This window comes from Macrotis lagotis, chromosome 5 (assembly GCF_037893015.1).
Source record: "Macrotis lagotis isolate mMagLag1 chromosome 5, bilby.v1.9.chrom.fasta, whole genome shotgun sequence".
In the NCBI taxonomy this organism is placed as follows: domain Eukaryota; kingdom Metazoa; phylum Chordata; class Mammalia; order Peramelemorphia; family Peramelidae; genus Macrotis; species Macrotis lagotis.
In genome coordinates this window covers 46,374,939-46,447,027 of record NC_133662.1, presented here as the reverse complement: position 1 = coordinate 46,447,027, position 72,089 = coordinate 46,374,939, and the positions used below count along the sequence as shown (strand labels likewise).

The window sequence follows — 72,089 nt, the reverse complement described above, 5'->3', positions numbered from 1 at the left end:
ATGAGACTGGATTTGAACCCAGGTACCCCTGACTCCAAGGCCGGTGCTTTATCCACTACACCACCTAGTCGCCCCTTATGATATCTTTCATAGCTTTATCTTTTTATCTCTTTTTATTGTCTATTTTTGCTGTTACCTTATCTGAATTCATAATTGCTATCCCTACTTTTCTGACTTTAGTTGATATATAATAGATTTTCCCCCCAAATCTTTATTTTTAATTCTGAGTGAGTCTTTATGCTTTAATTATGTTTCTTGTAAGCAACATACTATTGAATATTGCTTTCTAATTCATTTCCTCTTCTATTTTGTGAAGAAGATCATCCTATTTTCACAATTACAACAGTTAATTGTGTATTTCTCTCCATTCCATTTTCACATATTTTTCTTCTCCTTACTTCCTACCTATCTTTATTAAGGTTCCTAGCCTTTCTTTCTCTTAACCACACCTTATTTACACAATTCTCTCTCTAAAATTAGAATTGTTATCCTAATGACTAATTCTTCCTAAATCTACAGCCCCTATTATACTCTTTTCTTCCTCCTTGATCATTGTTTTATTCTTCTTGAGCTGAATATGTTCATATATTCATATTCTCTCTCTCTCTCTCTCTCTCTCTCTCTCTCTCTCTCTCTCACACACACACACACACACACACACACACACACACACACACACAAACAAAAGTGAAATGTAAATATAACCCAGTCCTTTTACTCCTTTCATTTTTGTATATACTTGTATACCTTAATTATGAATTTCCCCCAATCTTTTTTTTTTTGCAAGGCAGTGGGTTGAGTGACTTGCCCAAGGTCATCCAGCTAGGTAGTTATTGTCTGAGGTCAGATCTAAATTCAGTTTCTCCTGATTCCAGGACTTGTGCTCTACCACCTAGTTGCCCCTGCCCCCCCCCCCCCAATCTTCTTACAGTTTTCCACCAAGTATTGCCTTTTACCTTTCCTTCTTTATTTAGGCTCCTCAAAATAAAATGCAACTCCCACAATCATATATTCACTCCTTTTTGACTCTCTCTAGGACCTCTGAGGACATTAGGTTTCTTTTTTTTGTTTTTTAGGGGTTTTTTTGGCAAGGCAAATGGGGTTAAGTGGCACATTAGGTTTCTGAAGGAACTTTGTTATCAGATCTTTGTCCATTAGCATATAAACAGTTCATCTTTAAAAAATTCTTACTGCAATTCCATGGTATTGAATTATGTATTTCTGTCTGCTTAGTAATACTTATTCTTTGACCTGGAAGCTTTTTTTGGTCTATGACATTCCTGGAAATTTTAATTTTGGAGGTTTCTTTCAGGAAATAACTAGTAGACTTTTTTATTTTAATTTTGTTGACTTATTCTAATATGTCTAGGCAATTTTCTTTCACAATTTCTTTAAATATATCTAGGATTTTTTTTTTGTTCATTACTTTCATTTAACCAAATTATTTTTGTTAGCTCTCTTTGATCTTGTTTTCTAACTTAATGTTTTTTTCTATACCTTACATTTTCATCTATTATTACAATATTTTGACTTTTAATATTTTCATTGTCTCCTGAAGTCATTAACTTCCATTTGGTCCATTATAATTTCTAGGGAGCCTGTTATTATGTTAAGGCTTTGTGTCTCTTATGCAAAGCTAATCAGATTTTCCCCCAAATCTCTCATCTATATTTCTAAATTAAAAAATTCTTTTCTTAATTGCTCTCATTTTAGTTATGAAATATTTTTAAATTAGTTTTTGATCACATTATTTATTCTAGAAATCCTAATTATCTTGTGAACAAAGCTGGTTTTCTTTCCCTCCTAGAAATTCTCCCTAGCATCAAAAGCATCCTTTATCTTCCATCCATTTATCCATCTATCATCCATCTATCTATCTATCTATCTATCTATCTATCTATCTATCTATCTATCTATCTATCTATCTATCTATCTATCTATCTATCTATCTATCTATCTATCTATCATCTATCATCTATCTCTCTAATTTATCCATCATCCATCTATATATCTATCAATCTCTATATACACATGCATTTATGTATGTATAGATGTGTGTATATCTACACACATCTATATATTTATTTAAAGATATATACTTTATGTGTATCATATATAAATTCTGAATTGCCTTGTAGGACAATCATGAGATTGGAAAAGACTAGGTTTATTTAATCTGGAAAATTGGCACTCAGAGTAGTCTTTTCAGTAATGTAGGGTCAATTGACTCTCCAAAATCTTCAAGAATACTTGTCTAAAAAGGACCTTACAAAATCTGATAGAAAGAACTTTTTTTCTCTACACAAACAGGAAAAATTTAGCCTCAAATTGCATTACTTCCAAAACTCATACTATTATTAGGTGCTATTATTATTATTATTATCCTTAATTTATAGATGAGGAAACTGATGCAAATAGAGGTTAAATGACTTGCCCAAGGTCACACAGTAAGTGTATGATGTGGAATTTGAATTCAAGTCTTACTCTGTCTGATGCTATATGAACTGTGCTCCCTAAACTACCTAATATAACAATTCTCAATAATTCTATTGTTGGAAATATATCAAGACAGAATGATAAAAAACAAAAACAACAAAAAGACTGATTTATTAAAATATCTTAGAGCAGCATTACATGAAATTACAAAAAAACTGGAAGCAACTTAAATGTCTATTGCCCACAATAGCTCTGGTGTGGGTCTGGACATGAATTTCTGAGAGTCAGGTTGGGTAGACAAACATATCCAAACACAAAAGGTTGAGAAGTGAAAATCTACTAACTTTATTTTTGGTAACTCAGACTTTTTTTTTTTTTTTTTTTTTTTTTAGCAAAAACTTATCTCAGGAATGACTGGTTAAAGGAGACCCAGTTTTACAATTTCCTGGGTAAATTTACAATATTTGTTCTTTGAAACCTGCATATTTCTCTATCAAAGAAACCTTTTACAACTACCTCTGGAACCACAGATTATCCTAGGTCAGGGTTCACTGGTGAGCCAACAGATCCATACAATGAGCAATAATCCACACATATCTTTGATGGGAAAAGTCATCAAGTATATGTGTGAATATCACTCCCTGGGGCTGGCCCTCTACAGATGTCCAAAAATAGAAGATTGTCAATTTTGTGTATATTAATGTAGTGAAATATTATTATAAAATATGCTCTTGAGAGTATTTCCATACTGATAGGTTAGGTCCCTGGAGTAAAGCTGCTCTTCTAGGGTCCTAGGGAATAACCTTGAGGGTTAGGGAAGGAGATGTCTTTCTCTAATCCTATGGACCATATGTTTCCAAAAATGAATTTATCTCTCATGTTTGTCAGCTTATATTCATTAGTTAGACAGTTAGTTTTTAGGAATGGGTGTTTAGTAAGGTTCTATATAAGAACAGCTAGTACAAATTATTCCTTCCTGTCCTATATATGATACATTTATGTAAGTTCTCTAAGACATGGCCAGGTGTCCTAATCAATCTGAAATTTCTTCCAGTTTGCTCTTCCACTAGAATTAGGTGCCTTGGGTTTGTTCACACTTAGTTCATACTGGTTTAATCATTTGTGTTTTTGCTTGATAGAGTTATCAGCGTTATATGGGCTGGGATAATTGATTAATTCAATCAGTTCAACCTTTATACTATAATGAAATTAAGAACCACCTCTCTTGATTTTTTTTAAAAAGTGGGAAAATGACAGTATGACAAAAAGGAAGAATGGAATACAAATGAATTATTATCATAAAAAGGAAAGGAATGAATGCAAAATGACAAAACCATCTTGATTAGAACTGAGAACTAATGACTATGCTATGATATTTTTGAGTTAAAATTAATTTAGATGTAAATAGGCACTAAACAAATTCAGTTGTATGGTGTTCATTGCTAATAAGTATTTAATTGAAAAACACAATTTTCATGCTTAAAATGCAGCCAGAAACCTTTCAGCTATAAATCTAGATATTTAAATGAATTAAAAAATAAACATTTATTATACATTTACTATGTTCTACTGTACTAGACTCTGTGAATCAAATACAAATACAAAGGCAGACTCTGTCCTCAAGGAGCTCATATTCTAATTTGGAGAGACAAGACCTAGAAAGGAAATTTTTTTACCAGGGAGGCATATTTGTTTTGGGAAGTTAAAGGGATGATGAATGGGACATAGAGGAGTAGATTGGCATCCTTTTTCCATGTAGTATTTATTTGATTATGTTCCAGAATTGGAAAGCTGAGGAGGAAAAGAGTAGGCTTGTTGGTTAGTGCCATACTAGTCATAATGATGCCAGTGACTAAGCAGGACAACATGCATTTCATGGAAGTCTGGAGCTAAAAGTTTTAATGGTTGATATATGAAAACTTTTGCAACTTTAAACAAGGAGGGGCAGCTAGGTGGCGCACTGGCCCTGGAATCAGGAGTACCTGGTTTCAAATCCGGTCTCAGACACTTAGTAATTACCTAGTCCTGTGACCTTGGGCAAGCCACTTAACCCCATTGCCTAGCAAAAACCTAAAAAAACTTTAAACAAGGAGTTAGTTTTCATTAAAGTTAGAGCACACAGAGGAATTTAATTTTTTTAGCAAGTTAAACAATTTTTTTTCATAATCAACTTTACAAACATTTTGATCATTGTTTCTAGATTTTTTTCCCCTCATTTAATGTTTTTTGGGAGAGATTCTTTGATGTGTGATTTAGATGAAAATATATTATTCAATTCATATCCACTTTTGATCAAATATTTCAGGCAGCAGCTGTGTGGTAGAAATGATGAAATGGCATTTGGCTTATAAGATAACCTTCAGTGGATATCTCTAGGATAATTCCTAACTAATTAGATTTTTGAATAGGTAATAGAAATTACCACCTGAAAACGGTCATCAAACCATAATATGCTTTACATGATGAAAAAATTGAGTAAAAGACTATGATTTTTCCTGAGAAAGTCAAAGTAGCATAAATCAAAAGGAAACATAGGTAAAGATGTCTAGACAAATGTTAGTAGTTCTATAAAAATAGAAAAGAAAATAGCTCCCAGGAACTACATTGATTGATTCTAGTAGAGGTCATTTCACAATCAAATCATCAGAAGCATTCTATTCAAAATTACTTGAAAGACTTTTCATTCTCAGGCACTCTCTCCTCCTTCTCCCAGATAACAAAATCCATTCTTCTAATTAAGAAAAAGAAAGTCAAGAAAAATACAGTCTTTACAAGGATGAATACAATCCATACTGTATGTCTTAACCATTTTTAGGTAAAAATTGACAAGTAATTTCATAAAACATTTCTAACCTGTCAAAATGTCATCTTTTATTTGAAAGAAATATTTGTTGATTTTTTTAAATTTTATTTTATTTTTCCCTCAATTACGTGCAAAGGTAGTTTTCTACATTCATTCTTTTGTAAATTTTGAGTTCCACATTTTTTCCTCTGTCTCTACCATTTCCCACTCCCCATGGCAATGAACAATCAGTTGTGTGTTGTACTTGCACAATCATGTTTTACATATTTCCATATTAGTCAACTTTGAAACAGGAAGTAGAACTCAGAGGAAAAAATGAGAAAGAAAGAAAAATATAAAAGAAATATTTAAAAAGTGGACATGGCACACTGCTCTGAATTCAGAATTCATGAGTTTTTTTTTGTTTAATTGTTTGCTTTTTTTTGGATTTGGATAGCATTTTCTAAAATAGGTTTCTCAGGACTTTCCTTGATCACTGAACTGCATTCAACATAGTCAATTATCTCACAATGTTGCTGTTAATGTGTACAATGTTCTCCTTGTTCTGTTCACTTCACTCAGAATTAGTTCATGCAAATCTTTCCATGCTTTTCTAAAGTCCAGCTGCCCATGATTTCTTAGAGAACAATTGTACCCAATAACATTCATATGTAATTGCTTGGCTTGAGTTCGATTATCCACCTGTGACGAATAATGATTCAGACCTGGGAATGCAGGTGTGGAAGAAAAATAGTTCTTTATTGAAAGAAGTTACAACACATAAGAAAGTGATAAGAAAGTTAAGAAGAGTTTAAAGAGAAGACCATGTGGATTGTTAATTAATCTTGGCAGGTCAGCTGGCAGGCTCAGCTGAAGTTTGGAAAGGAAGAGAGAGAAAGAAGGAGAAAAGGGCAGGCAGCTATGAGGCTTGGGTTAACCAGGCCACATGGTGAAGCCCATGGAGCTCCATGTGGTTTAATGAAGAACCAAGAGGAAAGCCCATCCTTCTGGATGTTAGACTGTAAGACCCTGAGTTTTGAAATCTATGAACTTTAGCCTGAATGCCTGTAAGATCCTGAATGTCGAAAGCTATGAACTGTTGCTTGAATTCTTCCCCTAAGTCTCTGCTTGGTCAGCTAGCTGAGTTTCTGTCGGATCAGCTTCTGAAGATTCTGCCTGGTCATCCCTTGGACCATGCAGCAGGGGGGCTTCTCCAAGGACCTGCATCCAATAAGAATATGCCACACCATCTCAAGACAATCTGCAGGCAGATGCTTGAAACTCCCCTACCAAACCATATATAAGGTCTCTCCTCACTTTACTTGGGGTTCCAGGATCCTAGCCCTGACCTAGGATGGAACCCTAGCTCGAGCTAGTTTAATAAACCCTTGCTATTGCATCTCCATTGTGTCGAGTGCCTCTGTTCTGTAATTGGGGACTTTTCTCGGACCTTAAAAAGACCAGAAGAAGCAAGAGAGCTGGAAGGAACAGTGCTTCCTGTTAAATACCCCTCCATTGTAAACTGGGGGGTGATGGTGGCAGTGGTGCTTGGGGTGTGGTCTTTTCACCTTGGACCAGGTACTCCCAACGGCAATCTATGTGCTGGTCCTTCCTGTCTCAAGATACTTGAAGTCCACTTTTAACACGTCATTTCCCAACAGTGTTCAGGCCAAGGTGTTAAAGTCTACATTTCCCTGTTAAGGGTCAAGGTGGAAATGGGGGATAAGATACAAATAACAGTGTCCAAGGGAGGCAGAATCTCAAGAGCAGGGACCTCCACACATTTGAAAGATTTTGTTTCTGCTAATTTACAATTCTCTGCATCATTTCTCTGCATCATCCCCCCCCCCCAAATTATTCAGGACCCAGATTCTTCTAGGCCTTTCAGAGTCCATGAATGCATTGTAACCAGAATTTCACTGAGGCAGAGTCCAGAGAATGGTTGGCTGGCAAATTGACTGGCATCCTGCAAAGATTGGTCTTGGAGATATACAGCTAGAGAAAGAAACCTTAAGGAAAAAAAAATCGAGCAAGCAAAAACAAGGGAGAGATATTTTAATAGAGAAAGCTATTTAACAGAGGTCCAATAATTAGAAGAAAAACCTGAAGGTCTATAAAGAGCAAGAATTATACTGTATGATCCTAAGCCAGTATCAAAATACCCTTTATAAGAACATGGGTTCTGATGTAACACAGATTCTTTAATGGATGCCACATTAAGTTGTAATGAAAAGCTCAAAAATAGTATAAACAAATGGACTGAATAAGCATTTTAAAAACTGCACATGTCCAAAAGGTAGTTTTCAACAAAATTTTCTATTTTAGCGTTGGCCATGTTTAGAATGAACAAAAAGTCCAGTTGAAGAATGGATCTCTTTTTTAAAGCTGTTAAAAAATAGACCAAAAAATAGACCAGGATAATGCCTGATATAAACAGTCCTACTGATATTTAAAAAGTCACATCCTATGCTAAAAGGCCAAGACAAAATACTAGACAATCATTTAAGATTTAGAAGATAGAATTCCAATGGCTCACTCTCATACTTAATTATGATGCACTTGGAATGATCATGGCAATTTGCTATTATAGAGCAGAGAGGGACATGAGGACATGTTCCCTTATGAATTAGATGTCCCTTACAGGCAGAAGTCATACAGATAATCCTTTTCAATGAGCCAGGCTTCAGGTCTGCCAGGTGAGGGATTCCTTTAAGAGAATACTACTCCAGTTGACACTAGGGTCATTCTTTCAAAGACCACTCATTCCATCTGCAGTATTTAACATCAAACCCCATAGGGCTAATGGCTTCACTGGTATATTTGTCTTTCTATTTTAACATACCAATGTCAGATCAATTATTAATACATTGTAATATAGCAAAGACCTGTAACCAGAGTGACTTGGGTACTAAGGAGAATCAAGAGAATGCCAGGTTGTAATCTGGTATAAGACAGCCAGGAAAAAAATTATAATTCAATTGTTACTCATGTTCCTAAGGATGGTGCTGTAAATGAAATTCAATAAACAGATTTTGAGATGTAAAATGCAATGACCCTAATTCATATCAACTTTTTTACAATGAACCCATTTATATTAACTATGTTTAAAAATAACTAAACGTCTTCTTTTGACTAGGAGATTGCCCATTATTTCCAGACTTCTCACATAACAATTGGCTAGAGATTGCCACAGAGAAATCTCAAATTATCATCATTATTTTATCATCCTCATGCTACATAGTTGCTTTTCCCTCAAACAACCTCTATTTAGTCCCTGTTTACATCTATAGTTAGAAACTTCTATACGTAAACTTTTAACTACTAGCTATCTTCAAAAATACAAATTATTACTTTCAGAATTTTATTTTTTTTGAACTTTTTTTTTTGCAAGGCAATGGGGTTAAGTGGCTTGTCCAAGGCCACACAGCTAGGTAATTATTAATTGCCTGAGGCTGAATTTGAACTCAGGTACTCCTGATTCCAGCGCCCATACGCTACCCACTGTGCCACTTAGCCACTCTACTTTTAGAATTAAAAAAAAAATCATTAGAACAACTTTGGTAACCTTAAATTTATAATGTGTTATTGATTCCAGTGCAATAAAACAATAGTAAGAACTACCAGGCATTCAAGTCAATTAACACATGAGTTATTAAATTTTGCAAAATAATATTACCATCGTTATATTATACATGATTCACAGATTTATTCCAGAAGGAGTCATAATTTGTGATCTTTCCCTTACCACCCCTTCAAAGCAATTACATGTTAATTCCAGGCTTTAACATTACAGTATTCAAATAGCTTATATGCAACCAAATATTATTTCTTGAAGTTACAAAGAATATTACATAACTGATAAATAATCTTACTCATCATAAATATATCTTACTCCCCCCCTTACAGAGGGAGCACACAATTGTTATGTTCAGTCAGCTGTCAGAGATTCCCCTTGTCCACATCAGTTGTGTGCAGTGACCATGAGAAAGTCCACATTCTTGACTTCTTTAAAATCAAATATGTATTATTAATTTACATTGAACATAAGATTCTTATTTAAACATTTCATTCCCTTAGAACAAAAAGCAAAAATGCCATAAATTCTAGACAGTGGTAATACATTTTCTTATTTTCAAATAACAGATGTTAAGTAGATTTTACTTTTAGTTATATATAGATGCACATATAGTTAGATACACATACACATATATATTCCCTTCCATAAACATGTGATGAGACAAAGATTACAAACTTTCTTCCTTTACCAACAAAATACCTTATGAGATTGTTGACAGTTATCATTATCAATTTAACACCACAACAAATCAGATTACAAAATTTAGTACAGTATTTCTCTTTCCCAAAAGAAATCAGTAAGTAGATTATATTCAATAAATATATATTATTTTCAATATTCCCAAATTTCTTGACATACAATTTATCCTAATTGTGTTTTCCTTCTTAATAACACATATAAATTCTCAGATTTGTTACAAAACTTTTTTTTTTTTGCAAGTCAAATGGGGTTAAGTGGCTTGTCCAAGGCCACACAGCTAGGTAATTATTAAGTGTCTGAGATCAGATTTGAACCCAGGTACTCCTGACTCCAAGGCTGGTGCTTTATCCACTGTGCCACCTAGCCAATGCTATTACAAAACCTTCAAAGGTGCCTAAATTACTCTCTGATTTGGCTGTCAGATAGTTTTTCTTTTTTTAAACACAAAGTGGGGACTTTTTCCTATCAAAGGCTTTCCCTCCCTCTTTTGTAAGCCTCTTGAGGGCAGAAAGTCTACATTTCCAAACCCTTAAAATATCAATTAACATAAGTACAACTGTCAATCAATATTAGGTTAACAAAAACTTAGCTCACAGTTGAGAACATTTTACAAACTTGCAACTTTCAAATGTATAAATGGTATTAAGATTCCCTAGTAAGGGGGTAGGCTTGGATCCCAACTCCATTATTTAATTACTTTTAAATTAGACGTTTTAAAACAAGTAAATTCAAAACCAAAACTAAAAGGAGTAACGTTTAACTCAGGTAACTATAACTATTTCAGATCTGAATTACACACACACACACACACACACACACACACACACACAAACACATACGAGTTTAGATACAGACATGAACATAGAGACTACTCTTTCAATTTTCAGATTTAAAATTTACCAAAGTGAGATTTTTGGACACCCTGGCCAGCACCAAAATCTCAAAATACAGAAACACTTTCCCACCTCTCCAAGCATCCCATTGATGTTTAAATACACACACACACACACACACACACACACACACACACACACACATATATATTATATTTAGTTTTTTGAATGTAACAGTTGAGACCAGTAAAAAATAATTTTTAGAATTATATATATATATCTCCTTTTATATGGGGGGGGGAGAGAGAGAGAGAGAGAGAGAGAGAGAGAGAGAGAGAGAGAGAGAGAGAGAGAGAGAGAGAGATATTTTTGAAATAGCCAATCAGTAGTTAAAATTCCTTAAAATAGTTGAATGCATTCTTAAGTTACTTTACAAAGTTCAAATCCTCTTACTCTATTACAGAGGTATTAGTTATTAGCATAGATTTAATTAAAAGATAAAATCTGAATTTCCAGTCCCAGAAAAAAGTTATCTTCCCCTTCTCCCCCTTTTTCCTTTACTAATTGACCATGAGGCTCCTCAATGAATCTGTCCATTTCCCCTTCCCCCCAGACCCAGTTAATGCCTCTAGGGAATGGGGCTTGGAATTGATAACCACATGTAGTCCAAGGAAAACATGGCCATTTTCCTAGCCCCCCTATTCCCCAAAACAGGAAGAAGGCATGGGGGTCCCCTATTTTAAACAATGGGGATAAAACAAGATTTTGTTTCTTCTAATTCACAATTCTCTACTTCATTTCCCTGCATCATATACCATAACTTGTTCAGCCATTCGCCAATTGATGGGCATCCCCTCAGTTTTCAATTCTTTGCAACTATAAGAAGAGCTACTATAGTTGTTTTTGCACTTGTGGATCTTTTTCCCTTTTTTATGGTGTCTTTGGGATATAGTCCTAGAGGGGTATTGCTGGATCAAAGGGTTTATACAGTTTTATTGCCCTTTGGGCATAGTTACAAATTGCTTTCTAGAATGTTTGTATTGGTTCACAATTCCACCAACAGTACAGTAATGTTCCAGGTTTCCAACATCCTCTCCAACAGTGATCATTTTCTTTTTTTGTTATCTTAGACAATTTGATAGGTGTGAGGTGGTATCTCAGAGATGTTTTAATTTGCATTTCTCTAATCAATAATGATTTGAAGAATTTTTTTCATTTGACTCTAGATAACTTTAATTTCTTCATCTGAAAACTTCTTGTTCATATCCTTTGATAATTTATTGGTTGGCAAATGACTTGTAGTATTAGAAATTTGAATCAGTTCTCTATATATTTTAGAAATAAGTCCTTTATCAGAAATACTCAAATGAAAAGTTTCTCTTATTTCTGCATTACTTCCAATCTTTTTGTTTGTGCAAAAACCTTTTCATTGTAATGTAGCTGAAATTATCCATTTTGCAATTGATAATGTTCTCTATCTCTTTTTTGGTCTTCATAGATTTAACAGATAGACTATTTCTTCTCCTAAATGACTTATAGTTATCGCCCTTTATGTCTAAATCCAGTACTCATTTCTACCATATCTTGGTTTGGGGTGTGAGATGTTGGTCTTTGCATAGTTTTTGCCATGCTATTTTCTAGCTTTCCTAGCAGTTTTTGCCAAACAGTGAGATCTTATCCCTGAAGCTAAAATCTTTGGGTTTACCAAAGAGCAAAATTTACTATGGTCTTTTACTATTGTTTCTTTTTTGCCTAATCTATTGCACTGATCCACTTCTCTATTTCCTGACCAGTTCCAGACAGTTTTGATGAGTGCTATTTTATAATACAATTTTAGATCTGGTATGGCTAGGCTATTTTCCTTTGCATTTTTTCATTAATTTCCTTTATATTCTTAATCTTTGTTCCTCCAGATGAATTTTGTTACTATTTTTCTAACTTTGTAAAATAGTTTTTGGTAGTTTGATTGCCATGGCATTAAGTAATTTAATTAAGGTAGAATTGTCATTTTTATTACATTAGCTTGACCTATCCCTGAGCAATTGATATTTTCCCAATTGTTCAGATATGCCTTTATTTGTGAGAAAGTGTTTTGTTATTCTGTTCATATAATTTCTGAGTTTGTCTTAAAAGGTAGACTTCCAAATATTTTATACTGTCTACAGAGTTACTTAAAATGGATTTTTTCTTTCTATCCTTTGCTGTTGGGCTTTGTTGGTTATATATAGAAGTGCGGATGATTAATGTGGGTTTATTTTATGTCCTGTTACTTTGCTAAAGTTGTTAGTTGTTTCAGGTGGTTTTCAAGTTGATTTTCTAGTGTACTCATTATTGGATAATAATGATGATGATAATAGTCATCCTTGTTTCATCCCTGATTTTATTGGAAATGCTCCTAATTTATCAGCATTACATATAATGCTTTCTTATGGTTTTAGATAGATACTGCTTAACATTTTAAGAAAAATGATTTATTCCTATGCTCTTAGTGTTTTTAATAGGAATGGGTAATGTATTTTGTCAAAGGTTTTTTCAGCATCTAATGAGATAATCATATGATTTTTATTACTTTTGTTATTATATGGTTAATTATACTGATTGTTTTCCTAATATTAACTATCCATGCATACCTGGTATAAATCCTACCTGATCATAATGTATTATCCTAGTGATAACTTGCTGAAATCTCTTTGCTCAAATTATATTTGAAATTTTTGCATCATTATTCATTAGAGAGATTAGTCTATATTCTACATATTCTATATTTAAAATGTTTGCTTTTCTGGACTTGATTGTGAGATTTTTTTTTAAGGTTTTTTTTTTTGCAAGGCAATGGGGTTATAAGTGACTTGCCCAAGGCCACACAGCTAGGTAATTATTAAATGTCTGAGACCAGATTTGAACCCAGGTACTTCTGACTCCAGGGCCAGTGCTTTATCCACTACACCACCTAGCCGCCCCCGCTTGTGAGATTTTTAATACTTTACTACATCGTAAATTTTTGTGTAGGTTCCATGTGCCACAAAGAAGATATATATATTCCTTTCTATCCCTATTCATTTTTCTCCATATGTCTATCATATCTATTTTTTCTAAGATTCTATTCACCTTCTTAATTTCCTTTTTGTTTATTTTGTGGTTAAATTTATTTAATTCTGATAATGGGAGGTTCAGGTCCCCCATTAATATAATTTTGCTTTCTATGTCTTCCTATAATTCATTTAACTTCTCTAAGAATTTGGATGCTATATCATTTGATGCACATATGTTTAATATTGACACATTTTATTATTATTGGTTCCTTTTAAGAAGATGTAGTTTCCTTCCTTATTCCTTTTAATTAGATGCATTCTTGCTTTTTGCTTTGTCTGAGATCAGGAAAAACTTCCCCTGATTTTTTTTTTTACTTCATCTGAAGTGTAATTTGCTTTACTTCTATCTTTTATCTTTATCCTCTTTGTATCTCCCTTCTTCAGATGTTTTTCTTGTAGATAACAATTGTAGAATTCTTCCAAACAGTGAGATCTTATCCCAGAAGCTAAAGTCTTTGGGTTTACCAGAGCTTCTACCCTCATTTTCCTCATTTCTAAAACAAGGACGTTTGACCAGATGACCTCCAAGACACTTTTTAGCTCTTAAAATTTTATAAAAGGAAACACATTAAAAGACACAATACATTGTCATGTTATCTATAGGCATTGAAACAAATAGCTAGACAAAGATCTAAGTTTTTAGATGATAAGATAAACACTTTTCCATGCTTTAGTGAACTTCTCCAAATCCAGAATTTCAGTGATTAATATTTGATAAATATTTGATTGAAAATGATAACTAAGCAAATTGCATCATGCTTAAAGATACTATTGAGAACCAGAGAATATCAACATTTAACACATATTTAGAGGAAAGGAATTAAATAATAAGAATGATAATATTTATATGGTGCTTACTATGTGACAGATTAAATGCGAAGTACCTTACAATTATTATCTCATTTGATCCTGAGCAACACTCCTCATTTGCATTCAGTTTTATCAAATTATAGTTACTGAAACTCTGGATTTGGAGTTCACTAAAGCTTGGTAAAGTGTCCATCTTATCACCAAAAAACCTATGTATTTGTCTAGGTATTCACTGTGATTCTTAGAAGCAACATTATATTGTCTTCTGATGCATTTCTTTTTATACAATTTTAAGATCTAATATTCAGAGTTCAGAATCATTCTTGTTTTATAGATGAAGAAATCAAGGCAAACAAAGATTGGATGACTAGTCCAGCAACACATAGCTATGATGCATCTGAGAATAGATTTGAACTTTTGTCTTCCTAACTCCAGGTTCAATGTATCGTGCCACCTAGCTGCTCTTAGCTGCTAATTTCTAAATGAAAAATCCATCTAAGGTTGCATAAATAAGTCTTTAGAAAAATCAATAGAAGGAAATGTAAAAAATCTACCAAGGGAATAATGACAAATCAGAAACAAAAATAAACAAGAAAATCACAGACTTCAGTTGAATGTTGATGAAGCTGAGCTGGATGCTATGTGAAAAGAATTCAGTGGAAAAAATAGAGATATATACTTTTTTCAAGTACAAATGGAACATTTACAAAAATTGATCATGTTCTGAGGCATAACTTCACAGTCAGACATTTTCAAAATGACTTAAAGATGATAAATAATGAAAGAGTAAACAAAAAAATGCTCAAAGGATAAAAATCTATGTATAGAATGAAATTCCTGATGTAACAGATTATAGAACTATTGAGTTATATTAAAGATAATATAAAAATCATTATGTGGGACTGCTTGGTGGCACTGTGGTTAGAGTACTGGGCCCGGAGTCAGGAAGCCTCCTCTTCCTGAGTTTATATTTGACCTTAGACCTTTATTAGTTGTGTTACCCTAGGCAATTCACTTAATCAAATAAGCTAGAAAAAGAAATAGTAAGCCACCTCAATAAATTTGTCAAGAAGATGCCAAATGGTGTCATAAAGAGTCAGACATGACTCTCCCCCCCCAAAATGTAAAAATGTATGAGATGCAAATAAAGAGGTATTCTTCTGAATTCTTTGCTTATAATAAAAGAAGAAAAAAAAGAAAGTAAGATCCTTCCAAATGGGTATTGTTTTATTCTTTGTATTTGTGCACCCCAGCACCTTGGGGCTCAGTAGACAATAAATGTTGTTGGTCATCGATAAATTGGTGACATGACTGAAGATAAAGAAGAAAGTACAAAGATGGAAAATTTTCAAATAAAAAGAGATAAGCAAAAAAAGATAAAGGATTAAATAACCAGTTGCTTTTGGAAAGCAATATAATACAAGTGATAAACAGTTAGGTAAACTAGACTAGCAATGATTTGGGAATTCAGTAGATTAGATGATTTATCATAGCTACAGAATTCTTGTCATAGGAGAAACTCCTATGTTTGTGAAATTTGTAGGAGACTGACCAAGGGAGGAAGATCAGGTGAAGGAGGATATAGAGTTAGGAGGGGGTAGGCAGGAAGCCCAATGGGACACCAGTCTAGGATTCTTATTGAAGTAGGTTAGGAACCAAAGCCAAAAGAACCAGGTAGGATAAGAAAGGTAATACACAGTTTGGAAATGATATTATTAATTTATTATTACATAGCAACTTTCAAAATATTCTATTTTAATAAGCTCAGATAAACTCTTGTCATCTCCTTTACTGTTTGTCCTTGATTCTTGAAGAGGACCATGACATCAGGCAAGTGATGCTGTGACATGCAAGTGAATTGGATTTAAGTGAAGGAGGGCTCTTCAAAGTCACCAGCCTCACTTTCTCCTCAGGAATCATCTCATCTCCATTTTACAAATTAGAAATCCAAGATACAGATATTAGATGTTTTTAAAGGTTCACACAACTAATTAATGCTGGAATTAGGGAAAAAATCATGCCTTTTGACCACAAATTGTATTCTTTCTAACATACCATCTCTGATAGAACTCAGCATTCCAAGACAAAAAACCAATATGACTCTAGGAAATGTATGGTAATGGTGATGATATTTATGTGGTGTGCATGGAGGAGAGGAGAGCAGAGTGACAATGAGTGAAATGAATGGTTTTCTGTCAGCTTTTTGATCTATAGACTTGGTTGCCATGGATGTATCAGTGACTCCAAATGACAGAACACTGACAGAATGGTTGGAGATTGAAGGACCTGAAGGATGTTTACTGTAGAGAAGATAAGACTTGGCAAATGAGAGCAACCTTCAAATATTAGAACCCACTGTCATTTGGAAGAGGGATTAGACTTCCTATGTGGATTACCAGGAGAAGAACTATATTAACTATATATTTTTTTAGGTTCTTGCAAGGCAAATGGGGTTAAGTGGCTTACCCAAGGCCACACAGCTAGGTAATTATTAAGTGTCTGAGACCAGATTTGAACCCAGGTGCTCCTGACTCCAAGGCCGGTGCTTTATCCATTACACCACCTAGCCTCCCCGATATATTAACTATATTAAAGTTATAAATTAACTATATTTTCCTTTTCATTGTCTTGAAAGAACCCCGAGCACATTTTGTTAACTTCTTTTCTTCCTACAAAGTATACATCTTCATTCTTGAAAACAAATATTATGTGAAAAATCAGTCTTTGTATTTTTTTAAATTTAAGTATAATGGAATAATGTACACATACACAAATACAAATGAATAATAACTAGACCTGTGATTTTATTGGGATAGGAAAGTTCCTGAATAAAGAAATGCTTTTTGCCAATGCAAGACAGAACTTTCTGTATTGTGCAGCACTGAGATGTTCAGTGAATATACATATATTCAGAATATTATGTATATATATATATACATATTCAAAAAGGCAGATCTTAACTCAATACTAAGAAGAATATTCTCACTTAGCACTGTCAAACAATGGAACAGATTGCCTTGAAGTCCTGTCATTAGATGGTTTCAAACAGAAGTTGGATGACCATCTGTCAAAGATACTTTAAAATGAATTCTGGAATTAGATAGAACCTTCTAGGAGGTGCAGTGAATACAAGCACTAGGTCTAAAGTCAGGAAAACCTGAGTTCAAATTCAGCCTCAGAACCTAGCTCATGAGCTGGGCAAGTCATTTAGTACTGTTTGTCTCAGTTTCCTCATTTGTAAAATGAATTAGAGAAGGAAATGGCAGATTACTCCAGTATCATTGCCAAGAAAACCCCAAATGAGATAAAGAAGAACTGGACTTTAGTGAAACTATTGAACAACAAATATTCCTTCTACTTTTAAAATCCATATACATGTTTTTCAATTACTTTTTTCCATTTTTTTATTATGAACTTAACAATCAGCAATATTTCAATAAAAACCAAGAACAAAGATGGTATAAAAAACTGGATTGTCATGCAGAGCTTATAAAAAATATATGCACACTAGTATACAAGAAGATATATATATATATATATAAAAATATTAAATACATAATATACACATATGTTTATGTGTATACCTTCACCTGCCTATTTATTTACACATATACACACATATTTACTTAGCTTCTCAGTACTGCACAGTGCTTTAAGACTATGAATTACAGAGAAAGTTCTGCTTTCATGGGCAGAAGGCATTTCCTTATTCAGGGTCCTTCCTATCCCAATGAAATCACAGGCCTACTCATTCATTTGTATTTTGTGTGTGTGTGTGTGTGTGTGTGTGTGTGTGTGTGTGTGTATATATATATATACCCTATTCTATTATACTTAAATTAAAAAAAAACAGGCTGATTTTTGCACATAATATTTGTTTTAAAGATTGAAGATGCACACTTTGTAGGAAGAAAAGAAGTTAATAAAAATATTTGTAGAGAATGCTTGGGGTTATTTCAAGATGATGAAAAGGAAATGGGAAATACTAAGTTGTCAAGTGTCAAAAGGGTTTTGGGGAAAAAATCTGAAACTCCCCTCCCCTACTAGAAGATGGATCTATAAAAAAGTAGGTCATTTAGTCCTTACAGTGGACCTTGGTATTGTATTTTTCTTTTTTGAGATTTTTGTCCGAGTTTGGATAATGTGATTGTCTAATAAAGGTTTCAGTGTCTGGGAGACTAACAATAGATTTTATTCCACAGTAAGAGAGTTTATTATAAAAGAAATAAACAAGCGAAAAAGTTCACCTCTTTGTGTTGGGGGTAGGTTGGATAGGGGGAAGCCAATCAACCCAGTTTAGGCTTTTTGAGCTCTTTGTTTGCAGGCAGCCAGGCAGAAATGAGTATTTGCCATTGTGCGCTTCTAGAATTATTCTAGTACATTGTGCTTTGGACATGACACATCAGTGTGTGGGATTTATCTTTTATTACCTGCCAGGAGCTTCTGGTGAGAGTCACCATTGAATTCCCTAACAATCTTTGTTGTCTGGATAGATATAAATATTGTGCTCATTTGACCACAACCTTTGTGATTTCTGGGGCTGACTTAAAACAGAATGTGCTGAGATGAATGATGAAGGAGGGCCTCTGTAGAAGGTAAGATGTTAATTATTAATAATAATAATACTATTTATTACCAGACTAAGAATGATTTTTTGGCATTCTGAGTACCCATATGAATAAAAGCAGAATTATCCTATTCCTAATGTGCCTAAATTGGGAAAGTTTGTGAACATTCTCTTCACTTACATTATGAAAATTCAGGCATTTACAAAAACAAAGCAAAGTAATATTCATAGATTTAGTAATCTAGAGCTGAAAGAGACTTTAGAAGCTATAGAGATAAGCCCTATCACTTTAAAGATGAGGAAAATTGGGAGCAGCTAGGTGGCACAATGGATAGAACACTGGCCCTGGAGTCAGGAGTATCTGGGTTCAAATTTGATCTCAGACACTTAATAATTGCCTAGCTATGGGATCTTGGGCAAGTCACTTAACCCCATTGCCTTGCAAAAACAAACCAAAAAAAAGCAAAAAGGATGAGGAAATTAAGACCTAGTAAAGTCAAATGAATTTTCCAAGGTAATATGAATTTTAAGGGCTGAGTTGGAATTTAAACAAAGTTCCCCTGACTCCAAAGTCAATTTCACAGCACAGCACTACTTTTCATCAATATTAAAAACAAACAAAAAACTTTTAATGAATGAGATTTAAAGTTGTCAAACTTTGAATAATAATTTTTATTAAATTATAGAATAATAACCTTGAGATTAAAAAAGAAGATAAAAAACTTCTGTAAAATATTTTAGGATAGTGATGGTGGTAGAAGGGGATTGTTACTTATTTTCATCTCTATTTGTCTAGGATTTGTGTTTACTGTAGGTCTGGACCTCTGAGAAATGGCAAAGTGAATAGAGTATGGTCAGTGAAGTTGAGAAGCTCTTCATTTGGCACACACTAGCCATGTTTACCTGTACAAGTACTTCTCTGTAACTAGGGAAAGTCACTAAAATGGTTCCCCCTTCATGGCATTCCATCTCTTGCTTCCAAAACTTTGCAATGACTTTTCTCCACTCCTTCTCAAAGGGAGTCAGTGCTAGTCATGAAGTCAGGAAGACCTGAATTCAAGTCCAGCCTCAGATACTTTCTAGGTGGATGACCATGGGCAAGTCACTTAACATTGCTTGAATTCAATTTTTTCATCTGTAAAATGGGAGTAATGCCCAGGTTTGCTATGAGGATTAAATGAGATAATAATTGTAATGTATTTAGCACAGTGTCTGGCACATAATAAACACTATATAAACTTTAGATGTCTTTACTATGCATTGTTTTCCTTCTCTACTCTGCTTTAGAAAAATTTAGTTTCATCCAAGGCTCAGCTCAAGGGCTACTTTTTATAAGATTGGATTAATTCCCCCCTCCAAGTTTTTTGACACAATCTCAAACTTTGTATTATATATATTTTGTTTGCCAATTGAAAACCAGGTTTCTTGAGGGCAGGGAATGTTTTCATTTTTGTTGTGTATTCTCAGAGCTTAGCAGCATAAATGCTGACTTCAGTTGATTTGAATGTCACAAAACTATAGTTGATGAGACAAGTAGTGGATAGGACACTGCATTGGTGGTCAGGAGGCCTTTAAAGATGATCTAAAGTACTAGCTGTATGATCCTGGGCAAATCACTCAACCTCTCTGGTCCTCAGATACCTTATCTATAAAAGAGATTTAGACTCAATGGCTTCTGTGGCCTCTTCTAATCTCTGGGGTTTAAATCTTCATAGGATTTTATTCCACAATAAGAGTTTATTATAATAATTACTTCCCTTTTGAAATCAGATCTAAAATATTTTATTTTTATTTCTCATCTGTATAAGAGAGTAGAGCTCAATGGCTTCTGAGGTACCTTTTCCTTCTGAGATTAGTGTCTTATGATTTAAATCTTCATAGAACTTAACACTACACTACTGACATCAGAAATAAAATAACTTATTTTTATAGGCAGCTAAATGGCATAGTGAATAGAACCCTGAACCTAGAGCCAGGAATACTTTTCTACCCACCTCAGACATTTTCTAATTATGACCTTGGGCAAAGCATTTAACCTTTGCTTTTCTCAGTTTCCTTAACTATAAAAATGGGAATAACAATAATAATACCTACCTCCCAGGGTTGTTGTAGTGTCCAAATGAAATAAAGAGCTTAGCTTGACAGATAATAGGTTTGTCTTTCATTTCAAAGAAGACCACAACATCAAGGGGGTGATGTCATTATAGGCACATGATTTGGATTTGAGAGAGGAAGTTTATGTTAAGTCACCAGCCTCACTTCTCCTCTAGAGTCATCTGGATCCAGTGGCCAGATATGAAGCAGGACGACTGAAAATGGTCCCTGATGTGAGGCAATCAGAGTTAAGTGACTTTCCCAAGGTCACACAGCTAGTAAGTGGCAAGTGAGCCAGGATTCAAACTTTCATCCTCTTGACTCCAAGGCTAGTACTCTATCCATTGCACCACCTAGATACTATATAAATGAAAGTTATGATTTTAATTGGTAAAATAATACTTTGGAGTTAGATAAATTTTGTTCCATCTATAGGAGAAGAATTTAAAGTTACCTTTATGCACCAATTTTAAAAAAAATATTTTTATTGAGAAATGACTGTTATTAGTTCATAATATACTTCCATTCAGTTTGACATGGGCAGCAGTGTCACGCTCCTTGGGAACTTGGTGAGTCAGCTATAGTCCTCAAATACTGACAGCTGCAAATGTACGCTATAACCTAATAAGTCACTGAATTGACCAGATGTGATTAATCTGATTCATGTTTTGGTCCTTAAGAGTTTATATGATATCTATGTTCAACTTATAGATTGATACCTCTAACAAACCCCATGGAGTCCAAAGTATAGGCCACAATGCCAACAGGCATTACACCTATTGAAAATTCAGGGAATTTACTTTGTTTTTCCCAGAAATAGAATATATGAATATATTAACTGCACTACTGACTTACCAAATCAAATCTATTGACCATGACAATGCCACTGAATCATGGGTATAATTATGAAAAGGGAGGAATTAAACTGGAAGAAATTTATAGGATCCTGGTTTGAGAGGTGGAAAGGTCCTTAGAGAACATCTAGTCCTATTTAAAAAAAATGTGAAAACTGAGGCCCAGAGAAGTTACATCATTTATCTCAGGTCACAAAGTTTCTATGTAGCAGAGCAGTGGTGTGAATCTACATTCTCTTAACTCTAGATCTAGTGCAAGGTTATTTAGTTCAACTCTTGCATTTTATAGATGGAGAACCCAAGTCTCAGAGAAGTGAAGCAAATCATCACATAGGTAGTCAAGACACAAACATGTTTGTGGAGAGCAGAGACAGGGTCAGGAGAGGCAGTATGGGTTAATCAGAAAAGCACTGTACTTGTATTCAGCTTCAAACTCATCTTTGACATTTTTGTGGTTATTGGGAGCGCACAAAGAATCAGATACAACTGAAAATGACTGATCAATAATAGCTCAAATCCTGCCTTTGACACTTTCTAGTTTTATGAGTATTAATAAGTTATTCAAATGTTTTGAATTTCAGCCTCCTAATTTGAAATTAGGGAAGTTATCATGTATAGTGCCTATGTCACAGAATGATGGTACAGATTTAATGAGTGATGTACTCTTTAAATTTTTAAAAATTTTTCTTTATTTGAGGCAATGGAGTTTGAGTGACTTGCCAAAGGTCACTCAGCTAGCCAATTATTAAGTGTCTGAGGTCAGATTTGAATCCTGACTCCAGAGTCAGTGCTTTAGCCACTGTACCACCTAGCTGCCCTTTGAATATTAATCCTTTTATATAATATTAGGTTTTAAAATTATAGTTGAGGAGAGCAAAGTTGATCTTTTTTAAAAAAAATAAATCAGTGGAATTTGATTTTGAATTGCTTGCTTTTTCCCCATAGTAACGTTCAATCTGTTCTTGGACACTAAAATTATTTTCTATATTCTCCATTCTAATCTTCAGGAATAATTTAAATCAATCACATGTAGAGCCTCAAAGCAGTCAGGATGCATCTAAGTCTACAATGACCTCTTACTTTGAATGATCCTTTCATTTCAGCTAGACTTACAGATAGGGATGGGATCTGGGATCTCTTTGGTAGGAAAGTTAGTGGATGAAGCAACTCCCTTGTATTTTTTTTTATTTTATTTATTAATTTATTTTTTGAATTTTACAATTTTTCTCCTAATCTTGCTTCCCTCCTCCCACCCCCCAAGAAGGAAGTCTGTTCGTCTTTACATTGTTTACATTGTTTCCATATACACTGATCTAAGTTGAATGTGATGAGAGAGAAATCATATCCTCAAAGAAGAAAAATAAAGTATAAGAGATAGCAAAATTGTATAATCAGAGAGCAGTTTTTTAAAAAAGTTAAAGGTAATAGTCTTTGGTCTTTGTTTATACTCCACAGTTCTTTCTTTGGATACAGATGGTATTCTCCATTGTAGATACCCCCAAACTGTGCCTGATTGTTGCTCTGCTTTGATCACCCCCATGAGCAACTCCCTTGTTTTGAAGCAATATTTTGTCTGATATTTTTATTCTTAAGGAGTTGCCTAAATTTTTAAGAGATTAAGTGACTTGTTTAAGGTCACACAGTCAATATATGTCAGAGGCAGGATTTGAATAGAGGTCTTCCTGGTTCCAAGGTCATCTTTCTATCTTCTATGTATTATTGCTTCTTTAGCATCTCAGAAGGCTAGGAAAACCCCAAGACTCAGAATAAACTAAACAAAGGTAGCAGAAAAACACCAAATCTAGGCTTTCATTTTTAAACAGATGCTTTATTTGCTTCTATAAATATTATTTATGAATGAAAAATAATTAAGTATATATCAAATAAGAACCTTGGTAGAATAACTCTGACCATTCTTTTATCCCACCCAAGAAACTCTTGGGTATCGTCCAATTCCTCTGTAAAGCTATACATGCTAAGATAATCAAAGGAGGGAAGAAGGGTGATGTAGTAACTGGAAGGAATGTGTACAATGTGGTTCTTTCCAGCTAGATGGAACAATGGATGGAGTGCTAGGTCTGAATTCAGGAAGACTCATTTTGCTGAGTTCAAAGCTGTCTTCAGACACTTATTAGCTGTGTGATCTTGGGTGAGTTACTTAACCCTACTTGCCTCAGTTCCAGAAACTGGAGGAAGAAATGACCAACCGCTCCAGTTTCTTTACTAAGAAAACTTCAAATAGGTTCATAAAGTATCAGGCATAATTGAAACAACTGAACAATAACAACAATAGTATAAATGTTAGGGAGAATGATTAAAACACTGCTGCTCTACTCCAGATGCTCTGGGAACAGCAGGGGTTAACTGCCGATAACATACAGCATAAAAAAGGGCATGTTCACACAAGGGGGTAGCTTGTTTGGATGAGAAAAACAGGGCAATGACTTTCCCAAGTTAACAATTTCTTTGGCTTAGTCTTCAGTTAAGAAAAGAATATTCATTAATCTCTGATTTAATAGCTTCCCTTAAGGGTATACTACTGAGATCTTTAATCAAAACAATGTCACAAAGTAATGTCTTCAGTCAACTTCTTCGAACTGGTGCCCAGAAAAAAAGATGGAAAGAAACATTCAGATTCCTGTAATTGGACCCTAAAGGTATCTGAGACTATGAAATAGAGCAAAGTGATACTACATAATCATCTTCAAAATCTATTTTTCATTTCCTGAGATGCAAAGGAAATTGTGGGGTGCCCTACAGTGCAAATTATACAGGAAGTCAAGAAACATTAACTTATTTAGACAGAAAATACATTTTTTTGTTCAGACTTGATATTTTTTTATAAAGGTATAACCAAACATGATGATCAAGAATAAATGCCAAATTGATTCAGATCAGAGATTTATAATCCAGTAGTCTGTATCTGGCAAGATTTCAAGGGATACCTGGGAGAGAGCAGAGTGGCCTTTATAATATAACACCAAAAAGCTGGAGATGTTAATAAATTAGTACATTGTCTAGCATTTGCTGTGTCCAGGCACTGTATTAAACCCTGAAGATAACAAAGACAAGAAGAAAATAAACCGGTCTTTTCTATCAATGAGCTTAGAGTTTAATGGGGGAGACAACAAGCAAACAACTATTTATATGAACACATACACACATATGTGATATATATGCATTATATACATATACACACATAAACATACATACACATACATATATAAATGTTTATATATATTTATTTATTCATACACATTCAGATAAGTTGGGGTGCCATTGCAGAAAGAAGACACTAAAATTAAAGAGAACTGGGAAAGGCTTTTAGAGAGTAGGGCTTTATCTGAAACTTAAAGTCAGAAGGGAAGCTAGGAGGCAGAGAAGAGGAGAGAGAGAGATTCCAGGAGTGAGGGATAGCCAATGAAAATGCCAGAACTGGGAGATGGATTGTCTGATATGAAAGGTAGCAAGGAGGTTAGACTCTGGTATTGTAGTTTGAAGTACATAGAAGGGAGTAAGGTATAAGAAGACTTTTCTAGTCTAGTAGCCCCCTTATAATGTTTTTTTAGAAGTCAAACAAATTTTCTTCTCTCTCTCTCTCTCTTTCTCATTTAAAAAAAATATTTAAGGGGCAATGGAGTTAAGTGGCTTGCCCAAGGCCACACAGCTAGGCAATTATTAAGTGTCTGAGGTCAAATTTGAACTCAGGTCCTCCTGACTACAGGGCCGGTGCTCTATCCACTGTGCCACTTAGCTGCCCCCAATTTTTCTTTTATATTTGTTTTTGGAGGAAATAGGGAGCCACTAGAAGTTTCTGAAGGGTATGTGAGTGACAGATCTGTGCTTTAGAAAGATCATTTAGGTGGTTAAGTAGAGCATGTACTAGAGAGAGGAAAGAACAGATACCTAGCTGTAGGCTATATTGCTTTAGTTAAGGTGTGAGATAATAAGGACCTGCACCAGATGACAGTATCAGAAAAGAGAAGATGGACAAGAGGTGTTTTGAAGATAGAAACAGCAGAGCTTGACAACTTGGATCAATCATTCAGTCAACAAATATTTATTAAGTATCTATGTGGCAGATATCTAAGACAGTGGTTAGAGTCTGGTTGAGTCTAGACACTGGTCTAACAAAAATTGTACTATTCTTAATCCCCCAATCTGGTCCACCCTTTCCTTTTCCCACATCTTTACTCATTCTGTCAGAATGAACTATGACAATTTCCACCTGTTGAGATCTTTCCAACTTGGGTGTCACCTTTTCAGCAAAATCTTCCTTTACCACCCTCCCTGCCAGTGAAAGTAGTTCCCCCCCCCCCCCCGTTACTTCATATTTCTTATGACATTACTTAAATCAGCCCTTTTGCATTTACCAGACTCTAGTTTTGGATCAGTCTTTGTCTGGATTATTTTTGCCATGAAATGGGGGTTAAACAAACATTTTAAAAAAGGAAAATAGGTCATTGATTTTAGTAGGTAAGATGCTAAACTATTTTCAACATCCTACATTTATGAGCTCCAAGTGGTGGCTCCCTTTTTGGGGGTGGTAGTGAGAAAAAAGAAAAAGGGAGGAAGGGAGGGAGAGAGACAGAGAGAGAGAGAGAAAGACTGAGAGAGAGACACACACACACAGAAAGAGACAGAGACAAAGAAAGAGAGATATACACACAGTCAAAAACACTCAGGCAAAATAGAAACAGAGACTGAGAGACAGAGATCGTGTCAAAGAATGAAAGAGCTCTTGAATATAATAAAAAAATTATCACAAAAGCACAGAAAGTATATAAGAGAACAGGAAATTCCTTAGGTTAAGTGAGGCCAGTTTAGCAAGCAGTGGAGGGGAAGAAAGTGAAGAGGACCCGAGTTTGATATAAATTCTATCCAGGCAAGTCATTCTTTAAATGGGCCAGTGAAGCAGTGTGTTCAGGTATTTTATCATGTCCAGCTCTTTGTGACCCTATTTAAGGTTTGCTTGGCAAGGATACCAGAATGGTTTGCCAATTTCTTTTCCAATTCATTTACCTGATGAGGAAACCAAGGCAAAAGGGTTCTGTGATTTGCTTAGAGTCATACAGCTAATAAGTGTCTGAGATCACATTAAAAATTCTGATGATTAGTCTTCCTTCCAACTGTTCATTATTATACTCAGTTCAGGCTAATCAAGACTTATTATTTGAAATCTTGCTGCTTGGTCCTACACCCTTAAGGTTTGAAAGTTCCTGGGCTTATTTGCCTTCCTTCAACCTCCCATAATACTTTTTGCTCTTCTTCCCCTGGATTAACTACATGAAAGTGCAACTCAAAAACTCCTCATACTATTTTAGCCTTGATTCCTTAACTAGGTGAGGATGTGTCTTAATCAAGCAATATGCTTGATTAAAACACACACATATATTGCACATCATAAACTAAAAAGTCTTTGAACTATAGTTTTTCAGACAGGTTAATGAAGCATGGGTTCAGATGTCCCAAGAAATATCTATAAATTATTAAGAACATTATTAAGGACTCATTTCAGAATTTAATTAATAATAGCTTCCTAGTTGAACTCCTTGAGAAGGAACTACTTGGGGTAGGAAAAGCCTTAATTTTGACCATGACTCTTTTTTCCCCCTTTCTCTCTCCCTCCCCACTTTGGTCTTGAAGATTTTGAATTACTTATCTTCCCATCAGTGTCCATTTAAAGATTTTTTTTTTAAGGCAGAGTTAAGTAATTTGTCCAGGGTCACACAATTTGTAAGAGTCAGAGGTTGGATTTAAATGTTTTCCATCAAGAATTACAAGTCATGGGGTGGCTAGGTGGCACAGTGGATAGAGCACTGGTCTTGGGGTCAGGAGTACCTGAGTTCAAATCCTGCCTCAGACACTTAATAATTACCTAGCTGTGTGGCCTTGGGCAAGCCACTTAACCCCATTGCCTTGCAAAAACTAAAAAAAAAAAAAAAAAAAAAGAATTACAAGTCACTGCAGACTTTTTGGATTGTCTCAAATTAGACATTATATTGACTTTTAAGCTTTATGGAAATTAGAAAACATTTGAATGAAATACATAGTGTCAGAGTAATTGAAAATGACAAACAAGTTAAAACCATTAAAAATAATTTCAGCATTACTAAATATGATGTGCTTGTGTATTGGTTGGGAACATCATCAATACCTTGAATCAGATGTTCAAAACAAATATATTTGATGTTACATAGATAGAGAATGTCTGGGCTAAAATAATGGGTAAAGTGATTTTCATTTAACTATTTTGTTTTATGTTGTTTTTAAGCTTGGTTGGCAAGCTATAGTTCACCTTAAAATCACTGACTTGTAAAATTGAATTAATTTTACAAAAGCAATGATCCTTTACTCTAAATATTCAATAATGTCTTTTATATAGTAAGACATATAGTGTCTAGGTCTGTAGAACTTCAAGCTATCACCTATTTTGCTCAGAGATTCACTAATAGATATAACTGAACGATTAATGGGGGCAAATTTAAAATCTATATTGGTGATAAAAATTTAGATGTGGGTCCTTAACTAAAGTCCATTACTGTTTCAAAAATGAGTGTCCAAATTCTTCCATGTCTTCTTGGGTAGTAGTTATATGTCTTTTTTCTCATATTATAATATTAAAGAATTAGTTTATAATGGATTTCTTATGCTATTTTATATAATTATGTGTGATAATTATATAATGAAGTTGCTACTATGTAGCCTTATTTTTCTTGTCTCCATCTCCCCATATCTACAATTTATCTGAATAATTTTGCTTTGTAAGCTAGCTTTTATAAAGTTCTTTCTAACCATTGGATTTTAGTTAAGTGGTGCAGTAGATAGAACGCTGGGCCTAGAGTTAGGAAGATGTGAGTTCAAATTCAGCCCTTATCCAGACACTTATTAACTGTGTGACCTTGGGCAAGTATCAGACTTGATTTCTTCATCTGTCAAAAGGGAAAGGAACTATTTCCCAAAGTTATTGTGAAGACCAAATGAGGCAATATATGTAAAGCACTTTATAAACCTTAAATAATACTAGTTATTGTTATTATTTTTTTTAGAGTCAGAAGACTGGCTCAAATACCAAATTGTCTTTCAGTAATCACATAACCTTGGACAAGTAATTTTACTGGTCTAGGTCTCTACTTCCTTATTAAAAAAATGAAGGGGTTGCCTATATAATTTCTAATTTTAAATCTATGATCAATGACTCTTCAATAGAGTTAGATACTTTTATCTGAAGAAATATATGTGCCAGAATGCAGTAACTGAAGGTCAATGATCTTACTCTTTTTGAGTATTCTTTTTGAATATAGTTTCAAGTAGTAGTCCCTCTGAGTATATAGTCCCTCTGAGTAGTCATATGAAGGTCCTGTTCATTTCTTGATAATTTTTGTTATTATTATTGTTTCCTTCATCTTTTAAGAAATATTTTATTTATTTTTGAATTTTACAATTTTCCTTATCTTGCTTCTCTTCCCCCACCCCTCACAGACGACAGTCTATTAATCTTTACATTGTTTCCATGGTATACACTGATCTAAGTTGAATGTGATGAGAAATCATATCCTTAAGGAAGAAATATAAAGTATAAGAGATAGCAAAATTATATAAGATAACTTTTTTTTAAAATTAAAGGTCTTTGGTCTTTGTTCAAACTCCACAATTCTTTCTCTGTATACAGATGGTATTCTCCTTTGCAGACAGCCCAAAATTGTGCCTGATTTTTGCACTGATGGAATGAGTAAGTCCATTAAGGTTGACCATCACCCCATGTTGCTGTTAGGGTGTATAATGTTCTTCTGGTTTGTTGTTGTTATTCTTTATTTGTTCAATTGTATCTAACTCTTCATGGCCCAATGAATCATAGTGTATAGTCAATTTGCCAATATACAATGTTAACACATATTTTTAGCAATAAGGGTAGGAAACTGTTAAAGGCTGAAACCTTTAGCACTGTCATTGATTTCCTGATAGTATCACTGATTAAATATGGTTTCTATGTGGGAACTTACGCAAATTCTTTTCTTATAATTCAGTTGTATTCATTGCTATAAAGATATATTAAAGATCAACTACCTCTAGGTACCAGGGACATAAAAGTAGTTAGGACAAAGGCTCAGTACTTGAGGAACTAATAAGCAGAAAGAGCATTGGATCTGATGTCAGATCATCTGATTTTGAAAGAACAATTCTATTACTATTATGATTTAAGAAAAATCACAAATTTCTCTGAACATTGGTTCCTCAATCACAGATGAAACATAGACTTCAGGTGATTTCTAAAAAATGTCTTCATGCTCTAAATTCTATTGTTTGATAATCTAGAGTCTAGTAAGTACAAAAGGACTGGTTTAAATAGTGTCATGAGAAATACAAAAAAAACCCAACTACTTTCACTGGCAAGGATGGTGGTAAAGGAAGACTTTGCTGAGAAGGTGATACCCAAGTTGGAAAGACTTCAATAGTCGGAAATTGTTATATTTCATTCTGACAGAATGAGCAAAGATGTAGGAATGGGAGAGAGCTGCACCAGAATGGGAAATGAAGAATAGCACAATTTTGTTAGATCATAAAGTGTGCAGTGAGGTGGTGCAGTGGATGAAGTGCTGAGTCTAGAGGCAGGAAGATTCATCTTTCAGTTCAAATCGGATACTTAAAAAAATTTATTTTTTATTTGGCAAGACAATGGGGTTAAGTGACTTGACCAAGGTTCCACAGTTAGGTAATTATTGTCTGAGGTCAAATTTGAACTTGAGTCTTCCTGACTTCAGGACCAGTATTCTATTTGCTGTACCACCTTAGCTGCTCCTAGGTCTCAGATACTTATCTAACTGTATGATCCTGGGTAAGTTACTTAACTTTGCCTCAGTTTCCTCATCTGTAAAACGAACTGGAGAAGAAAATGGCAAACTATTCTACTATTTTTGCCATGATAACCCCAAATGGGGTCATATAGAGTCAGAAATTCCTGGAGACAACTGAACAACTGAGCAATGTGATAAGCTTGTAAATGGAAGAGAGGAAGGAAGGAAAGGAAGAAGGAAAAAAGGAAAACAGAAAGGAAGGAAATAAGAAAAGAAGGAAGGAAACACTTAAGTGCCTTCAATGTTCTAGACACTGTGTTAAGTTTATAAATGGGAGCTGGGATGTTGTTTTAAGGAATTGCAAGGAATGAAGATCAGTTTTGTAGCTGTAGGTTGTAAGCTCCTTGAAAACAGGACTTTCCTTTCTTCGTATTTCCAGATCTTAGTGTAGTACTGGTACATGGTTAGTACTTATTGTTGATTATGATGAAAATATCATTCAAAATCCATCAGAAGGGGAAGCTAGGTGGGGAAATGGATAGGGCACTGGCCCTAGAGTCAGGAGGACCTGAGTTCAAATCCAAACTCAGATACTTATTACCTAGCTTTGTGACTGTGGGGCAGGTCACTAAACCCCAAGAATCCATCAGAAGAAAATAAAAACTAACAAGTTAGTTCATATTATTTGGTATCAAGCTTCACTTGTTGATTAGTTAAACCGTAACTATGCATAGGGCCTTCCTTTCCCCTCTATTCTTGCTAGAGATGGGACCTACATCTTTGCTTACTCAGCTGTTACTTGGGCCTCAAAAGTAGCATCAAAATTCACTTGTCAATAATGCATAAGAAAATTCAGCTGAAGTAGATGTTATAAGTGGTTTCTGACTTCTAAAATATTCCAAAATTAAAGTTCAAAAAATTTTGTTGTTCCCTTTTGTTTTTATGCCATAGTAATTTTACATTAAACATTTCTTCCCTTCTTTGTTCCTATAAGTTGCTTCTATATTACCAGGAAAAAAACACTTAAGGAAAATAATAGAGACCATATCTTTCAGTGTATGCAGTATTCCCTAACTGGAGTCCCCACCTCTCACTGAGAAGAGGGAGGTATGTTCCATAATCAGTTTTAAAGTAATTCATTTTTATGTCAGAAACTTCTGTAGGGTAATTTCTAAAAAGTAATAGTTTTGTTGTGGTTTGTTCTTTTGAACAACTATTCAGTGAACAGTTTGATATCACTTTGTTTTTTTTCCTTTTTCTTTGCACAATATTCTTTAAAGAAATTAAAAATTACATTTCTTACCTTATTGATTTGTTCTTCCAAATTTGGTAAACATTGATTCCATTTTCTCTCAGAAATTCCATCAGAGGTTAGAATTGATTGAACTTTTTGGTTTACTTGCTTGCTCAGGCACCAACATCATTAATAATGCCAAAGAGGCTTGGTGAAATGAATGTAACAATCCTAGCTGTGACTGTAGCTTTTACTTTTTGTAATATTTATTCAAGAGGTCAAAGAAATGTTTTTGAGTGACTGTATGTGTATGTGTATGTGTATATGTATAATATGCATGTGTGTGTGTGCATGTGGCCTTGTTCTTAAAAATGCATGTATTAGAGAAAATGAGCATCAAAATGAATAAAACCAGTGATATTTAGGATCTAAATAACACTACCCATTATAGTACAGAAAATTAAATCAGCCAAAGCTAGGTTCAAATTTTATGCTTGGGAGAATTCCTTTAGTGGAAGTCATTTGTTTCTGATTTGGTAGAGCAAATGAGATAAGAATAAAAGAAAGCACATGTATGCAAAGAGTATAAATATATTTCAAAAGAAAAGATGTAATGAGAAAACATTTATAAATTATGAAAATTTCCCGAGCTATAAGGAAGCCTTTCTTTTAGAACTTCTCTAGTATGAGACAAAGGAATCATCTAATAGAATTGATGGAGACAAAAGTCATTCTGAAGAGCTAATTATATCTCTGGGATAGAAATCTTTACCACAAGAATGAGAAACAACACATTGTCACTGAATTTTAAGATATCATATTACTTTCAATTTATTAAATTTAGGTATTTTATTTAACCTGTTTTTCAGGTCTCAAACTGTGATAGCACCCCCTTTGACAATACCATAAATTTCCCCTTTTCTAATTCTATCACTCTTACTGTTTATTTTTCTATTATTATTATTATTATTATTTCTATTTTTTGATCCCTCTCTGTCTCTTAGACTATTACACCACTCATGACTAATTCTGTTTACCTAGTCATTTCAGAACCCCATGGTTGACTATTTTCATAATATTTTGTGAGTAACCTAGCATTCTTTGCTTGACTGATCTTAAATTGTTCCCATCTTGCCAATTCCCAGCCTGAGATGAATGCAGCTGTCTGCTGTTCCAACTTCCCCTTCTTGATTGCTGGAGAAAGTAATGAAACTCTAGTGATTAGTTTTACTATTTATCTATGTTATTTTACTTATCTATCCTAAGTTTAACAATCAGCAGACAATTCAACTAAGTATTCACTAAGTATTTGCCTTTATATGCTAGTTATTGTGCTAGGGATACAAAGACAAAACAAAAAGGAAGAAAAAGCAATAAAATTTTCCCTCTCAATTTGCTTGCAGCACTTTATTTTTAAGGCATTACATTCTGGGGGTGGTTGAGACAACGTGTGACAAATTATACGAAGTTGATTTTAAGGAATAGGACTAGATGGAGTTTGTACAGGATACAGTGAAATAGTAGAAAGAAGTGGGATACAGAAAAAGGATATGGAGAGGGCCTATTGTCATAGGACAATTAAATGTCATCTACTTTATAATTGCAAAGATATAATTGATTTTATTATTAGTTCCTAAAATAAAGATGAAAAAGGAAGAGTCACATGTGTGATAGATAGCAGATTGTCCAGTCTTGGTTCTTGCTTAGTAGTCATGACAGTGGTTAATAGAGTGCTTGAAACAGACTGGGTGGACAAGGATGGACTCTCCTGCCTTAACCAGGTTAAATCTGCTGCATGACTCACTTCATTGTTAAATATACATTATTGTTGTCCAGAAATCCTCTCTTGAGTTCACTCCCTTTCACAGTACACATATCAACTGCTTAAAAAGTACTCTTCCTGTATTCAGTTCTACTCCTGTCTTTTTCACTCTAAATCTATTATCTATTTCCAAATTTTCTGAAAAAACCAAGGTCAAAATATTAAAACTGAAAAAGGGTCTTAGAGGCCAATCCCATATTTAATAATAAAAGCTAACATTTATTTAGTCCTTACTATGTACCAAGTATTATGCTAAGTATTTTAAAATTATTATCTCATTTGATCCTCACACTAATTCTGAGAAGTAAGTGCTATTGTTATTTTAGAGTTGAGGAAACTGAGGCAAATAGTGGTTAGGTGATTAACCCAAAGTCATACAACCAGTAAGTGCCTTAGGTTGAACTTAAATTCAGATTTCCTGACTTAAGATCTGTCACTCTAAACCACTTGAAAGATCCCCCACTTCAGCATACTCTTCAGCACCTCTACCCAAACATATGTTCCTAACAGCATTCTTGGCTATATCCACTGTTCTCCCATCTTCATGTTCCTCTGAATTTTCCCCAGTCAGCCAGAATGAAGCAAGTGACATCATAGTAAGACAAAATAAAAGTCAAGGTAAACAATAAAGGTTTAAATCAAATAGCATGCATTTTTATCACATGAATCACTTAGGTATACAGAGGATAGACAACTGGAACCTTGAAATAGGAAGACTGACTTCAAGTCTAGCTTCAAACAATTAATTAGCTATGTGAGTTAGCATTTATGAATAGATCCTTTGGATTACCTCCCCTTCCTATCAGTATGGCAGAGTAGATAACATTATTTTGCTACTCTTGATCATCTTTGACTGCCTGGTGACAGCTGTCATGCTCTCTTTTCTTTGCCCCCCTTTACTCACAAGCAGGGTTGTTAGATTGGTGTCCATGAACTGCATTTACATAGTTACTTACCTCTTAATCTGGGTGTTACTATATTGGAAGTGCTGAAGTTTCAATTGCCTTGGAAATAATCTTTGAATATCAGTTACCCAAAAGGCAGTAGAGACCTCATGATTTTTCTCTTGGGAGCAAGGAAACAACTGTTAGGAGAGTTAAGACTGAGATGCCACCCAGGGAATACCTCTTACTCCCATGTCCAGTTCTTTCCAACTTCTCCCTCTCCTCATCCCCAGCTTTCCTATCTTTTGCTGTTTGAAACTGCCAGTACACAAGCCATATACACTTGTGAAAGTACTCTTTCAAGGTAGGTTAGTGTCTTCAGGTTAAGAACCTATTACACAGTCTTGTGGTGAATGTAGTTTCCAAGAAGATGAAACAATTGCAACCTACCCTGATCATTCTAAAATCTATATATGCTTTGACAATTCTTATATCTGCTCTTCCTAATATAACCATAGATCAGATCTAGTAAGGAATACATTATTGGGGGGGGGCAAGATGGCAGCAGGAGGACAACCTTTCCTAGGAGTTCTCTCCAAAAATATTTCAAAAACCTTAAAATTATAACTCTAACTAATTTTGATAGACAGAACCCACAGAAGGGTCCAATGAGGCAATTCTCTAGTCCAAGGTAACTTGGAAAATTGTGGGAAGGCTCTGTTCCACATAGTTGGAGAGGGTGGCAGCTTGCCGGAGCAAAGGAGCTCCGGCCTTCTTGGAACAACTTTCAGGGAGCTTGGGTCCTTGGGAGTCCCAACTATTGGCAGCAGAAATAGTTTCCTGACCTGTCAGCTCAGGGAGCACCAAGCACAACTTGGAAGATCAGTGGGGAAACCTCTGCCAGACCAAGCACGAGTCCTAGGTCAGCATACTCCTCCTCAGAGTGGCTGCAACCCTCACACAGTCCAGACCCCAGGAAACTGAAGAAGGCCTACAGAGCCACCCAGCTGGAAGCCACCCGGCAACAGCTTCCAGAGCACTTAGCCCACAGAAGGTTAAGAAATGGCTGGAGGCTCTCAGTGTCTCTCCTCTGTCCCTGGGACAGGACTCTAGGGCTTTGTCCATATTCAGACCCTGATCACAGTCTGGACCTCCATACTGTCATAGAGTAGGGATCCTTCTCACAGCCATGGAGAAGAGGGGTGTACTTCCACAGACCAGAGCACAGGCAGACAAGCAGTCCAGAGCCTCCCATAAGACCTTCCCATGTATTTTCTCATTTTCTTCAACAATTAGAATTCAATCTAAGTCAATTTAGCAAGGATTTACTTCCATAACAATAAAGTGGTGTTATGGCAAGATTGATGGTGTGACCCTTCTAGGGGTGTCCCAATAATACTCAAATGCTCAGGAAGCACCCCCAAAACAGGTCACAGACTGGCAAAATGAGTAAACTGAAAAAAAGGAACCTGACCATAGACAATTACTTTGATACCATGGAGGATCAAAATACACACTCAGAAGATGAAAAAGTCCAAGTTTCTGCATCTAAAGACTCCAAGAAATATAGAAGTTGGTCTGTCAGGCTATGACAGAGCTCAAAAAAGATTTTGAAAATCAAGCATGGGAGGTAGAGAAAAAATTGGAAGAGAAATGAGAGAGATGCAGGAAAAAACATGAAAGCCAAATCAGCAGCTTAGTCAAGGAGATCCAGAAAAATGCTGAAGAAAACAACATGTTAAAAACCAGTTTAGATCAAATGGATAAAACAATCCAAAAAAAGTTAATGAGGAAAAGCAGAATTGACCAGATGGAAAAAGAGATAAGAAAGCTCTCTGAGGAAAATAAATCCTTCAAATTTAGGATGGCACTAAAGGAAGCCAATGACTTTGTGAGGAATCAAGACACAATAATTCAACACCTAAAGAATGAAAAACTAGAAGAAAATGTGAAATATCTCATTAAAAAAAACAACTGGGGGCGGCTAGGTGGTGCAGTGGATAAAGCACTGGCCCTGGAGTCAGGAGTACCTGGGTTCAAATCCGGTCTCAGACACTTAATAAATTACCTAGCTGTGTGGCCTTGGGCAAGCCACTTAACTCCATTACCTTACAAAAAAAAAACTATAAAAAAAAAGAAAATTAACAACTGATCTGGAAAACAGATCCAGAAAAGACAATTTAAGAATTGTTGGGCTACCTGAAAAGTTATGATCAAGAAAAGAGCTTTAACTTCATTTTTAAAGAATTTCTACAGGAAAATTGCCCTGATATCCTAGAAGCAGAGGGCAAAATAGAAATAGAGAGAATCCCCTGATCTCCTCCTGAAAGAAATCCAAAAAAGTAATCCCCAGGATTATTATAGTCAAGTTCCAGAACTTCCAAGTCAAAGAGAAAATATTATAAGCAGCCAGAAGGAAACAATTCAAATATTGTGGAACTACAGGAATACAATTATTGCTAGAACAAACAAAGTTAAAAAATGGGGAAAACAGGAACTAAAAGTCCTGTGGGCATGATGAGGGACAAAAAGGTTTATGAGAGAAATAGGATGGTGTGGACCTAAAGATTTTGTTCAGAAAGGAAAATTTCAATGTTAGGGATCTTGGGTGATGGTGAAGTCTAACATGACTGCTTTGGTAGGAATTGAAGTAGAAAGTCTAATGTTGTTAAGTTGAATATTTGACCCAGATAACCAAAATCAAATTTCTTCATATCATCAAAGTGATGATAACACAAATCAATCAAAGGATTATAATCCAAATGGAGTAGTACAAATGTTAAGGAATTATTCAAAGAACACAAGGTTTTTAAGTACAAGAGAATTGTTCTAGAATGAACAACCTAGCCTATGCATTTTTCCTTTCCCTTCTCCTTCCTCCTTCCCTTCCTCCATTCTATTGATTTAAGGATATAATTTTTAGGACATTTTACTTAAGTTAATTTGAATTCAAGTCAATTTAAAATTTTCCAAACATCTTCCCATGTCTTTTCTCATTTTCTTCAACTATTATAATTCAATCTAAGTCAATTTAGCAAAGATTTACTAAGTAACAATGAATTGGTGTTATGGCAAGAGAGTTGGTCCTACAATCAGGAAGACCTGTATTCAGATCTTTCCTCTGATTTATACTGGCTTTATGATCTGGGCAAGTCATATAACTCAGTGTTCTAGAGGACTTTCTTTTCTTTCTTTTTTTGCAAGGCAGTGGGATTAATAATTAACTTGTCCAAGGTCATACAACTAGGTAATTAGGTAAGTGTCAGAGGAAGGATTTGAACTCAGGTCCTCCTGACTCCAGGGCCAATGCTCTATTCACTACACCACCTAGTTGCCCTTCATAGGGGACTTTCTGTAACTTTCTAATAAATTGCAGAGAAGGCACAGACCTATATTATTTCTTTTTCTTGTTTGGGATTTCCCTATGCATTTGAAATCACAGGTGCAGGTACCATCCCAATTTTACAATTATCATGGACTTGTCAAAAGATTAAATGTTATTTCAAAGAGAGGAAGATAAATACAGAGATGTGTTAACAAGAAATCTCTTACCTCACCTGTCCCCTACCATCCCTATGTGCAAGCCCCCATGTTAGAAGGGTACTGTCTTGTGGGTAGGATGCTGAAACTGGTGTTAGGGAAACCTGGGTTTGAATTTTATCTCAAATAGTTACCATAACATAAGTAACATAAGTCTTCATTTAGACTCTGTACTTCAATTTCTCTGTCAAACTAGAATAAGGAAGTGTTTATTCTTAATAGCATAAATTTTGAAAAGTTCTTTTGAATATGTATGTAAAGTAGTTTAAAAGCTTTAAACTGGTAACTACATTGTAATATTCTAATTATTCTCAATTTCCTTTGTTTTGAAAGTTTTTTAAAAGAGGCAGTGTTGCATACTGGATAATGAACTAGCCTTTGAGTCAGTTCAAATCCTGTTACTGTCATATACTGGATATATGACTCTAGGCCACACAGAAGTCATATAACTTCTCAGGGCCACAGGCAATTTTCTGAAACTATAAATTGCAGAGCAGATTTTCATGGGCAGAGTGAATTTTTCCATTAGGAATTCTTTATATGAGTGAAAACACAGACGAGTTCTAAAACCAAAAGGACCATATTTTGGTTTTGGTTTAATAAAATGAGAATATTTAGCTTAGACAAGATTCAAAGACAATATGATTGCTCTCTATAAGTATTTAAAGAATGATATTGCCAGACAGGAATTAGACTTTTCTCAGTCTAGCCCAGAGGACAGAACCCAGAGCAATTAATTTAAGAGCCAAATGTGGACTTGTCAGGAAAATATTCTAAAAATGAGAGCTATGCAGAGGGTAGAATGGGATGCCTTCAGAGATTGTAGTTCTCCCCTAATGGAAGTTTTAAGTAAGAGAGAGTTAGGAGGATCACATGAATGTTGTTGTAGGGATTCTTGTTTTGGATATGGACTGGCAAAAATCATTTCCCTTCCCAATCTAAAATTTTGATTTTTTGATAGCAAAACACCAGTTTGTAACCAGTCTTAAATTTTTTCACAGTTCAAGTAAATTCTATGGTTAATTTATATATCATGATCAAAATGTGCATACTGAAGGATCAGAAATTTAGATTTTGAAGGGATGTCAGATGCCATCTAATTGTCATGATAAATAATCAGACTTTCAAGGCCATTGTTACCATACTAATATTTGTGATATGATTTAAATATGTTTTTTAATATTTAAGAATCTGTGATTTTGTTAGTGTAGGTATTCATTTTTATGAGATCATATTACAGCCTGCATAGAACTTAGTCACTGGAACTGCCATAACTGAACAATTCATCATATTAAGTCTGACTTGGTGATGAATTACAGAATCTGCTTTAACTGCCCCTCAGTGGTCAGATTTAGGTTTGGTTACTTGGCTCATATTCAAAGTCTTTTCAACTCATTATGGCTACCAGAGCTTCCTTTCAATCCTCAAAAGTTCATTAGAATGCAAAAATCACTTTTATAATACAATGAGGCACTAGAGTGTTACTCTAGTGGAAGGTTTAAATATGAATTATATAAAATATGCTATAGTGTAGTGTGAAATATAGATAACAGATAGGATATTTGTTTATTAATTTTCTGCGTACAATTTCTTCAGTCTCCTAGAAAAAAGAAAAGAATAGTCAAATAACAAACATTTATCAACCATTTATTGTAAGTCTTGTGCTAAGTGATGCATATATATAAAAAGGTGGGGGGGAAGGGACATGAATATATAAAATAGCCTCATATCGAACTAATAATTTTTGAGGAAAAAATAATTGCTATTTTGGAATCTGACTTCAATTTCTACTGTATTTCTGCATCTATATCTATTTTCCATGCAATATATTGACTCTGTTTGTAAATTATTACAGGACACAGAAAGAGGTGAAGAGGAAGTTGATGGCAGCTGGATATTACAATAACTGGAAAAGGAACCAAAGTTAATGAAAAAGTTCATTTCTTCATCTGAATTAGAAGAAATGAACAGATCTTTCTCAGAATGTATTTTAGACTACTATAATCTCCCAAAAGAATATGATCAATTACAGACCCAAGTTAATCTACATCTTAAAAAAATAGCTTGTCTTTCTCCTGAACAGCAGGAGCCAGAGGAAGGAAGAAATAAAAATTATATCCAAGTAGCAAGTCTAAAAGATGGCAAATCTAGAGTTATCAAAAATACACATGAAAACAATCAACTAAAGCAGATGGAGACTAGTCTCAAAGAGGATAAAGAAGAGGCAGCAATGAGAGAGGATGATGAACCTGAGGGAGTCAGAGCTGACAATCAAGATGCTTCTCAGAGAATGGAGTCAGAAATAACAACTGGGCATTTGGGAAACCATGAAAAATGTGTAAAACAAGCATTTACTTTGTGCCTTGGAATGCCCAGATCAAGTTTGCAAGAGCTTGAAGCCCTACCATCACTAGGCATAAATCTAAATAGAAATGAAAGCAAGCTCAGAGACACATTATCTTCTGGAGTGTTCCTGCCCAAACTTTGCAAGCAAGGAATCACAAAGCCAAAACAAAGACAAACATTCAACACATTTTGTCTTCTTCATAGAGAAGAGCCAAAGCTAAATCATGTGCATAAAGATTTAGCGAGAATGTCAAACAAGTCAATCCTAAGACCTATTTCGGTAGAGTCTGAGGATCAACAACAAACAGGAGGTCCAGAAGAACAGCCCACTAGAATAAAAACAACACTTCCCCAGACAACTGGGAATAAACCAGATCTTGAATTTGACTCCAACGCCAGTCATACTGGTAAGAATACAGAATTTTCAGTTTTGTTAATGCTTTTCATGGTCCTTGTTAAAGTTATGTCTCCTTAATTTGGAGGTGGTATGTGGGCTGCAATGAGTATGACCAGGAGTCAAGAAATCTGAATTCTGAACTTGGTTCTCTTCCTAACCAATTGTAGGATCTTTGTTATATTAAATACTCATGCTAGAGCTTCGTTTTCTGACCTGCAAAGTGAAGTGTTGCCCTAGTTGATCTCTAAGGTCCTGTGCAGATCTAATATTCTGTGATTCTAAGTGACAGTGTTATAATCATGTTTGATAACAGGGTTTATTACACAATTGTACTTTCAAAATTGTACTTGTTCTCGTTTTGTGGCAGCAGGTGCTTATGAAGTCCAACCACCTGTCCCCCAAATAGTCATTTAAAGCAGTCATGTCTTGTTCACTATAACTGAAATATTTCCTCATTTTAACTGAACAAAGGCAACATGTCTCTGAGGTCTTCCAGTTGCTATAAAGCTTTGTGATTTTTTTTTATATTTCCTTTTCTTCCCCTTAAACATTTCCAGCAGTAAAACTACTCCCATGAAGGCACATTGATTTAATTTATTAGTCCTGTGAGGTGGTTGGAATGCAAGAACATCGAATATGAACAGCATTGTAAAGAAAACAAATGAACCACAAAGCTTGCAATTACCTTCATGCTATTCATCATGTCCATTTGCGAAGTGTTGACCAAAGGGCTTAATTGTTACTAACAGGTATGATTTATTTTAAACAAAGGAATTTAAACAAGGATGAAGCCCAATCAGTTGATGCTATAAAAATGAAAATTGATTGGCTAGGGTTTTTGTTTTTGATGAAAAAGCTTTAGATCAGAGCACTAATTCATTTGTTGAAAAATATTCCATCTAACAGTGATTCTTGTTGTTAGTTAGACAAGGCCAGTACACACAGGATAAGATGTACCTTTGGCCAGTGGTAGTTCATAATACAAATATAGATATGATCTTGCATGTGTAAGATAACTATCTTATAAAGTATTCATCTTTTAGAAAATAGTTTAGGAGAAATTTAACTTCAAAGATCTTATTTCATTTATATGAGTACTCCCTCCCCTGTTGCAGTTTGTATAGCATCATAATATCATGGTCTTTGAGCTGTAAGAGACCTTAGAATCTGTGTCCAACCCCTTCATTTTATTGATAAGGAAATTGAGACATAAAGAGATTAAGTGATTTGCCTACAGTTCCACAGCTATTAGGAGTCTGGGTTTATACCCAGATTTTCATGATTTTAGGTTCATTACTCTACCTGCTACACCATATTGACTCTTATTGTAATCCTTATATGTTGTACATGGTCTTCATTATTCATTACTGGTTATCCTTCCTCCCATCTCTACCCATGACCAATTCACCAGACAATTAGTCAACAAACATTTATCAATCAGTAGACAGATTTGTGGTGATGACCCTTTATAATATATTATTTCTAGACTCTAAATCTTAGAGTTGTTTTATTTCTACTACCTGTATGTATATATGCCCCAAATTACCCATTGGTGTGGCTTAAAAAAACATTGGATAGACAGTCTATTCTACAGTTTACATTGAATACTCTATAGCTATTTATTAGTTCTATATTTGAAGTCCTGACAGCTTGGTGAAACCATCATATTTTTCTTTGTGATTACAGAATTTCCTTTTTTTCATGGTAAAGTATTGAAGTTGTATTTTAGTATAGGATACTGAGTAATACCTTCAGAAAAAAGTGATAAAGCATAGCTTGATACTGTTTAAAATATTTTGGAATCTGATTATTTGAAGATGAAATTTAACAAATAAAACTATTTTATAGATAACAGAAACAACTGATTTTAACCATTCCCATTTTTTTTCCAGTTGATGGCCCCTAGTATCATGCTCTTCCTCTTTTTTATCTTCTCTCCCTCATACCCTTTCATTTTTAGTCTCTCTGCTCTGTATTTACCAGTTCATTTCTAGCTTCCTACAAACATGGCTAAGTCTCCTAGATCCTTAAAAACCCTAGATCTCACCCTCCCTCCTTTTTCAGTCTCTGAGGCCATTTATAGTGTCTCATCTTTCTCTTCTGTCACTCTCTTCAAACTTCTCAGTGTGACTTCCAACCTTCCAACTTTTTTCTAAAGTCTCATTGCTTTCTTAGTTGCCAAATGTATTGGCCTCTTTTTAGTACTTAACCCTCTTGACCTCTCTGTAGTACTTGAAGTTGACCATGATCTCCTAGATACTATCACCCCTCTAGTTTTCATGATACTCAATCGCTCTTTCCTAGTTTTCCTTTTGCATGCTTGTAAAATCCTTATTTTTACTATGTTCCTGAAGGCACTGTCCTGGACTCTTCTTTTTTTCTTTTTCTCTGCACTCTGTCACTTGGTGGTCTCATTTACTCCTTTGAGTTTAACTGTCATAATTACACATATGATTCCCAAATGTACATATCCAGTCATAGCTGCTCTCCTAAACTTTAGTCCTATATCATGAATGGAGTTTTAGAAATTTCAAAATGTTCTATGGGTTTAATGAGGAATTATTCAAATATAGTGGATATTCAATAGGTATCTTTTATTCTATATACTCAAAGCAACTAATTTTCTAAAACACTTTCCATTCCCACCCTTCTCCTGAACTTTCCTATTTATGTTGAGGGCAGTACAATTCTTCTGATCACTCTGGTTTATCCAGTTTTCCATACCACATAAATTCAATCTTGTAATTTCTATCTCTTCAAAATCTCCCAGACAATTTCCATTCTTTAAACTCCTACAAGTTCAGACCCTTATTGTCTCTTGCCTAAATAATTGCAATGAATTCCTGCTTATTCTTCTTCAAGTCACCCGTGCTAATTCATCCTCTCATAGCTAACAACCCCCCCCCCCCCAAATTCTCATTTGATTTCTTAAACTAACCCATGATATATTGAAATTGTCATGGGGGAAGTCATTATGTGAAAATGATAACTGTAGTCATTATGTGAAAGCAATAACTATATTCTCCCTGGTTTCTATGATCCAGTCCTTCTTCATACTTTATTTTGTCCCTAATTTCCTTCAAAGAACAACTCAGTTGCATTCTCCTAAATAAGGCTTTTCTTGATTTGTATACCCCTAAGCTCCCAGTTATTAGGAATTCTCTTCCTCTTGAAATTATTTTCTACATTTTTTATTTATTTGCCTATGTTTTATCTTTTCAGGAGAATATAGCTCCTTGGGAGCAAATACTATTTTGTTTTTGTCTGTCTTTCATGGTTCCATAAACATAGTGTTTAATAATAGTGTTTATGCAAAACCGTTAAATATATTATCAGCTAGTTAGTACAGTGGCTAGAATACTGGGCCAAGAGTCAGAATAAACAGTTCAAAGGCTGTACATGGTGCAGTGGTTAGAGCACTGGCTCTGGTGTCAGGAGGGCCATGGTTTAAATCTGGTCTCAGACATTTACTAGCTATGTGACCCTGGACAATTCAATTTACCTTGTCTCAGTTTCTCATATGTAAAAAGAGTTATATGTGGAAATATCAAACTATTCCAGGATCTTTGCCAAGAAAATCCCAGATGGGGTCATGGATAGTAGGACATGACTCCAATAATACAAGAACTACAAATAGCCCAAGGTCTTGAAAAATTTACTATTTTGGAATTTTAATTTTGATATTTTACTATCGCATTTGGGCAAGGTACTTAACTTTTGCCTACCCCCAGTTTCCTCAACTGAAATATGGGGATAATAATAGCACTGGTCTCTCAGTTTTACTGTAAGGATCAAAGGAGAGAATGGTTGTAAAGTGCTTAGTATATCAGTAATAGGTCCTTAATAAATCCTTTTTTCCTTTCCTTCCACTCCATCAAAGAAATGTATGAAACAGATGTAGTAGTTCATGTATTAAGAACAAGGACGATTTTAAAGTTATATTTGTACTCAGATAATATCAAGAGATCTAGAGGAAGCAACTCAGAATGTTGGGTCAACCACCTATGGTGCATTTTATTAGGTTCCTGACAGCTGGCTTATCCTTACCCAGGCAAACCTTGAAGAGTCAGGAGACAAGGATGGAAAATTCTTTAAGTTCTCCAAGTTCTCCATTTATTAAACCAAATACAAGTGCTTAAATATCCTCCCCAGTCCCTGGTCCACTCCCACTCCTGTAGCACTCTCCAATCAACCAGTAAAACAATGCTCTGGTGCTAGAGGATACAAGGTGATAAAAGTTTACAGTACTCCCCTACACAACAGTCCCTTATAGGGTTTATAAAAGGCATAAATAAAAGTCACACAGGTTAGGATGGCATGAATAGATTACAGTTTATACTATATGGAGAGATTATCATTATTAATAGGATCATTTCAAAATAAATTGAAGCATTGAAGAAATGTATGTTTATATTTTTATAGAGTTCTTGATTACTAAATTTTGGTCTATCATTATTAGCTATATGATAATGGAAAATATTATTTGGCACATTTGGACCATGTTTTTCCCATCAGCAAAATCAGGAGTTGGACAAGATTAACCTTGTAAATCTGGAGGAGACCAACCAAGATAGAAAGTCATCTAAAGATTATGCCACAGATGGATCAATTGAAGGAACTGGGGTTATTTGGCCTGGAAAAGAGAAGACAAGATGAATATGATAGATATTATTAAGTATTCCACTATGTTGTAGAAAAGGAATTGGATCTATTTTTTTGTTCTTAAAGGATAGAACTAGAAGAAATAGATGCAAGCTCCCAAGAGACAAATTTCAGCCTATTGTAAGGGAAAAATTGCTACCAATTTGGACTAGCAATGTATGGAATGGATTATTTTTAAAGGTGTCTTTTTTCTTTTTTTAATTAAAATTTTTTCTTAAATTTTAAAATTTATTAAACATTTTAATTTATGCAATTTATAAATTATATTTAATTTATTAAACTAAAACATTTATATAACTTGATAGAATAAAAAATATATTCATGTATTTTGTTTGTATACTGCAGCTATTATTGTCCTACCCAATGAATTTTTCCATAAAAGCAGAAAAAAAAATTAAGCCAAACCAATCAGCATAATGATTACATTTGACAAATTACGCAACATTTCATACTCATAGTTCCCCACTTTTGAAATTTGAAGAGGGAAGGGCAGTTCCTCATCTCTTTTTCCGAAGCCAATATTGGTCACTTGTAACGGCACAGAATTCAGTTTTTTTTTTTTTTTTTTATTGTAGTCAGCTAGGTGGCATATTGGATAGTGTTGGGCCTGAAGTCAGGAAGAACTCATCCTCTTTAATTCAAATCTGGACTCAAACATTTACTAACTGTGGTCAAGCCATTTAACCCTGTTTGTCTCAGATTTCTCATCTGCATAATGAACTGGAGAAGGAAATGACAAACCACCCCAATATCTTTGCCAAGAAAACTGAAAATGAGATTATGAAGAATGAGACACAACTGAAAATAACCGATAACAACAAAGTCATTGTGTATATAATTTTCTTAGTTATGTTTACTTTAATTTTCATTAATTTTTTCAAGTTTATAGATTAAGAACTGGAATGGCAAATAGAAATCATCTAATTCACCTTTTTCATTTAGCCTATAGAGAGGCTAAAGAACTTACCCAAGGTCATTCAGATTGTACATGGCAGGTGTTGGTTTTATCTTCTTTATCTAAATTCCTCATTTTTTTTTTAGGTTTTTAACAATGCAATGGGGTTAAGTGACTTGCCCAAGGTCACACAGCTAGGTAATTATTGTTTGTGGTTGGATTTGAAATCAGGTCCTCCTGATTCCAGGCCTGGTGCTGTATCCATTGCTCCACCTAGCTGCCCCTATGCTTGTTTTTTTATAATAATAAATTTCCATTACATTATTTAGGTGGCCCGATTAGATAGGTTACTACTTTATTTACAAGTCTTTGCTACCATGAGAAGTACTTCAATGAACATTTTTTTTTATCTCTTTGTAGGTAGAGATGGAGCAACAGAACAGTGTTTCTGTCTCTCTCTCTCTCTCTCTCTCAACTTTGTAAGTCAAATGCTAAACTCATTTTCATTTTTATTATTGTATTTTTTTCAAGTGATTGACTCAAATAGCTTTCTTTTTATAATATTCTATTGAGTTCTTTATTCTAACTTCTTGTGGTTGTGGACTTATACTAGGCTATTTGAACTGAAATTCTTTCATAGTGTAAGGTCTTGAAAAATTTACTATTTTGGAAGTTTAATTTTGATATTTTACTATTACATTTATTAAAGGGCATGGATAAGAGTCATACAAGTTGAGATGGCACATTTGAAACCAACACTTTTTTTTTGGTTTTGCAAGGCAATGGAGTTAAGTGACTTGCCCAAGATCACACAGCTAGGTACTTATTAAATGTCTGAGACTGGATTTGAACTCAGGTCCTCCAGACTCCAGGACTGGACTGGTGCTCTATCCACTGTACCACCTAACTGCCCCTACTTTGCAATATTTTAGTAGCAATTTTTGGATTCAGTTAATCAATACTTTGAAAGTGAGGCTGGTGACTTAATACAGCCCCTCCTCACTCAAATCCAGTACATTTCAGTCATGGCATCACCTCCTGATATCATGATCTTCTTCTAGAATGAAGGACAAACATAATCATCATCATCATCATCATCATCATCTGCGTTAAAAATCCTTGGTTTATTTTCTTATATTATTTCCTATATCAAAATAGTCAAATTTTAAAATTTATCATGTTTTGATCTTTTAGCTCTCTGTGTTGTCAATTGATTTGACTGGCAAAGAATTTTATAAAAAATATTGTATTTTGAACAATTTTTCTTTTCAATAATTTTTAGTTATTTTAATTATTAATTAATAATATCAATTATTTTAATATTTCAAAATATGCTATTCTTTTTTTGTACTTAGGAGACTTTTGCAATTATATATTACAGGTTGTTTACTATATTGTTTGTATTCATTAATTCATCTTCGAGACCTCTGATTACTGATCTAATATCCATCAATATGTTTTAAAAGTATTATTTCTTTTTTTTAACTATTTTGTTATATATATAAACATGTAATTGTTTCTAGGCATCCTTACAGTCTCTCTTTTCAATGGAAGGTTTTGGGTTCATTTTCCATCATATTATTATACTTAAATGTGTTTAGGTCTTTTTTGACATTTTATAAAGTTTTTACTTTAAAAAATATTGCTTATTATTTATTTGAATACTAAATTTACATTTGGCCTTTTTTCTTGGGATGTTTATTTATGGTCTTTTTTCTTATTTTTTCTTGGCAGCTTGTTTCTAGCTTTCCTCCTCTTTTTTTTGATCTCTTTCCCTTCCACTGCTCTTGCATGCAGCTTTTCTCTTTGCAGATCTTCAAGGATGAATTTGGTTCGTCTTATAGACTTGGAGGATGTGAGGATTCAGTTGGTTCCTTGCTCAGAGAAAATGTCATAGGCCAGGAATGAGTAAATGTAGAGTGCTTCCTTGATTTTGGAGACTCTTTCTTCTCCAGTAAGCTTACCTTCACTTTTCTATGTTAGAATCAATGGTTTTTGCTTCTTATGGAATAGAAAGTGTTCAGATTGAGCCATTGCTATGAAGGAACTGCACTGGGACATGAAACTGTGAGGTTGTTTGAACTCCCAATGTTTGGTGCACAGACTGAGGAAGGGTTGAGAAAATAGTTTGATATTTGATTCAGAGACTTTTTCCTGGAGTAGTATTTCTGTCTTAGCTTAAGGATTCAGCCTTAACTGCTATAAATTTGGCATTTATTTCTCTCTTTTGAGGTTAATTTTTTTTGGTGGTAGATAATATACAGGAAATAAATGCTCCTCCTTCTTGAAATCATTTTCCTGTTAAAAGTACTTTATTTTAAATATTTTATTTATTTCAGGCAATGGGGTTAAGTGACTTGCCCAAAGTCACATAGCTAGGCAGTTATGAAGTATCTGAGACCACATTAGAACTCAAGTCCTCCTGATTCCAGGGCTGGTGCTCTATCTACTGCACCACCTAGCTGCCCCTCTTTTTCTCTTTTTAAGGTTTTGGCAAGGCAAATGGGGTTAAGTGGCTTGCCCAAGGCCACACAGCTAGGTAATTATTAAGTGTCTGAGACTGGATTTGAACCCAGGTACTCCTGACTCCAGGGCTGGTGCTTTATCCACTACGCTACCTAGCCGCCCCCTCGCTGCCCCTTTTAAAAGTAGTTTTGATTTCATATTGTAGAAGAAAGAAGACTTTGCAGGTTGTGATCTCTTTAAAGAAAAAGAAAAAATCCAACTGCATTCTTAAGCACTTATATACTCTTTTCCTGTTAGGCCCTGAAAGAAATTCAAAATCTTTTAAAAGATATTCATCATAATAGAGACCTGCAAAGTGTCAAGGTTGTGTATTTATGTAAATTTATCCTCATTTACATAAACAAGGGTATTTGTGTAAGCACCTACATATGGTAATAGTATACACTTATGCAAATAGTTTTAACTCCCAAATAGACAAATGTGATAAAAAGCCTCTTATGCTGCTCTGAGACAGCACAGTTGGGAAGATGTATGAGACTGTGGGGGTAAGAAGAAAGACCTCTGATTATAGGGAAATGAAATAATGAATCTACATTCAATAGCTATCTTCTGGAGGTCTGAAAATATAATGGCTCTAATGACTACATTTATGTTGCTCTCAGATCCTTCATTCTTCATAATAAAGTTATTCATAAACAACATCTTTTATCACTCAATAATTTGTAATGTATTTTTTGAAAAATAGGTGGTACCAAGGATCATGACACCAACAACCCTAGATTTCACATCCCACTTCCCTTGTTCTCCAGAGTGGAACACATTAAACAAGAGATGGCCAGAGATAATATACATTTTGTCCGATTTGAAGCAACAGACCTACATGGAATGTCCAGATCCAAGAGCATTCCAGCTCGTTTTTTTCCAGTAAGTTTTATATTAAAGTTATAATTTTATGTAAATCTATGACCATTATTAGGTAAATCACAATTATATCTATTTCTTGAAATTTCTAAAGTAATTTAAACTTGAATTCAAGCATTCACTCAATTTCTCCCCTCAGTCCTGCCCTGAGCTCACAAATGATTCCCCAGGATCTAAATATATCCTTTCAATTTAAAATGCCTCTTCTTCAGCCTGGAAGAAGTTCAACATAAATTTGGATGGGATTTTTAGTTCTTTTGCCTTGAGTAATTTCTCTCTATAGAATTATCTTTTTTAGCTTACCACAATCATGAGGATTATATTTTATTTGTTTGACATGACTAAATTACAAGAGGACTCAAGAGCAAATATCAAAAGAAACATGAGTGATGTGATAAATTTTTGGAAAATAAAAGTATCCCTTATAAGCTGCTAATCATGATTAGAAAATGTATTTGTTTCTGGTTGACATTAAAATATTTTATTTTTTCCTTAAAGACATTAGATACTAAGAAACATCTATTTTTCCTTTCCTTCCTCCTACCCCTTAAATGGTATCTAGATTAAGTAGGAATATGGTTTCTGCAAAATCCTTTTGATTTTGATGGGAGAGTAATGGTGTTAGTCAGACTACAAAGCAAACCTACTTCCTCCTTATTTACCTTCATTTATATTGTATGATATCTGAGCAAGTATAGGAGTTAAATGTTTTTCAATTTCAAATCACTTTATAGGATATCATTATAATGAATCATCATTATTTGCATAAAGGGTCTGATAGATGGTTAATGGGAAACAGATTGCAATAAATTTATTGTTATTTTATTGATAAAGGTTCTTCAATGAAGCCTAGAGCAGTAGAATGGGCACTGTATCTGTGGTCAGAGGACCTGAATTCAAATCTATCTCTTCCACTTAATACCTGTATGATACTTGAAGCATGATGCTTAGTCTTTTAATTCTCGCTTTTCCCATCTTTAAAATAAAGGATTTGAAGTAAATGATTTCTCAGGTACTTTTAAACAGTAAAACTATATTTCTCTGATCCCATGATAGTTTCCCCAGTATCTTATTTATGTGTGTTCCCAGAGGTGGGCTTATAAATGTTTAATAACCACCTTAAAGAAAATAATACTTATCCAATATACTGTTAAATTTAATTTACATTATTAACATTTTATATATCACTTTCTTAAATTTAGATAGTCAACAATATAATAAATGAACCCTTAATTTGCTATATTTGCTGATTTCTGAAGTGGAAATTTAACAGACATCAACTGGGAGCTAATTCAAGCTGGTTCCATCAAACCTCTGTTTATTGCTAAAGTGGAAGATAAGCTCTGGCAGTTCCTACTCAAGTAGAAAGATCAAGTGACATTTTGCATAATCTGTTGTCTGAGAACCAGCTCCACTAAATTTAGAGAGGCATGTTTTCAGAAAGCTAGTCACAGAATGATTTTTCTGGGGGGAATTGCAACATTTCATGAATAAGACTAAGATTAGATGACACTGTGGGTATAGAGCCAAGACTAAAGATTCATCGTCCTGAGTACAAAACTGGACTTAGACATTTATTAGGTGTTTGATCCTAGGCAAATCATTTAACCATGCTTGGCTCAGCCTCCTCAGCTGGAGGAGGAAATGGGAAACTACTCCAGTGTCTTTGCCAAGAAGACCTGACAAAGAGTCATATACAATCCAAATGAATGAATAACAAAACTAATGGTTATATGTGACTTGCTTTTTTAAAAAAATATTTATTTTTGAATTTGACAATTTCCCCCTAATCTTGCTTCCCTACTCCACCCCCACAGAAGGCAGTCAGTCTTTACATTGTTTCCATGCTATAATTCCCCAGTATTTTGTTTCTGAATACCACCGCCTTCAGTGTATTTGCCCCCATATCCAACCCTCCTCCCCTTTCTTTCCCTTTTCCCTTTGCCCCTTCTTCCTTCCCTTCCTTCTGTTAGTTCCTCCTTTCCTTCCCCCTCCCCCTTTCCCCTTTTAATACTTGAAAGGTAAGATAAGTTTCTTAACTTAACTGTGTCTATGTTAACTTTAAGCCAAATCTGATGAGAGTAAGATTCAGGCAGTTCTCACCTCTTCCCTTCTTCCCCTCTATTGCAATAGGTCCTTTGAACCTCTTTATGTAATGTGATTTATCTCATTCTCCTCTATCCTCTCATCTCTTTACTGGCCCCCTTTTTAAAGAGATATTGTTTTTAAATCATTCCATCAGAGTTATGATTAAGTCATGAGTGTCCATTATTTCTAGCTAAGTATATTCTCTCTAATCAATTCTCAAGAATTATGAGAGTCTTTCTCTCAGATGGAGATATAACCAGTTTCATCTTATTAGGCAGCAGTTTTTTTCTTTACCCCTTTTTTAACCTTTTCATGTGTCTCTTGAGTCTCCTGTTTGAAGTCCAAATTTTCTATTTATCTCTAGTCTTTTCATCAGGAAAAGTTGGAGGTCTCCTATTTCATTAAATGTCCATCTTTTCCCTTGGAAGAGAAGGATCAGTTTTTCAGGACAGTGAATTCTTGGCTGCATACCAAGCTCCCTTGCTCTTTGGAATATCATATTCCAGGTTCTTCAATTCCTTAACGTTGATGCAGTCAGGTCCTGTGTAATCCTTACTGTGGATCCTTGGTATCTAAATTGTTACTTTCTGGCTGCTTGCAGGATTTTCTCTTTTATCTGATAGTTCTGGAATTTGGGCACAATATTTCTTGGTGATGTATTCTTCCAATAAATATTTTCCCCTCTAGTTCCATGATATTAGGGCAATTTTCTATCACTAAATCCTGTAATATTGAGTCCAGGCTTCCCCCCCCTTCAATGTTTTTGGGAAGCCCAGTGAATCTTAAGTTGTCTCTTCTGGATCTATTCTTAAGTCAGTGGTTTTGCTACTATTTTTTTTTAGTTTTTGGTTTTGTTTAACAGGTTCTTGTCTCATGAAGTCATTAGTTTCCACAGATTCCATTCCTTTGTTTCAGAGAAGAATTTTCTTCATTTACTTTTTTGTAACTCCTTTTCCAATTGGTCAATTCTATTTTTGAATTTGTCCAATTGAAGTTTTGAGAGAATTATTTTCTTTTTGCATTTGGCCAATTAAGGTTTTGTGAGAACTATTTTCTTTTTGCAGTTGTCCAATTGTATTTTCCAAGGATTTGTTTTCTTTTTGCAAAGTGTTAGTTTTTCTCCTGGGTTTCTTTTCTCAAATTTTTCCAATTGATTTTTAACTCTTTTCTGATTTCTTCAAGGAACTCTTTCTGGGATGGAGACAAAATCATATTCTCAGAAGTTCTAGATCTCTCTGAGTTAGGGGCTTTGCCTTCTAGGTAGATTTTTATGGACCCTCCCCTTTATACTGGCCTTTCTTCATTTTCCTAAGATCTTGCATTGAGGAGGGGCTGATTCAGAGATGTTTGGTGTTGAGTTCCCTAGAGGCTGTGCTCATTGGGTTTAGTAACTCCCTAGAGGCTGGCCAGGAGGGGGTACTGGTTGATTTCTTTGGAGTGTCTGTGTTCTTGGTTTGAGGCCTCTCTCCCTAGGCCTGGAGGGGGGGTGATTGGTGCTGCTGGATACTATTATCTGTGAACAATGTGGACTGGGCCCTGGGGTGAAGTAGTTAATTTCCCTGTTTAGCAGAGAGAACTCTGCTGCCCACACCTGAGCCAGGGTAGAAGTGGGGAGGGGACTTTCACTGTGTTTTTTCTGGGAAGAGGACTCAGTCCTCTAGGCCAGCCAAGCCCAGCAGATGGATGTCTGTAACTCTTTGTGCTGGAATTCACCTTCCAGCCCTGCTAGTGCATCCCAGACCACAGCTTCCACAGCTGAAACAACTTCTGTGGCTGACCTTAGGTTAGTCCTAGTCTCACCCCGTCCCTGCTGGATCTCTGCCCTCTGCTCCTGGCTCACCCATGATCCCCAGAGACAGATCTTGTTGGTAGATGCTCTTCTCTTAGTTTCTTTTTCTGGGTTTGTCGATTGAATTCCTGTTGAGAGGCTTGATTCACATTAGTTCTGAGGGAAAGTCAGAAGACCTTAGCCCAGTGCTTGTCTTCTCTTCACTATCTTGGCTGGAAGTCTCTCATGATTTAAAGTGATAAAGTGATTTTTAAAAAGAAAATAAATCACATAAAATAAGAATGTACCTTGGTCTAGGCTGGTGGCAATGACACTATTATTAATAAGGAGATGGATATAAGAAATATTATTATGCCTATAAAAATTACAGGTTCAAATCCTACCCCTCATTTACAGTTAGCCTATACTTGTCAAAAAGTACTGAATCAAAGGTGGGTTAATTATAGAGGTGCTAACAAAATACTAATAGTATTCATATATGATAGTCCATAGATGAAAATCCATGCATATAGACTTGCAAATAAGTAATCCTATCCAAATTTAGTGAAATATTAAGGACAATCCAAATTCAATGGATATATCAATATTCTTTTTGTGTGGTTGTAGTATTAAGATAAAATAAACAAAATCATGCATGCCATTAAAGGGAACCTGTGAAATATTCATACTTCAAGACCTACCTTTGAGCTCTTAAGAAATATAAGGAAAATTGTTCCTAACTTGAAATGTTATTGAATTAAAAAATCATATTTATGTGATGTTAATAAAATAATCAATGATTTTCAAAGGATTAAAATCATAGGATCATAGATACAGAGTTGGAAGAGACCTCAAGGTCATCTAATTCAACTTTATCATTCTAAAGATGAGAAAACTGATGCTTAAGAGAGATGAAATAATTTGTAAAAGGTCACAGAGAGTAAGTGAGTAGATTCAGGACTAAAATACAGTTTTTTAAAATTCTAGAACTGCTTTCATAACATTCAGATGAACTAGGATGGTAACTAAGGCCTGAATATTAAATTCCCATGAAGACCTGTGTGTAATACATTTTTTAAAAAATGCTACTAACTCCTTGAAGAATGTAATAATAAACAATTCTCCTTTTTCATTACTCTTTCTTGTCCAGTTTTCAAGTTTCTAATCCCAACTTCTCTCATTTAGGAAAAAGCAATCCATGGTATTTCCATGCCCAGAGGTTATCTTGAACTGACCCTGAATCCTAAGGACAATGAAGTGGATCATCTAAGTGTAACCAGTTTTAATAGTGACATCATCCTGATACCTGAGTTATCAACCTTTAGACCTCTACCATGGGTTGAGAGAACAGCAAGAGTGATATGCGATCCTTTTACTGTAATGGGAAATGCTCTGTTGACCTCTCCCAGGCACATTGCCAAGAGACAGCTGAGCCATCTGCGGGACAGTGGTTTTTCTCTACATTCTGCCTTCACCTATGAATTCTGCATTTATGGTGTGGCTGAAGTCATAGATTCAAAGACAATATCCTTTCCTGTGGGGATGTTGCTAAGCAGTCATGACCAGCTCTTTATTCAGGAGCTTGTCGATGGAATGTATCATATGGGTGTCAATATTGAGAGCTTCTCTTCTTCCATTGGGTCTGGTCAGATGGAAGTGACTTTTTGGCCAGAATTTGGCATTACTTCAGCAGATAATGCCTTCACCTTCAGGACAGGTAGCAAAGAAGTGGCAAAGAAGCATAATTATTTAGCCAGCTTTTTCACTGAGACAGGTTTCTACAATTCAGGAATCCTGACTCATAGTCTATGGGACACCAGTGGAAGGAAAAACTTGTTTTCCATTGGTTCCAGGGTACAACAGCTCACAGACATTGGGAAAAAATGGTTATCAGGGCTCTTAAAGCACTCTGCTGCTCTCAGCTGCCTAATGGCACCTGCTGTTAGCTGTCGAAAGCGCTATTCTATGGATTTTAAAGAACCAAAGGAATCTGTGTCCCCAACATGGGGGTATAATGATAATAGCTGTTCTTATAATATCAAGTGTCATGGTGAGAAAGGCCCTCAAATAGAAAACAAACTTGGTTCAGCCACAGCAAACCCTTATCTTGTACTTGCTGCTACCATTGCCGCTGGTTTGGATGGAATCCAAAGTGGGAATAGTTTCGTGGATGATACAGATGACAGTGAAAACCTAGTTCAAACAAAACCTTCAGAAATCCCCCTAAAACTAGAGGATGCTTTAGTGGCACTTGGAGAAGATAAATGTTTGCGGGAGGCTCTGGGAGACACCTTTGTCCATTATTTTATTGCCATGAAGCAGTATGAATTGGAAAATGAAGAAACTGAGTCAGAAAGAAATAAATTCCTAGAGTATTTTATTTAGAACACACTTCTCTCCTATTCCAAATACATCATGGCTGCTTAAATACCTGCATATTCAAGTTAATTCAATTCAGCCTATCTTTATTAAGAGTAATATTTATGAAGTAATAGGCTAGTTGTCGGGTAATCAGAGGTGCCTTGAAGATACAATATGTGGACAAATAAATAAAAACTTATATAAAGTCTTTATAAGAAGGAGAGAACACTAACATTTGTTGTTGGAGTGAGTGATGGAGAGACCAGAAAAGGTATTGTAAAATTCTGGACAAATTACTATAATTCCCTGGGTGCAAGTTTTCTCATCTGTAAAATGAGGGAGGTAGGGTTGGATTAGATGGCTTCTAAAATCTTTTCTACCTCTACATCTGTGATCATAGCATCCTTTAATCTCTCACAAATCAATGGTCAAAAATGGGTAACCAATAGCTAAAAAAAAAATCCAAACTTTTTTCATTTTTCCCTGTTATAGCTGCTATACATGTGTTGTAGAAGAGTTTAACATTTAAGAGAGAACCTGGACAAGATGACCTCTGATATCCCTCTCTGATCAGGAAGTCTATAATTCTGTGATCAGTAATTTCTTAAATATGGCTTTATTTGATTTTATACAGACTGAAATGAATGGTGTGTTTGCCTAGAAAAAAGTTAAAAAAACCTTTTAATAACAAACATACTGAAAATATAAGATAAAGTTAAAAAGAAGAGGATTAAATTTTAGGTGATAAGTTTGCATACTTTCCTTATGCTATCAGAAAAGCAGAAACATTTATTGATCGTTCCCTGTGTGTTGAACTCTGCACTAAACACGTAACTGAGAGGCAAAGATTAATCTTTTAAAGATCTAAAAATAGTACACAGAAACATGAGAAGAAAAGAACATTCAATAAACAACATAGATGAAAGTAAAAATTATTAAATATATTATATGTTCACATTTATGTTCACACACACACATACACACACACACACACACACACACACACACACACACATATATATATATATATATATATATATATATAATCTCAATTGTATGGCACAGAGGAAGAGAGGAAATAGGAATCAGAAGGTCCAGGTAAACCTGGAAGATCCCCACATTTTGGACATCCTGTTTTTTACCAAATAATAGCTGTATCAGAAAATCATAAGCCTTCAAAATTTAAAAATACAAATGAGTCTAGAGAAAAAAATTTATCTTGTGTTTATCACTTACTCTTTGAAGCAGAATCCATTTTAAATTCATGGAAGTGGAAGGTAACAGATTCTGCATTGGAATGTAAGCATATTTGAGGGAATGAATGTATCAATGAATCAATGAAAGAATAAAAAGCATTTGTTAAATTACTGGATAACAAACACTGGGGATATAAAAAGGAAAAGTGATACAGCTCTCATTCTCATGGAATGGACCCTCTAATCGAGGAAACTAACACCAGAGAGTGCAGCTATAGGCAAGCTGGAAAAGCCTGGAAGTACTAATGATATATTAGTAAGGCCAATGGTAAGACCAGTGGGAGCCTTTAGACTAGTCACTACAGTGACTGGGTTTGGAGGATATAGAGGATGGTAATGCTTGGTGATTCTCTGTCTCATATAGTTGGTGACTCTATCTTGGCATCCAGATAGTCAGGGGAAGTGGCAAGGTGAGAAGGCCAGCGGGACTGGGTTTATACTTACTTGTAGTGGGTCTTCTCTAAGATTTTGTTCTGGGTAGGTTGGGAAACAGGGAGAGTAGATAAAGGAGGAAGGCAGATGAGATAGGGCACTTCCAGTTGTGGCAAGTGAATGAATGAAAAATTTAAAGGACTTATAATACACCAAGCACTATGAGAAAAGGGAGTGTATCTGTAAAATGTTTTTTTTTTTTTTTACTTCATATCCCCCTTTACTATGCTTTTCTATGGTCAACTTTTAATGAATATCTGTTGAAGAATGGATGAATCTAGTCAAACTCTCAACTGACAGATGAGGAAATTGAAAGCCAGAGATCTTGTGTATTTCTTTATAAAAAGACAAAGACTGAAAGAATCACAAAGCATATTGTGTATATCATGTTCATATTGTGATAAAACCTTATTTTCGTTTTCTGTTCTCCTGTATACTGTAATGGTTCATTGTTGGTTACTGTGTTGCTATTATGAAATAAAACCTCTTCTACTGGCATCTGAAAAATGATCCATGTGTTTTTATTCTTGCAGAACTACACCCATTCCTTTGTTAATGTTTTAAAGGTCATTTGTTATAAGTCAAAACTGAGGCATAGCAACCTCTTTCCAATGTCATAGTTAAAGGTGACTAAAACAAATGAGTTGATATCAGATACAATTTTTAATTTTACCAGCTTTTTAATTGGAAATCTAGATCAAATAAATAGATAAATGAATGGGTGAATGAATAAATAAAAGAAGTTTCAAGATTTGACAACCACTTTCTCAGGTAGAAAAGAGTTGGCTTTTTTCTTCTGATTCAACAAATTCCAGGAAGCACTGACAGTAAAAAGTCTTTATCAGCTCCAAAATGTCACTGGATCTACCAAATAAATTTGTCATGGGAAAAATGATGTATGAGACTTTGTTATTATCCAAATTGGCAGATTTCTCCATCACATGAACATGTGTGTCATACAATATCAGACATGGATATGGAGAACATTTTTCCTTTTTTATATATTTTATTTTTCTCCAATTACATTTCAAAACAATTTTTAAACTTTTGTTTTTAGTTTTTAGTTCCAAATTCTGTTCCTCCTTTCTTCCCTCTTGTCCACTCCCCTGAGATTGTTAGCAATCTGATGTAGTTTATACTAAATTGTAAAACATTTCCATATTAGTCAATTTGTACAAGAACACTAGAATAAGAAAGAAAGAAGAAAAAGAAAGGAAGGAAATAAGGAAGAAATGAATGGGGAAGAAAGAAAAAAATAGCATGCTTCTGTCCATCTTCAAACAGTATCAATTCTTTCTCTGGAGGTAGATAATATGCTTCATCATTAAGGACCCTATGTGTCCTTCTCCTGACTCAATCCCTACCCCAAAACACTTCAAAGTCCTTTCCTGTCTCTATTAGAGTGGCACCAATTTCCCAGTTCCTAAGCACAATGGTTAGAAAAGGTTTTGGTGGAAGAAATGAAAAAAGTAAACACTGACTGTTCCAAGTCCTATATCAGGTATATTAAGGGTAACTATATTTTGCTTTTAGCACTTGAAATATTGTTAATGAGGTTAGGGAAGGACCTCATATAGTCCCTCTACTGATTTGACCAATGTCAACTCTGGAAAATTGAGTAGATAGCTATAGCCAGAGAATAATAAAGTCACCTCAGTGGTCAGCTGGTTCAATGCTGACATTTAATGGGTGTGGGAATTAAAGTGACTTTTCCAAAGTGTCACAGTTAATGAATTGCTAAGCTAGGTCTATGCATATTTTAATTTCTATGGGTGATTTTTGTGAGTCTGCTGGTTTTTGAAAACTATTTGGAGGGCTGTTTTATGGATTGAAAATAATCTTTTATGAATCTCTTTTAGGAAATTGCTTTCTTATTTTGCTTTCCTCTAATTGTTCTAATCAAAGCTTAAGGGGAAATGTGATTACTGAATTTAGAGTTGCTTATTAAATGAGTACATATACTATGTGTAAATTAAAAAAGTATGATGACTTGAAACTAGGAACTAAAACATTAGTACCACAGTAAGGGGTGTCTATTTTCAAAGACATTTTATTATACCAAATCTCATTTGACTGTGTCTGAAACAGCTATATAATAACAGCCAAGTTTGAAATGGTGATTTGAATGAAATGGAAGATTTAAGCACTTTAATATGAATACAAATTGAAAGCACACTTTGAAGTCTGCACTTATCAGCGGCACAGCCCACCCCCTGACATCTCTCGAGTCACTTGTTTGATGAAACTGACTTACAAAGATGTTTACAATGTAGTGTGGAATTATTAAGTGAGGGAATACATTTTCTTTTGGGTTGCTTATTAAAAATGTTGGAAATTGTGTTTCTATTTATACAAGATGTGTATGCACATGATGGAGATATAATCCAACACTGGTATGTACAAAGAGAGTCATTATAAAAAATAATCTTGCCCCCAAATATCTTCCTAAACAACATGCCAGGGAGCATGAAATAACTTGGGTTAAGACCAGTCTCCAAATTGAAGGCATTGTGTCTCCAGAAGGCAAATGCCAAAAAACAAATATGCTATTTAAGAAGAGTAAAAATGTTATTGTTTTGCATAGATTAATTCTTCAGATGTGATCTTACAAAGCAAAGAATAAACTTCTGGGGAACTAGGACATGGGATAGGTAGAATTCTAATAGAAGAAAACAAAGAAAGGCAGTCTTGGATTGGCTTTTATCAGGAAGACTGGGGTATGAGTCTGTACACACTTGTTTTATATACAAGTGAAGGCAATGATAAAAGTGATGGTCCTTTAGAAAGTCAAGGAGAAATTGTAAGCAAGACATCTGAATTCTGGGAGGGTCTTTAAAATGCATTTTCAAATAAGTAATAGATGCTTTTTGAATGCTATTTCATGGTTTACAAAGTATTTGCATGCACCATCTTATCTGAGCCTTTCAGGAAACTTGGGAAGTAAGTAGTTCAGATGTTGGTATTTATTTTAATATTCCAACTTGAAAGAACCTTGGTAACCATCTTGCTTGCTTGGTTTACAGATGAGGAAACTGAAGCAAAGAAAAGTTAATTGATTTGCCCAATATCACATAGGTTGTAAATTAAAGACTTATATATAATTATAAAATTTTAAAAAACCCTGCAACCAAAGATACTTTAAAAAGTCAAAGAAATTTGAAATAGATGATTTTATATATGACTAAGAAATATGATAGTAATATTTAATTTTTAAAATTAAAATTGTTTAAGCAATATACTGATAAAAGATTTGTAAATTAGATCCTATTCTCTAAGAATTAGAGATGACCACAAAACATTTATGGTAAGGGGAACTATTGAAAGATATTTAATTACCAACAATAATAATTTCATCGTAATAATCACCATATAATGTTATTATGATGATTTTAATATAATAATTTTAAATTCTTAAGTTTGCTCTCAAAGAAGAAAGAGTCAGTAGTTATCTCAAGAATCTTAGTAATAATGAACCCTTAGGAAATGATAGCTAATTTATAGACATTTCTAATATTATCATTTCTTTCTGTCTATAGAACTATTTGATACAAATTAGGTTTAAGTTAAAATCAGCAGGAAATGCACAGGCAAGCCTATAGGAAGTATTCATCTTATTTTCTGAAAGTTCTTGTATGCAAACATACTAATAGTTTATGCTTAACTTTCAATTTTTAAAAAAAAAATTTAAATCTGTAAGGTCACCCTTGGCATATCAAAAATAGTACCGAGTCTTGATTTTGTCATCTGTGAAATAAATGGTGTTAAACTATAGAATCTGTAAGATCCTTTTTAGCTTTAACATCCCAATTCTAATAAACTTAGAAGTATATGAGGGAAAGCATAGCCATTTTTAGTCAGTTTCCTGTTTAACTTTGCAAATGCATTCCTACTTTAGTTCTCACCAAGCACAATACTGGAAATCATTCTACCAAGTTACATTAAAGTCTTAACATCTCTCTCATGAAACCTATTTCAGGTGTCTTGGTACAAACCATGATAGAAATTCAGTCACTGAAAAGGCACACCAGGGCTTGTTCAAGCATCTTTCTAGTCACCTTTCTTATTTCACAGGGCTTTGTTATGGTTTCAGTCAAAATTTTGGGTTGACCACTAATCAGACAAGAGCATGTTTGACAGAGTGCTGACATTGAAGTCAGGAAGACTTGGGTGTACATCCATCTTCTGACACTTAAGAGACTTTAATACCTTTCTGAGCATGAGTTTCCTCTGCAAAATGGGAATGAAAACATCTGCAGGACTTGTATCATAGAAATGTTGTGAAGTTCAAATGAGATAATAGAGGTGAAGTTCTTTGCAAACATTAAAGCAATACAGAAGTGTCTGGTATTATGGAAATTGAATTTTTGAAAGATATATCTGAATATTATATAAATTTAAATATTTAATGTCTGAGAGAACATTAAGGAGTTATTAATCCATAGACTATTCTAGAAATGTATCCTTAGTAACCTTGGGCTGGTAGTTTAACTTATTTTTGCCTTCTGTTGTCTCATATATTTATATGTAGTCTCTCATATATATATATATATATATATATAATATATACTTATATAAATTAGTGAATAATGTTTTCACATCCCAACATTGTTCAAGCAAGCTGATTCTTCTTGCAAAATACAACCAGGTAGTTTTTGCTTTCTTTTTTCTTTATTTCTTCCCTCAAACATACATAATTCTTTTTTTGTTTTATTAATTAATTTTTAACATTTAATGAAAAGAATTTTTTGGTTTCCAAATTTTCCCCTCCTTTCTGCCCCTCTTCCACTCATTGAGAAAGTAAGCAATATGATATCAATTATATCTGTGAAGTCATGCAAAACATATTTCCATATTACTGTTTTGCATAAAATACCCAAGAAATATAAAGAAAGTGAAAAATAATATATTTCAATATGCACTTACAGTTCATCAGATCTCTCTAAGGAGATAGATGGCATTTTTCATCATAGGATGAATAAACATATGTAATCTTAAAATATGGTTTCAAATTTAAATGAGTCTTTAATGTTTTAGAAATATGGAAAACTGATAGATAGTTATATCCTATACCTTAGAGAGCTAACTCCCTGCTTTTTAATCAAGTAATCAGGGGGCGGCTAGGTGGAGCAGTGGATAGAGCACTGGCCTTGGAGTCAGGAGTACCTGGGTTCAAATCTGAACTCAGACACTTAATAATTAGCCCCATTGCCTTGAAAATATCTAAAAAAAAATCAAGTAATCAGCAATGATTTATTAAACTACTAGTGTATGCCAGGTAGGTAGTATAGAAACAATGATAAAGAATGAAATAATTCCTTTCTATAAGAAGGGGCAAGGAAAGGAACCAAGGGCTTATTAAGCACTTACTCTATACCAGGAGCTCATTTGGTCATTAGAACAACATAAGGAGGTAGGTGCTATTAAGACTTCCATTTAACAATTGAGAAAACAGGGGCAGACAGAGGTTATGTGACCAAGGTCATACTCCTATTAAATATCTGAAACTGAATTTGAACTCATATATTCATTACTACAGGATCCAATCTCTCCTCACTGTGCCACCTATCTACCTGCCTCAAGAAGCCTTTAAAGGAGCTTTCATAATAATGGGGGAGGCAAGAATGTATAGAAAATATATACTGTCAAAATGTAAAAACTAAGTTAATAAATACACACATATACATATGAAGTAAGTAAATACAAGGTAGTTTGAGGGAGAGGGCACCAGGTGTTCAGGGTGGGGGAGATAAGCAAAGATGGTGCCTGAGTCACGTCTTAAAGGAAAGAGACTTTCTTTGAGGTAGAGGTAAAGAGGAGGTGCATTCTAGGCATGGGGGATGACCAATGCAAAGGAACTTATAAATTTCTTTATTCAATCTTCAGAAATATTCTTAGTAGAGAGCTGTTAACATTCAATGATGGCAGGAAAGATTATGATGCATCCTTTGTCTGATTGTTTTTGTGAGAAATATGAGGTAGCACACTGATTTTTGAAATTCTCAGCTAGCTGACCTGGATAAGAGGTTAAGGTGAAAAAAAGTAAAAATCAAGGACCTTGTCTAAACACCTGACACCAAATGGAATGCTAACAATAGATATTCAGACAATGCTTCTTCATGGAAAGAAAGTGACATTGACTGAATTTCAGAGGACAATTTTAATAAATGAAGTTATAATCATAATCTATTTCTCTTAAGGAAAGGAAAGGCAAACTCTTAACTAATGAAGGCACAAATTGAATCTTATAGAGGAGCTAATGATGTTTCATTGATAAATTATAGATTTTTGATTCATCTCATATTTTAAGTGATATTAAATTCCTTAGAACAGAAGCTGGCAAAATTTCCAAAGTGAGCTAGAGGGCAGTAGTGTACCATTAAATAGGAACTTTTACTAATATCTTTGACAAACCTCTGTACTTGATCTGAGGACAATCATTCTTAAAATCATCAAATAATAGCCTCCCCCTTCTCCTAACCCTAACCATCCCCAACTCACAGATTTTTGGCAGCAGGTAATAGAAATACTAATATATTTTCAAAATAGGAATATATTTTCACTTGCTTCCCTTGTAATTTAGGATAACAAACATTTAAGACAAACTCAATTGCAAATACTTTGAGGAGAATAATTTTGGAAGGAGAGAATGCCACTGATATTAAAAGGAGATATTTAAGATCCATGGGAAATATGGATTCTTAGAAATACTTTTACTTGGAAGTATACTGAAGTTAAACCAGATTTTCTGAATTTTGGATAACTGCAATAAAATCTTAAATACAGTCTGAAATACATGGAGTCCAAAGGGAAAGTTTATTACAACAAAAGGTGATCAAAAGCTGGTGTAGTCTTTCTTTATCATTTTGGGGTTCTACTGGAATGACTTGTTATGAATAATGTATTTAAACTATTCATGAATTAAATATTCTTTATTCTGTAGAAACCAATTTCCAGTTTTGACAATTAAGGACCATACATTCAGTTCATTTTCTGGATAAATTTCTGGAACTAGTGACACCAGTGAGTTCTCAAATAGTGCTCCCTGACAAGTGTTTCTCTAGGTACTTTGGAAATTGTGTGGAACTTATATTTGAAATCATATGTACATGGTCTAGTCTCCCATCTCTCTTGAGGTTAGTCAATTTAAAAATTCATTGTGCCAGGATTTCCTGTGGTAAAGAATCACAATGTGCAATAGCAAAAACAATTGGAGAATCACTGGAAGAGACTATGAAGACTACAGATAGGCCAAGTTAGAACATCTGCACTTAAAAAGTTAGATAACTTAAAAGCACTTTTGCTTCGTCCTTTATGAGCCATAAAAACCAATGTTCCTGGTCTCCTTCAAAAAGCTCAATAATGATTCAACTTGTGGTTTAATATGATTTAATAATTTTCTCCAGCAAACAGAATGGATTATAGCCAGAGATTACCAGAATATTCCTGTGCCTGGTCAAGAATTTAACTATCCAACAACCTTCTGTAATGCCAAGTTTCTGGGGAAATTTTTATTCACAAAAAGATTTGGGGACTAGAAAAGCAACATTGGAAGGTGGAAAGGGTTCTGGTTCTGGATGGAGTCAGAGGTCATAGGTTCAGGTGCTTGGCTTGCTTTGCTGCTTATTGCTTCTGTGATCTTGGGCAATTCACCTAAGTCTCATTTTCTTCTTGAAAAATAAAGGTATGGAGAAGGTGAATTAGCTTTCTTATATACTTTCTCTCTCTTGATACTATGCTGCAGAGCACCAGAGACTGTTTGTTTAACTTGCTTAATACAGACTCTGTTTCACTGTCCCATATGACATTTAATATTCTCTTACAGTGACAAGAATAGTGGAGATGTTCTCAATCTTTGGAGATTTTTTTTAGAAGCCCTTTCTTATCCTTCATATCCCAGTTATTTCTCTTAAGTGAAAGAAAAAAAACCATTAAGCCCTAGAAAGATAAATGAATAAATATTAGTGAATCATTTAGTCCACACATTTAAAAAATTTGCTTTCATTTCATATGTTTATATATTTAAATAGTAACAAGACATAAGATGACCAATTTTAAAAAAACTTATCCATATCAGTATGATAATTATATTCATGGAAGAGTACATGCTGGCCAATGAAAGCAGCAAAAAAAGACTTTATTTGAGAAGTCATGATGAAATATTTACCTGATTTAAAATTTTTCAAATATTTTATGTTTTTATTTGTCTAATAAATAACATTTCCATTGTGCACAAAGAAATGGGAGTTGTATGATACAGTAGATAAAGGTGCCCTGGTGAGGAAGAACTAAATTCAAATCCTTCCTCCTACTCATATTGTCTGTATGATTCTGTATGATTACTTTGATAGAGGGAGTTTCCTTACTGAGAATCCCTGAAGCTAAGGAAATCACAGTGCAATAAATAAACTCTAAGCTCTTTTTGGTATGTAAAAATAAATATGCATAATTCTTGACTTCTACTTTTATATTTTGTTTTTTAAAATAAATTTTTAACAATATCTCTTGTAATTATCTGATCATTTTCTATTGTAGCCTACTCAGTGAGTTGCATTTTATAATTGAAAAAATTTGAGAAAAAAGTTCAGCAAAATTAATATATTAAAAAAGTCCGACCTTAATATATTGGTAATATTCTATACCTATTATTCCCTGCTTATCATGGCATTAACTCCATGATGTCATGATCTCTTTGAGACTAAAGGACAAACATCACCATCATTATCCACTAGCTTTGCAAAGAAGAAAGAGGTGTTTTCTTTGAATTCAAGATTGATTATTATAATTTTGCGATAATCAGTTTTGATTATTTAGTTGTTTTTCTTATCATTTAGATTGTTGTTGTCATTATGTTATTATTCTTATCCTATTTACTTTGTGTTGATGCTTATCTTTCCATATTTCTTTTATTTGTTATTTCTTATAAACCAGTAATATTCCACTATTTTGTGCACCATGATTTGTTTAACCCTTGTCCATTCAACGACCATATCTTTTCTTCTAGTCCTTTGCTAGACAAAAAGTGATGCTATAAATATTTTTGTTGTATATGGGACCTTTTTGGTTTTTGTTCTTTTTTCTTTTTGCAATTGACCTCTTTAGAGGCATACTGGAATTTCTGGATCAATGAACATGGATATTGTAGTAGTATTCTTCACATTATTCTAAATTGCTTTCTGGGATGGTTGGAACAATACATAACTCTAGCAACAATGCATTAACATGCTCATTTTTCTCTCTGCTCTCAAACATTGACTATTCCCATGTTTTGTCATTTTTACCGATTTGCCAAAGGTGAGATTTCAGGGTTGGTTTGATTTGTATTGCTTTGCCTATTCTGTAGTTTATCCAGAACTTAATGATCTGCTCTGTATGAGGCAGTATGGTATGGTAGATATGGAACTAGCCTTAGAGTTAGGAAGATCTGAATACAAGTCAGATTTCTGACACATGCTGATTAAATGGTCCAGGTAATTTGCTTAATCTAAGTGCCTCAGGCAACCCTCAAATATACTAATTTTAAAAAAAGTTGCAGATCTGTATTGGTAGAGACAATTCCCTTGATTAAGAATTCTGGAAAATATCCCCAATCCCTTATACAGATACACAGACACTGACAGGCACAGATACAGACACAGACATACACACACACACACACACACACACACACACACATACACACACACTCACAAACACACCTTACAGTCATGTAAATTGATTTTTTGCTTATTTGATACTGGCTGATAAATATCAAAACTTTATCCTATTTTCTTTTCTTGATTGTAAATTCACCTTTCTTAAGTGTTTCCTATGCAAGTATTGTGCTGTGGCTGTGGTAAGGAATCAAATAGAAAAGAAAGAAAGACTACTCTCAAGGAGCTTCCATTCTTTTTTTTTATAGAAAGATTTTATTTATTTTGAGTTTTACAATTTTTGTTCCCCTATTCTTGCTTTCCTCCCCCCACCCCACACAGAAGGCAGTCTGTTAGTCTTTACATTGTTTCCATGGTATACACTGATCTAAGTTGAATGTGATGAAAGAGAAATCATATCCTTAAGGAAGAAAAATGAAGTATAAGTAATAGCAAAATTACATAATAAGATAATACTTTTTTTTCTAAATTGAAAGTAATAGTCTTTGGTCTTTGTTCATCCACAACTCTTTCTCTGGATACAGATGGTATTCTCCATCACAGATAGCCCAAAATTGTCCCTGATTGTTGCACTGATGGAATGGGTGAGTCCATCAAGGTTGATTATCACCCCCATTTTGCTGTTAGGGTGTACAGTGTTTTTCTGCTTCTGCTCATCTTGCTCAGCATCAGTTCATGCAAATCTTTCCATGCTTCCCTGAATTCCCATCCCAAGGAACTTCCATTCTAACTGAGATTAACAACACATACAAGAAACTTCAGGTTCAGGGTAGCTAGCAAGACTCACAAATCCAAAGTGTTTCAGGGATAAATATCTAGCTAAAGGGTCCTTAGGTTATATGATTAGGTCAGTTGACTGTACTTTAAGTCTGAGGATCAGGCATAAAGATCAGGCAGGTGGTAAGACCTTGTGATATACCACTCTGGTTATTATTATTATTATTTTAATCTAATTCAAGTAACTTGAGAAGGAAAACAGAACAGATGGAGTCTGGGCAGCCAGGCTTGGGGAAGTCAAGTGGAAAAGGGTGCTCCTCCATCTTTCTTTTGGGGATTAGGCTGATCCAAGAATACAACAGCTCTTGTTCAGTCAACTTTATCATAACCAGCTGCTTTATGACATCGTTTCCAGGAATTCATTGTACTGCAAAAACAAGGACTCCTGTGTCCTAGTATTAATTTTATTTTCATTTTTTAATTTATTTTTTAATTTTTTTATGCTTTTGCTAGGCAATGGGGTTAAGTGGCTTGCCCAAGGCCACACAGTGAGGTAATTATTAAGTGTCTGAATTATTAAATTATTAAGTGTTTGAACTCAGGTACTCCTGACTCCAGCACCGGTGCTCTATTCACTGTGCCACCTAGCCACCCCTTAGTATTCATTTTAAATCCAATTACATGACATATATATATATATCCCTATCATGATGAAATAGATCTATTCCCTGAATGATCAAACAATATAAAACTGACATAAAAAGTTGAACTCTTCTAGATAAATATTATGAAAAAGTAAAAAATCACTCTCAAGGAAATAAACTCCAGAGAAAATTTTAGGATTTAGAAAATGAATATATTTGGAAGAATCAGTATTGGAGATATATCAATCTAAAAAATTTCCATGGATTGACTTTCAATATATTTCTGAGGGGAAAATTACAAAAGGATGGAAAAAGATAATGGAGACTAGAAGTACAAAAAAACCCACTAGAGTATACAATAATAATTGACAACTCATACATTTTTCTTTCATTTTTATAAAATTTGTAAGAAAGGCCTAGGCATTCACTGAGAATATCCTTGTTAAAAATCTAAAATAAACAAAAACCTGAGAAGGAACAAGCAGGTTTTTCTAGATTTTTTTTTACAACAGACCACATTTTCACAACTGTACAATTAACAGAAATATTGAATTGTTGAAAAAACATTGTTCTATTGCATTCATTGTTGATTACAAAGAAAAAAAGATGAATTTGACTCTAGCAAAAACAAAAAAAGGCTTAAAAACTCACATTAGTTGTGAAGTCTTTTTGTTTTTGACCTTTGTAACATTTCTCACATAAGCCTTCTTCTCTGAATCAACACATTGCCACCTCCCTATCTCCCTGGTTCAACTCCATCACCTCTTGCCTGGACTACTAAGTTCTTCTAATAGTTTCCTAGTAGGATGCCATGTGTTGTGTTTTCCACTCCAGTTCAGGCTCCTTCAGTCACCAAACTGATTTTCCTAAATTGTCTCCATTTAGTAAACTCTTTATTACATCAAGGATCAAATATAAAATTCTTTGGCCTCCAAAATATAACCCAACTTCTTCCCACCTTTCCAGTCTTGTGACATTTTACGTCCCTTCAAATACTCTGTGATCTAGAGAGGGTAGTTTCCTTACTGTTTCTCAGATATATTAACCCATATTCTCACTCTGAATATTTCTACTGGATATCCCTGAAACTGGAATAATTTCCCCTTTTTATCTTTGCTTTCTCCCTTGGTATTCTTTGGTTCTCAGATAAAACATCACCTTTTATAAGAAGTTTTGCCCAATCCTCCTTAAAATTTAGTGTCTTCCCTCTGAGATTACTTTCAGTTGAACCTGTATATATATATTATTTGTACATAATTATTTACATTTTCTCCCCTTTCATTGACTATGAGCTCCTCGAGAGTAGGGATTGTTCTGCTTATTTATTTCTCTTATTTTCTCAGCACTTAGCACAGTGCCCAGTCATAGTAGGTACCTGATAAATGCCAGTTGAAAATCTGATTCAGAGAAAAATTCAGGTTTGGTAGTTCCCATAAAATGTTAGTCATGCATATGTGAAGACTGTATAAAGTTCCTTGATGCATGTAACCATGGATTGATATGATTTTATTTTATAAAAATCTGATTATCTAGAAATCTATGAAATAGGAGGATGTGTTCTCATGTCTTTCTTTTGGATTTCTTTTGATCTTTCCACCATGCCTCCAGGAATGTCATCATTGGCAAATATCTTGTAAAATCCAATTAGCTTTTGAACTCACACCTAATTAATACCTTCTTTCAGCCTCTAAGTGAAGATCTGGACCATAAGGAGAGGGATCCTGGACAGCTATATGTTCATTTCTCACCCCACTGCATTCCTTTGGACTTCATTGGTTCTTTGAATTTGTCACCATGCTCCCTTTCTGGGTATCTCCCCCCACCCCCTTCAGCTTCACTTTTTTGTTGTATTCCCCCATTAGATTGTAAGCTTCTTGAAGACAGGCGCTATCTTCTTTAAATAATGTTTGGCACTATGATAGTGCCAATGATAGTAGGGACTTAATAAATGTTTATTGAATGACCAACATGTAGTCACCGAAGTTATTTGTGTCATTAGTTAACGTTCTACAAGTAATCCAAATGAATGAAAGCTTTCCTGTAGATAGGGAGTTGGTATTGCATGTAAACAAGAATGTGTAAGCTTCATTAGGATCTGAAATTTTATAGACCATCATCAATGAGATTCACAGTCATTCAAAGAAATCTGCTTAACAAGTCAAACTTAAAAGCTTTTAAATAGATAAAAGGTATTTTTTGCTTTGATTGTGGCAGACAGGTGGATAAGTAGACCTTTGAAGTAATATATTTTGAATAACTGCTATAGGTTAGTGAAATGCCAAATGGCATTTAGAATCTTAACTAGCACTTTGAATGATGCCAAACTATTCCCTGAAAGCAAAGTCCATATTTTTATATTCTTCCAATGATAATATATGGGTATAAATTATAGAACCCCATAATCTGAGAAGACTAAACATTTTATTAAAGAATCAAAGGCATAATAGAAAGGTACACAGTAGGCGGAGTGGAACATATTGCAGTATTGTCTTGCACAAGAAAAGAGGTGAAAAAGTCAAAGGAGGGAATGTATGAGTATGAAAGAAGTTGGGACATTTCTTTTTCCAAGATGAGAAATATCAATGTGGACAACTTGAGTGTTATTTTGTAACATATCAGTCTAAATCAATTCAATTAGCAAATATTTATTAAGTTCCTACTTGCACTAAGGGGCAAGGTGCTATCCCCAGTGCTGGAGGCAGCATGCCAATGATTTGGATAGGGATGGAGGATGTGGAAAGTTATGAGCAAGAATCACAAAAGAATATAAAAGTACAGAATAGACTCTGATCCACATCAAAATACTTATTCTGATGAGATGCATGGGATCAATGAAAGATTAAAGTAAGTAGTTGTAAAAATTTTAGAAATAAAATGAATCAATTTCTATTCAGAAATTCAATAAAGTAATAAACACATTTGATTGAAACATGACTGGTGCCTTCATTTAATGTCTGCATAATTTCAAATGTGATTTTTTTTCTTGGGAGGGAAGTGTTATATAACATTACAACAAAATAGTAATGTTTTGTTACAAGAGAAATGATCACTAATTAATTTAATTTACTTTTAAAATTTAAAACTGTATAGTAACTTCTTTTTAAGTTAAAGAATTTTGCTCCAGAACACATTTGACGATATTTTGTGCTAGTTTTTATATGCACATTACAAGGGGCTGATTTATGCTATATCCTAGAATATGATTAGGACATGAGTGAACTTTCTTATTATTGTTTTATAAATTATTATAATTATTGTTATATAAACAGAGAAACATAATGCAAGCTGTAACAGGTAAATGATTTAAATAGAAGGCATAATATTGTGGAATGAACATTTTCAGATAGAGGACCTTGGTTCCAATTCTAACTCTTTTATACATTGCCTCAAGGACCTTGAACAAGTCATTTTTTCTCTCTGTGTTTGTTTTCTTTTCCATGAAACAAAGAGGCTAGACTGGATGACGT

General features: G+C 34.4%; 1 protein-coding gene across 1 annotated transcript; it reads left to right on the top strand.

The window, feature by feature from the left end:
* The first annotated feature begins 18,757 nt into the window (after nucleotides 1-18,757).
* On the top strand, nucleotides 18,758-56,980 carry LGSN (lengsin, lens protein with glutamine synthetase domain). The gene is made up of 4 exons (XM_074190185.1): nucleotides 18,758-18,824; nucleotides 39,875-40,772; nucleotides 49,531-49,709; nucleotides 54,748-56,980. Exons 2-4 carry the CDS (start codon nucleotides 39,947-39,949, stop codon nucleotides 55,945-55,947), a joined length of 2,205 nt encoding a protein of 734 aa, XP_074046286.1. The 5' UTR covers nucleotides 18,758-18,824; nucleotides 39,875-39,946; the 3' UTR covers nucleotides 55,948-56,980.
* The last annotated feature ends 15,109 nt before the right edge of the window (nucleotides 56,981-72,089 follow it).

Excerpts from the sequence above, each read along its gene's own strand:
- LGSN (XM_074190185.1), top strand. The coding sequence starts at position 39,947 with ATGAAAAAGTTCATTTCTTCATCTGAATTAGAAGAAATGAACAGATCT. Across the intron at positions 40,773-49,530 it reads CTCCAACGCCAGTCATACTG|GTGGTACCAAGGATCATGAC; the intron begins GTAAGAATACAG and ends TTTGAAAAATAG. Across the intron at positions 49,710-54,747 it reads TTCCAGCTCGTTTTTTTCCA|GAAAAAGCAATCCATGGTAT; the intron begins GTAAGTTTTATA and ends TCTCTCATTTAG.